Below are 72,089 nucleotides of genomic sequence, written 5' to 3' on the forward strand. Positions count from 1 at the left end.
TGCAATAAGGGAGCTGCTGGGGAATAATTTCTCTGTATTCAGTCGAAATGAGGTGGATTTGGGGAGAACTCATTTAACGCTGCATGAGATTGATACTGGGGTAGCTAAGCCCATTAAGTTAGCACCTCGAAGGGTGCCATTACATCTGCAGCAGGAGGTAGGAGATCATATTAAGGGAATGCAGAAAGAAGGTATTATCCAACCCTCTTGTAGTCCATGGGCAGCACCTGTGGTCCCGGTGCGAAAAAAGGATGGGGGTCTCCGCTTTTGCGTTGATTATCGAAAATTGAATGGGGTCACCCGGAAGGATGCGTACCCCCTACCCCGGATTGATGATGCTTTGGACAGTTTGGCTAGTGCTCAATGGTTTAGTACACTTGACTTGGTAAGTGGTTACTGGCAGGTGGAAGTAGCACCAAAAGATAAAGCGAAGACAGCATTTATTACCAAGCATGGACTGTTTGAGTTCAATGTGTTACCATTTGGGTTAACAAATGCACCGAGCACGTTTCAACGATTAATGGACCTAGTATTGGCTGATCTGCAGTGGACTACCTGCCTGGTTTACTTAGATGACATCATAGTGTTTGGTAGGAACTTTGGGGAACATCTGAGTAGGTTGGGGGAGGTTTTGTCAAAGCTAAAATCTGCTAATTTGAAAGTGAAGCCTGCCAAATGTGATTTGTTTTCTACCAAGGTACAGTACTTGGGTCATGTCATCTCTATGGAGGGAGTGATGGCTGATCCTAAGAAGGTGGAGGTAGTGAGAACCTGGCCAGAGCCAACTAGCCAGACAGAAGTGCGGAGTTTTTTAGGACTGGCTTCCTATTACCGTCGGTTTGTCCGGGGGTTTGCAGAGGTGGCTCGGCCTCTACACCAATTAACTGAAAAGGGCAAGAAATTTCATTGGGATGAGGCTTGTCAACAGTCTTTTGAACAGTTGAAGGTCTGTCTTGTAACTGCCCCTATTTTGGCTTACCCCGATCCTAAGAAGACCTTTATCCTGGATACTGATGCCAGTGATTTTGGGATTGGGGCGGTGTTATCGCAGGAAGAAGATGGGGTGGAGAGGGTCATAGCATATGGTAGCCGAGCGCTCTCTAAAGCCGAATGGAGATACGCAACTACGAAGAAAGAGCTACTGAGTATGGTGGTGTTTACAAATTATTTTAAGCATTACCTCTTGGGAAGGGAGTTTGTTTTGAGGACAGACCATAATTCATTACGTTGGCTTCATAATTTCCAGGGTTTAGAAGGGCAGTTAGCTAGATGGGTGGAGCAGTTGGCAAATTTTCAGTATCAGATTGTCCATCGGCCGGGACGTCAGCATGTGAATGCTGATGCCCTCTCCCGAGTGCCATCCTTACTGGCAACTGTTGAACCTGAGTTGAAAGACCAAGGAATGCCGGTTCATAGTGTGATTAGAACAGGTGGAGGTGGTAAAGAGGTCCCAAAGGTACAGGTGGTACAACAGTTTAATGGGGGGGAGGCTATTGAACCAGAATTGGGTGATATAATTTTGGCCCAACAGGCTGATCCAGAGCTGGGTCTCCTGTTACGGTTGATTGGGACGGCTCAGGGAGTGGAAGTTGTTCAGCAAAATCCCTCACTGCAGAAATATGTTCCGGTATGGAATCAGCTACAGGTGCGAGGGGGACAACTGGTACGAGTGGCCCCATCAGGGCAGTTGTTGCCTGCGGTAACGCAGTTGGTTCTCCCGAAAAGTAGGGTTTCTATGGCTTTAACTATGTTACATAATGACCCCATGGGTGGACATTTGGGGATGCAGAAGTTAAAGGAAAAAGTGAGAGCCAGGTTTTACTGGCCGGGATGGGGGGGGGATGTAAAAAGGTGGTGTAGGGAGTGTAGTGATTGTGCATCGCGTAAAGATGCTGGCTCAGCCCCTTGTGCCCCCCTCATACCTTCTGTTACTTCTAGGCCATATGAAAGGATTGCTTTGGACATTCTTGGCCCCCTTCCAGAAACTATGCAGAAGAAACGTTATATTTTAGTTATTGGGGACTATTTTTCTAAATGGACGGAAGCGTTTCCCATACCCAATCAGGAGGCTAAAACAGTGGCCAAAGTGTTTACTGAAGAATGGGTCTGCAGGTATGGGGCTGCGCGGAGTATACACACAGATCAGGGGAGGAATTTTGAGTCCCGTCTGTTTAGAGAACTGTGTCGGTTATTGAATATGCACAAGTCACGCACATCACCGTATCACCCACAGTCAGATGGGATGATTGAACGCTTTAATCGTACTCTTTTGTCAATGTTGTCCCTATTTGTAGAGGCGAATCAACAAAATTGGGATACACTTTTGCCGTTCGTGATGATGGCTTATAGGAGTAGTGTGCACGCCAGTACGGGGTTTAGTCCCTATAAAGTAATTTTTGGAAATGAAATTGTGTTGCCGGTTGATGTCCTCATGAATTCGGGGCTACAAGAAAAGTTTATGACGACGGAGGAGTATGTTGCTAGGATGGAGGGTATTTTATCTACTGTTTGTGAGGCCGTTAGGAAGCATCAAGCTAGGGCGTCGGAAGGGCAAAAGAAGAATTTTGACATGAAAGTTAATTTTCAATATTATTCGGAAGGGGAGCTGGTTTGGGTGAGGAACGAGGCTAGGAAGAGGGGGGTTAGTCCGAAACTGCAAAGACGGTATCGGGGGCCTTATAGAGTTTTGGAGAGGGTTTCCGATGTGTTGTATCGGCTTCAGAGTGAGGAATTGGGTTCGGAAATGGTGGTCCATTTTAATCGCCTAAAACCCTATGTTGCACGGTCATGTCCAGCTACCGTAGACCACTGGGATGGTGGGGGAGAGAGATCCCCCATAGCGGTGCCTAACCTGCAACAACCATCTAGGAGGACCAGAGTGCACCCCACATGTAAATATGGGAATATATGGACATTTAGGAGGTCTGAGCAGTCATCTGCATCCAGCGCCCCGGCCGCCCGCTCTGCGTCCAGCTCTGCGTCCAGCGCCCCGGCCGCCCGCTCTGCGTCCGGCTCTGCGTCCAGCGCCCCGTCCGCCAGCCCTGCGTCCGGCTCTGCGTCCAGCGCCCCGTCCGCCAGCCCTGCGTCCGGCTCTGCGTCCAGCGCCCCGGCCGCCAGCCCTGCGTCCAGCGCCCCGGCCGCCAGCCCTGCGTCCAGCGCCCCGGCCGCCCGCTCTGCGTCCGGCTCTGCGTCCAGCGCCCCGGCCGCCAGCCCTGCGTCCGGCTCTGCGTCCAGCGCCCCGGCCGCCAGCCCTGCGTCCGGCGCCCCGGCCGCCAGCCCTGCGTCCGGCGCCCCGGCCGCCAGCCCTGCGTCCGGCGCCCCGGCCGCCAGCCCTGCGTCCGGCGCCCCGGCCGCCAGCCCTGCGTCCGGCGCCCCGTCCGCCAGCCCTGCGTCCGGCTCTGCGTCCAGCGCCCCGGCCGCCAGCCCTGCGTCCAGCGCCCCGGCCGCCAGCCCTGCGTCCAGCGCCCCGGCCGCCCGCTCTGCGTCCGGCTCTGCGTCCAGCGCCCCGGCCGCCAGCCCTGCGTCCGGCTCTGCGTCCAGCGCCCCGGCCGCCAGCCCTGCGTCCGGCGCCCCGGCCGCCAGCCCTGCGTCCAGCGCCCCGGCCGCCAGCCCTGCGTCCGGCGCCCCGGCCGCCAGCCCTGCGTCCGGCGCCCCGGCCGCCAGCCCTGCGTCCGGCGCCCCGGCCGCCAGCCCTGCGTCCGGCTCTGCGTCCGGCGCCCCGGCCGCCAGCCCAGCGTCCGGCTCTGCGTGCAGCGTCCCGGCCGCTTGCCAGGCGTCCAGCTCTCCGGTTCCTGTTTCAGTGACCGGTATTTCAGGTCATTTGGATGTGCCAGCTCCAGGTCTGGCGATATCACCGGACCCTTTGATGTTGCCCCCTAGACATGAAACTAGCGACTTGGAGGATAGTACAATCTCTTTACGCCCAGGGGCTTTGGGGTGGGCTCAGGACCCTCGACCCAAGCGAATTTGTAGGCGCCCTAGATGGGCCAGTGATTTTGTGTTTCAGTGACTCGGGGACGAGTCTTTTGAGAGAGGGGGGAATAGTGTGATGAACGTAGAGAAAGAGGGTGGGTTAATTAGGGGGAGGGGTTTAGTGGGATTTAAAACGGAAGAGAGATGCGGTGGGGGGGGGGCGATGGTGCATGACGACGCTTTGTTTGGGACTGGACTGTTTTGTGAATCCGGATTGTGTGGGTGCACTCTGAGGGACTTGGTCGAGATTAAAGAGAACGCGAACACGACTTGGAGGCTTTGGAGGTGTTCGCGACATACCAGAGGAATCTGAGAGACTGCTGAGTGTTGCGCGATGTGTGTTGGTTAACGTGCTGAACGAAGACATCCGACTCCACAGCTACACGGGGGGGTCTTGACGGCCACCCGAACGAGGGAAGTTGTTATTTTAAAACTAAACTCATGTGTATATGTGTCCGTTGAGATCTGGGGATAGGGTGGGAGATAAACTGTTTGATGAATTAGTATAGGTCTCCCAGCATTAATGAATTAAGTGTGATTATTGGGTGTGTGTGTGTGTGTGTGTGTGTGTGTGTGGGAAGTGGTAGTAGGTGACGTGCCTTAATTAATGTGTGTTGTGATGTGATTTTTGGGTTTTATACAGTAGCACGTGATTGTGTGATCAGAAATGCTGGTAGAGACGGCTATTCTAAACATTGTATGAGTTGGGGTAGGTAGTTGTGGGAAGAGAGTGCCTACTGGTGTATTCTGTGAGGATAGCCGACGATCCTGTCTTAAATAGCCCGTGGGGGTGTGCGGTGATACACAGTGTCTTTTAAGAGTGTTTTGACGAAGGGTTTTTCCCCGTGATATTTTAATGAGGTATTACTTAATAGCCGGTGGGGGAGTGTGTGTGTGCAGTGATATCATGGGCCTATTAGAGGGGATGTCAGTCGTGCTGTGTGTAATTAAATGGTGATTATTAATAAATATTGTTATATGGCTTAAACCCGTGTTGATTGTGTAGTTCGGACAGGGGGGAAGGTTTATCAGGCTCGTCCGGACCATACCGGAGGAAAAAAAAGGTGGTGGCAGCTATTTAAATGATCCAGTGGCTTAGAGCCCTCTAGTGGCAGTAAGCGGGAATATTACGTAACTAGCTACATAGAGAGAAAGATAAAGGGGGTTCGTTACAATATGTTGATTTGAGTACTGAGCTGTGGTGCTGCTGTAAACGTCTCTGCATCCTGCTCGTATTAGTCGCGGTGTACGGCATTATTTTCATACAATGTTTGCATATGTAGTAATACATAGTAATACCTGTATTTTCCAATGTCATTCTGGCTGCTTGCTGGATCACAAATCTCGCGAGACAGATTTTTAACGCGACGAGAAATCTCGCTGAGTTCCGTCTCGCGACACCACTAATAACCGCGGTATGTTGTTTTTTTACTTTGATGTTGTGAATTGAATAATCTAAATTAGCGTTTCTCAACCAGGGTGCCGTCTGTCTTCATCGGGGGTGTCGTCAAAATATTCTGATGTGAAATAAAAAACTATAGTTTTAAAATTGAAGTTATTATACGCTTTAAAAATCATTAAAATGTATTTCATATGACCAGATCTCTCAAGTTTGGTGGGCGTGAGCTTTTTTTCAGGCGGGGGGGGATTGGAATCTGTCGAGATGGTTAGTGTAGCGGCTGTGTGTGTGTGTGTGCGTGTGTGTGTGGTTGGGGAGCGGGCTGGCTAAAGTCTACGAAGCAACAGCGCGATCTATATTCTAATTGGTTCAACCTGTTATAATATACAACCGATGGATTGGCTGAATATGCTGCGGTGTGCGGCGATTAGATTATTTAAAAAATACATTAATAATAATAATAATAATAATAATAATAATAATAATAATATTCAATCGTGAGAAATTCCATGTGTGGCGTGAGAGCGTGTGAAATTGCTAAAATGCGTGAGTCTCACGCTCAAAGCGTGAATATGACCTGCAAATGACCCTTACCAAGGTCAGCACGTGATTACGCAGGTTTCCCACTGACTGTAAGTCACATTTATGTGCTCTCTGTCTTAATAATCACTTTTTTGTGTTATGTTGTCCGGGAGATGGTTGCAGAGAGTATCTTTTCAGGGTTGCCAACTCTCACGCATTGAGCGTGAGACACACGCATTTGACCGTTTTCACACGCTCTCACGCCACACTTCCGATATCTCACGCCGAAAAAAAAATCCAGTTTATTTACCTCTGATCCACATCTATGATTCAATGAGTTACTGGTTCGCTCTGGCGCCAACCACTGGCGATCGATCGCGATATAATACTTAATTTGTGTCCATTTTACGTCCCGTCCCCCCTCAACAATTTACACTCGCCACCTCCTCCAGGTTCAAATCTCCAGGTTCACAATACGTGACGTTGATCAGTAGAATTCCGTTTCTATAGTAACGACATAACACAACATAACCGAACGTATATAAGGCCGTACGTCAAGGCAGTCGACACCAGTGTGATATTTGTAGAGAGAGAGGAGAAATCACAGCTGAACATATTAATACAGTAGTGGACAGTGGAATAAGAAAGAAAATGGACTGCATTATACAGATTGAGATGGAAAGTGAAAATCTGAGAAGTGGACAGGAAGAAACAAAGGATGACACACAGACGCTAAGTGAACATGAGGAGTTGTTCAATGTGAGTATTGAGAATATAATATCTATGATGAAGAAAGCCACAGATGAGAAAATAAAAAACAGAGAGATAGAAAAGGAGTGGGCAAGAGAGAGAGAAGAAATGAAGAACAGACACAAGGAACTGGAGGATGAAAAGAGGGTGATTGTAAAGGACATGAATCAAATGGAGGAGGACTATATAAAGGAAATCAGAAGGATGGCTGAGGAAAAAGAGAGGGAGGAGCTGGAGAACATCAAGCTTAGGCAGGAGATCCGCTTCTACGAAGAAAATGAAAAGGCAAGACTGAGCGAAATAGAAGAACTTAGGCAAAAGATGAAGGAGAAGCAGCAAGAGTGGGAGACGGAGAGAAAAACACTGGCGAAATGTCAGAAAGATTTGAAGAAGATGCAGTTAAATGTAGAACGTCTTCTTCTAATAGATCAAGAAATTAAGAGGATGGAGGATGAGAGGACGATATCGGCGAAGCACATGGTGGCTAGAGTGTTTGTGAGAAAAGACGGAAAACCTGAGGGCTCTGAGAAGAGAACTCTGAGACGATGGTGGAAGAGTTTAAAGAACAACGTGCTCTTCAGGAGCCAGCAGAGCAGCGTCCAACAGAACCAAGAGAAAAGCTCCGCCAATACAACAGAAATCTCATCCTGCCCCGGCGAAGGGAAGGAGACGAGAAAGAAGAGTATATGGCGAAAATGGTTCAAGCGCTGAAATGAAAGTGTGAGGAACCGCACACGATCTCCGTGTAGATGCGGTTCACCTGCCGCTCATCGCGGCTCCCCATCGCAACTATTTAATCTTCCCCCTCACTCTTCTTGTGAAGTATTGGTGCCATGCCACGTACCGAGCGGTCTCTCCGTCTTACTGCCTTCCCCGTGTACCGACCTCTGCTCTCCTCCTAGACCTCGTCCCCTGCCTAGTCCCTCTGAACCAGAACCATATAAAATAATAAAGAGAGAGAGTCGCGCCATCTCCGTTCACTCCAACGGACCCGTTTGATTACAGCAAATACGAGCAGCGCAGTCAAGCTGGAGCAGTGGACCATCTGTGATACACTTTTACAGGTTAGTACGCTTAAAAAATCTGATTGTGTATTGTAAGGACATCAGAATCAAATTAACATGTGCATTAAAATGTGCATTAAAGCATTTTAGTGAATTATCCACCTCTAAATAAGCAGATTTAGGGAACTAAATTTATGCTAAGACAATGCGAATACGGTTAACGAGATTTCACATTAACGACTGACAGCCTATTAATAGTAAATTCCTCTCTTAATGCCATTTCACCTAAACGCGATGTTTTTGCGGGGTAGCTAAGTATTGGTTAAATATAACATTTGAGTGTGATTGTAGAGTGTGTTGGGTCGAGGAGGTGAAATGAGGATATCCATTTTGGAGTACCAGCTAACGTTTTATTTCCTTTTATTTTATTTTTTTATCCTTTTATTTATTTTATTTTCCTTTTTTATTTCGTTTTATTTATTTTTATTTAATTTTATTAATGTATTTCCTCAGTTTTTGAAGCTGCTGGATATAAAATACATACTATTTAGTGTGATTAAGTTTTAAATATTCTATCACTTAAAGAAATAATATAATTATTAGGAGTTCATACTTATTAAACCCGTGTCAACACTGTAGCTGTGATCAGCAGCTATGGGCCCTGTGTTTACAGGTCCAGTGGTGCATTGTAGTGCAGGGGGCTTCCTCTTTCTGAGTGCGGGGCGATGCACAAAAATGGTGGGAACAGCATCTGCTCTCAGCCTGGTCTTGCCCTGTTTGGTTCTGATGAACTGGTCTGCCTCAAAATGTGCCTGCAGAGTGATGTGAGTTTACTCCTCACACATGACAACTCAGTTTTGTCTACCCATATACATATCCCATAGTGGGTGAATACACAGTATTAGAGAACACTTACTGGATACGTATACACTCATTACACATATAAAAAAACAACCAAGGATGTGCAACAAGTTCAAATTCATATCGCATCAATACTCATAATAATCATTTTCTCCTGTCTTTTTCTCCTCTCTCTCGCTAGGCCAAAGAACCATAGGGGATTCCATGGAGCCTGCAACTAGATAGCATCCTCACCCTGCACCCGAGTCTGTCTGGAGTCTTTGATTTTTGTTCACTATTCTGTATTTTAATAAATCAGGCATTAAGCTTTCCAATAGTGTGTTTATTGTGAAAAGTGCAAATGCAGTGTTTGATGATTACCACACACATTTTATTTTTTGCTGTTGTAATATTTAGTGAGGGTAAGATTGCTCCAGCTTAGTTGAGACAACCTTTTTTTCTCCTCTGAGTATCAGTGGGGAAACCATAAATTTTTGCTCCTTTCTCTGATCGATTGGAGCATCCCCATGCAGCACAGCAAACCATGGTGGACACTACACAAACACGGAGGAAAGGACACAGAAAAACTGCTTGACATGATATTCACATTTGAGATTATTACAGATTTATTTAATGAATTAATTGCTGTAATTATGTGTGTATTAAAAAGACTATATATACACTGCTCAAAAAAATAAAGGGAACACTCAAATAACACATCCTAGATCTGAAAGAATGAAATATTCTCATTGAATACTTTGTTCTGTACAAAGTTGAATGTGCTGACAACAAAATCACACAAAAATCATCAATGGAAATCAAATTTATTAACCAATGGAGGCCTGGATTTGGAGCCACACACAAAATTAAAGTGGAAAAACACACTACAGGCTGATCCAACTTTGATGTAATGTCCTTAAAACAAGTCAAAATGAGGCTCAGTATTGTGTGTGGCCTCCACGTGCCTGTATGACCTCCCTACAATGCCTGGGCATGCTCCTGATGAGGTGGCGGATGGTCTCCTGAGGGATCTCCTCTCAGACCTGGACTAAAGCATCTGCTAACTCCTGGACAGTTTGTGGTGCAATGTGACGTTGGTGGATGGAGCGAGACATGATGTCCCAGATGTGCTCAATCGGATTCAGGTCTGGGGAACGGGTGGGCCAATCCATAGCTTCAATGCCTTCATCTTGCAGGACCTGCTGACACACTCCAGCCACATGAGGTCTAGCATTGTCTTGCATTAGGAGGAACCCAGGGCCAACCGCACCAGCATATGGTCTCACAAGGGGTCTGAGGATCTCATCTCGGTACCTAATGTCAGTCAGTGGCTACCTCTGGTGAGCACATGGAGGGCTGTGTGGCCCTCCAAAGAAATGCCTCCCAACACCATTACTGACCCACTGCCAAACCGGTCATGCTGAAGGATGTTGCAGGCAGCAGATCGCTCTCCACGGCGTCTCCAGACTCTGTCACGTCCGTCACCTGCTCAGTGTGAACCTGCTTTCATCTGTGAAGAGCACAAGGCGCCAGTGGCGAATTTGCCAATCCTGGTGTTCTCTGGCAAATGCCAAGCGTCCTGCACGGTGTTGGGCTGTGAGCACAACCCCCATCTGTGGACGCGGGCCCTCATACCATCCTCATGGAGTCGGTTTCTAACCGTTTGTGCAGACACATGCACATTTGTGGCCTGCTGGAGGTCATTTTGCAGGGCTCTGGCACTGCTCCTCCTGTTCCTTCTTGCACAAAGGCGGAGGTACCGGTCCTGCTGCTGGGTTGTTGACCTCCTACGGCCTCCTCCACGTCTCCTGGTGTACTGGACTGTCTCCTGGTAGCGCCTCCAGCCTCTGGACACTACGCTGACAGACACAGCAAACCTTCTTGCCACAGCTCGCATTGATGTGCCATCGTGGATGAGCTGCACTACCTGAGCCACTTGTGTGGGTTGTAGAGTCTGTCTCATGCTACCACGAGTGTGAAAGGACCACCAATATTCAAAAGTGACCAAAACATCAGCCAGAAAGCATAGGTACTGAGATGTGGTCTGTAGTCCCTACCTGCAGAACCACTCCTTTATAGGGGGGTCTTGCTAATTGCCTCTCATTTCTACCTATTATCTATTCCATTTGCACAACAGCAGGTGAAATTGATTCCTAACTGAACAGGTTGGTTTCACAGAAGTGTGGTTGACTTGGAGTTACCACACACAGACGTATCCAGGACGTGCGCTAAAACCATCGCTTTTGTGTCAAGCCACTCATGACCAAGAGACAAAGACAGAAGCATCTTCCCTGGGCCACGGAGGAAAAGAACTGGACTGTTGTTCAGTGGTCCAAGGTGTTGTTTTCAGATTAAAGTAAATTTTGCATTTCATTTGGAAATCAAGGTCCAAGTCTTGAGGAAGAGTGGAGAGACACACAATCCAAGCTGTTTGAGGTCTAGTTTGAAGTTTCCACAATCAGTGATGTTTGGGGAGTCATGTCATCTGCTGTGTTATATCAAGACCAAAGACAGCGCAGCCGTCTACCAGGACATTTTAGGGCACTTCATGCTCCCCTCTACTGACTAGCTTTTTGGAGATGGAAATTTCATTTTCCATCACAACTTTTCACCCATCCTCACTGCCAAGAGTACCAATACCTGGTTTAATAACCACAGGATCACTGTGCTTGATTGGCCAGCAAACTTGACTGACCGTGGCGGCTGGTCAATACGGGGCGCTGGGGCGCCGCCCCCTTAATATTGTTCCGATACTAAAATAAGTTCATTATAAACTGCGATAGTGAGGAAATTATTTAGTCACACTGTGTGTCTAATAGCCATGTTTGAATTTATTAAAAGAGTAAACACATAATTGTATTTAACTGTTCAAGTGAGATATGTTGATTTGAGTACTGAGCTGTGGTGCTGCTGTAAATGTCTCTGCATCCTGCTCGTATTAGTCGGGGTGTACGGCATTATTTTCATACAATGTTTGCATATGGTCCGCGTCTTATCAGTCACTCTCTTGTCATTTATCATTTCCGCCGGGTTCCCAAAATGCTGCCAAACAAACGATGTGAAAGTGGCGGGTGCATCTTCAATAGTAATACCTGTATTTTCCAATGTCATTCTGGCTGCTTGCTGGATCACAAATCTCGCGAGACAGATTTTTAACGCGACGAGAAATCTCGCTTAGTTCCGTCTCGCGACACCCCTAATAACCGCGGTATGTTTTTTTTTTTTTTACTTTGATGTTGTGAATTGAATAATCTAACTCAGCGTTTCTCAACCAGGGTGCCGTCTGTCTTCATCGGGGATGTCGTCAAAATATTCTGATGTGAAATAAAAAACTATAGTTTTAAAATTGAAGTTATTATACGCTTTAAAAATCATTAAAATGTATTTCATATGACCAGATCTCTCAAGTTTGGTGGGCGTGAGCTTTTTTTCAGGCGGGGGGGGATTGGAATCTGTCGTGATGGTTAGTGTAGCGGCTGTGTGTGTGTGTGTGTGTGTGTGTGTGTGTGTGCGAGTGTGTGTGTGTGTGTGTGGTTGGGGAGCGGGCTGGCTAAAGTCTACGAAGCAACAGCGCGATCTATATTCTGATTGGTTCAACCTGTTATAATATACAACCGATGGATTGGCTGAATATGCTGCGGTGTGCGGCGATTAGATTATTTAAAAAATACATTAATAATAATAATAATAATAATAATAATAATAATAATAATAATAATATTCAATCGTGAGAAATTCCATGTGTGGCGTGAGAGCGTGTGAAATTGCTAAAATGCGTGAGTCTCACGCTCAAAACGTGAATATGACCTGCAAATGACCCTTACCAAGGTCAGCACGTGATTACGCAGGTTTCCCACTGACTGTAAGTCACATTTATGTGCTCTCTGTCTTAATAATCACTTTTTTGTGTTATGTTGTCCGGGAGATGGTTGCAGAGAGTATCTTTTCAGGGTTGCCAACTCTCACGCATTGAGCGTGAGACACACGCATTTGACCGTTTTCACACGCCGAAAAAAAAATCCAGTTTATTTACCTCTGATCCACATCTATGATTCAATGAGTTACTGGTTCGCTCTGGCGCCAACCACTGGCGATCGATCGCGATATAATACTTAATTTGTGTCCATTTTACGTCCCCCCCCCCTCAACAATTTACACTCGCCACCTCCTCCAGGTTCAAATCTCCAGGTTCACAATACGTGACGTTGATCAGTAGAATTCCGTTTCTATAGTAACGACATAACGCAACATAACCGAATGTATATAAGGCCGTACGTCAAGGCAGTCGACACCAGTGTGATATTTGTAGAGAGAGAGGAGAAATCACAGCTGAACATATTAATACAGTAGTGGACAGTGGAATAAGAAAGAAAATGGACTGCATTATACAGACTGAGATGGAAAGTGAAAATCTGAGAAGTGGACAGGAAGAAACAAAGGATGACACACAGACGCTAAGTGAACATGAGGAGTTGTTCAATGTGAGTATTGAGAATATAATATCTATGATGAAGAAAGCCACAGATGAGAAAATAAAAAACAGAGAGATAGAAAAGGAGTGGGCAAGAGAGAGAGAAGAAATGAAGAACAGACACAAGGAACTGGAGGATGAAAAGAGGGTGATTGTAAAGGACATGAATCAAATGGAGGAGGACTATATAAAGGAAATCAGAAGGATGGCTGAGGAAAAAGAGAGGGAGGAGCTGGAGAACATCAAGCTTAGGCAGGAGATCCGCTTCTACGAAGAAAATGAAAAGGCAAGACTGAGCGAAATAGAAGAACTTAGGCAAAAGATGAAGGAGAAGCAGCAAGAGTGGGAGACGGAGAGAAAAACACTGGCGAAATGTCAGAAAGATTTGAAGAAGATGCAGTTAAATGTAGAACGTCTTCTTCTAATAGATCAAGAAATTAAGAGGATGGAGGATGAGAGGACGATATCGGCGAAGCACATGGTGGCTAGAGTGTTTGTGAGAAAAGACGGAAAACCTGAGGGCTCTGAGAAGAGAACTCTGAGACGATGGTGGAAGAGTTTAAAGAACAACGTGCTCTTCAGGAGCCAGGAGAGCAGCGTCCAACAGAACCAAGAGAAAAGCTCCGCCAATACAACAGAAATCTCATCCTGCCCCGGCGAAGGGAAGGAGACGAGAAGGAAGAGTATATGGCGAAAATGGTTCAAGCGCTGAAATGAAAGTGTGAGGAACCGCACACGATCTCCGTGTAGATGCGGTTCACCTGCCGCTCATCGCGGCTCCCCATCGCAACTATTTAATCTTCCCCCTCACTCTTCTTGTGAAGTATTGGTGCCATGCCACGTACCGAGCGGTCTCTCCGTCTTACTGCCTTCCCCGTGTACCGACCTCTGCTCTCCTCCTAGACCTCGTCCCCTGCCTAGTCCCTCTGAACCAGAACCATATATATAAAAAGAGAGAGAGTCGCGCCATCTCCGTTCACTCCAACGGACCCGTTTGATTACAGCAAATACGAGCAGCGCAGTCAAGCTGGAGCAGTGGACCATCTGTGATACACTTTTACAGGTTAGTACGCTTAAAAAATCTGATTGTGTATTGTAAGGACATCAGAATCAAATTAACATGTGCATTAAAATGTGCATTAAAGCATTTTAGTGAATTATCCACCTCTAAATAAGCAGATTTAGGGAACTAAATTTATGCTAAGACAACGCGAATACGGTTAACGAGATTTCACATTAACGACTGACAGCCTATTAATAGTAAATTCCTCTCTTAATGCCATTTCACCTAAACGCGATGTTTTTGCGGGGTAGCTAAGTATTGGTTAAATATAACATTTGAGTGTGATTGTAGAGTGTGTTGGGTCGAGGAGGTGAAATGAGGATATCCATTTTGGAGTACCAGCTAACGTTTTATTTCCTTTTATTTTTTTTTTTTATCCTTTTATTTATTTTATTTTCCTTTTTTATTTCGTTTTATTTATTTTTATTTAATTTTATTAATGTATTTCCTCAGTTTTTGAAGCTGCTGGATATAAAATACATACTATTTAGTGTGATTAAGTTTTAAATATTCTATCACTTAAAGAAATAATATAATTATTAGGAGTTCATACTTATTAAACCCGTGTCAACACTATAGCTGTGATCAGCAGCTATGGGCCCTGTGTTTACAGGTCCAGTGGTGCATCGTAGTGCAGGGGGCTTCCTCTTTCTGAGTGCGGGGCGATGCACAAAAATGGTGGGAACAGCATCTGCTCTCAGCCTGGTCTTGCCCTGTTTGGTTCTGATGAACTGGTCTGCCTCAAAATGTGCCTGCAGAGTGATGTGAGTTTACTCCTCACACATGACAACTCAGTTTTGTCTACCCATATACATATCCCATAGTGGGTGAATACACAGTATTAGAGAACACTTACTGGATACGTATACACTCATTACACATATAAAAAAACAACCAAGGATGTGCAACAAGTTCAAATTCATATCGCATCAATACTCATAATAATCATTTTCTCCTGTCTTTTTCTCCTCTCTCTCGCTAGGCCAAAGAACCATAGGGGATTCCATGGAGCCTGCAACTAGATAGCATCCTCACCCTGCACCCGAGTCTGTCTGGAGTCTTTGATTTTTGTTCACTATTCTGTATTTTAATAAATCAGGCATTAAGCTTTCCAATAGTGTGTTTATTGTGAAAAGTGCAAATGCAGTGTTTGATGATTACCACACACATTTTATTTTTTGCTGTTGTAATATTTAGTGAGGGTAAGATTGCTCCAGCTTAGTTGAGACAACCTTTTTTTTCTCCTCTCCGTATCAGTGGGGAAACCATAAATTTTTGCTCCTTTCTCTGATAGATTGGAGCATCCCCATGCAGTACAGCAAACCATGGTGGACACTACACAAACACGGAGGAAAGGACACAGAAAAACTGCTTGACATGATATTCATATTTGAGATTATTAGAGATTTATTTAATGAATTAATTGCTGTAATTATGTGTGTATTAAAAAGACTATATATACACTGCTCAAAAAAATAAAGGGAACACTCAAATAACACATCCTAGATCTGAAAGAATGAAATATTCTCATTGAATACTTTGTTCTGTACAAAGTTGAATGTGCTGACAACAAAATCACACAAAAATCATCAATGGAAATCAAATTTATTAACCAATGGAGGCCTGGATTTGGAGCCACACACAAAATTAAAGTGGAAAAACACACTACAGGCTGATCCAACTTTGATGTAATGTCCTTAAAACAAGTCAAAATGAGGCTCAGTATTGTGTGTGGCCTCCACGTGCCTGTATGACCTCCCTACAATGCCTGGGCATGCTCCTGATGAGGTGGCGGATGGTCTCCTGAGGGATCTCCTCTCAGACCTGGACTAAAGCATCTGCTAACTCCTGGACAGTTTGTGGTGCAACGTGACGTTGGTGGATGGAGCGAGACATGATGTCCCAGATGTGCTCAATCGGATTCAGGTCTGGGGAACGGGTGGGCCAATCCATAGCTTCAATGCCTTCATCTTGCAGGACCTGCTGACACACTCCAGCCACATGAGGTCTAGCATTGTCTTGCATTAGGAGGAACCCAGGGCCAACCGCACCAGCATATGGTCTCACAAGGGGTCTGAGGATCTCATCTCGGTACCTAATGTCAGTCAGTGGCTACCTCTGGTGAGCACATGGAGGGCTGTGTGGCCCTCCAAAGAAATGCCTCCCAACACCATTACTGACCCACTGCCAAACCGGTCATGCTGAAGGATGTTGCAGGCAGCAGATCGCTCTCCACGGCGTCTCCAGACTCTGTCACGTCCGTCACCTGCTCAGTGTGAACCTGCTTTCATCTGTGAAGAGCACAAGGCGCCAGTGGCGAATTTGCCAATCCTGGTGTTCTCTGGCAAATGCCAAGCGTCCTGCACGGTGTTGGGCTGTGAGCACAACCCCGATCTGTGGACGCGGGCCCTCATACCATCCTCATGGAGTCGGTTTCTAACCGTTTGTGCAGACACATGCACAATTGTGGCCTGCTGGAGGTCATTTTGCAGGGCTCTGGCACTGCTCCTCCTGTTCCTTCTTGCACAAAGGCGGAGGTAGCGGTCCTGCTGCTGGGTTGTTGACCTCCTACGGCCTCCTCCACGTCTCCTGGTGTACTGGACTGTCTCCTGGTAGCGCCTCCAGCCTCTGGACACTACGCTGACAGACACAGCAAACCTTCTTGCCACAGCTCGCATTGATGTGCCATCGTGGATGAGCTGCACTACCTGAGCCACTTGTGTGGGTTGTAGAGTCTGTCTCATGCTACCACGAGTGTGAAAGGACCACCAATATTCAAAAGTGACCAAAACATCAGCCAGAAAGCATAGGTACTGAGATGTGGTCTGTAGTCCCTACCTGCAGAACCACTCCTTTATAGGGGGGTCTTGCTAATTGCCTCTCATTTCTACCTATTATCTATTCCATTTGCACAACAGCAGGTGAAATTGATTCCTAACTGAACAGGTTGGTTTCACAGAAGTGTGGTTGACTTGGAGTTACCACACACAGACGTATCCAGGACGTGCGCTAAAACCATCGCTTTTGTGTCAAGCCACTCATGACCAAGAGACAAAGACAGAAGCATCTTCCCTGGGCCACGGAGGAAAAGAACTGGACTGTTGTTCAGTGGTCCAAGGTGTTGTTTTCAGATTAAAGTAAATTTTGCATTTCATTTGGAAATCAAGGTCCAAGTCTTGAGGAAGAGTGGAGAGACACACAATCCAAGCTGTTTGAGGTCTAGTTTGAAGTTTCCACAATCAGTGATGTTTGGGGAGTCATGTCATCTGCTGTGTTATATCAAGACCAAAGACAGCGCAGCCGTCTACCAGGACATTTTAGGGCACTTCATGCTCCCCTCTACTGACTAGCTTTTTGGAGATGGAAATTTCATTTTCCATCACAACTTTTCACCCATCCTCACTGCCAAGAGTACCAATACCTGGTTTAATAACCACAGGATCACTGTGCTTGATTGGCCAGCAAACTTGACTGACCGTGGCGGCTGGTCAATACGGGGCGCTGGGGCGCCGCCCCCTTAATATTGTTCCGATACTAAAATAAGTTCATTATAAACTGCGATAGTGAGGAAATTATTTAGTCACACTGTGTGTCTAATAGCCATGTTTGAATTTATTAAAAGAGTAAACACATAATTGTATTTAACTGTTCAAGTGAGATATGTTGATTTGAGTACTGAGCTGTGGTGCTGCTGTAAATGTCTCTGCATCCTGCTCGTATTAGTCGGGGTGTACGGCATTATTTTCATACAATGTTTGCATATGGTCCGCGTCTTATCAGTCACTCTCTTGTCATTTATCATTTCCGCCGGGTTCCCAAAATGCTGCCAAACAAACGATGTGAAAGTGGCGGGTGCATCTTCAATAGTAATACCTGTATTTTCCAATGTCATTCTGGCTGCTTGCTGGATCACAAATCTCGCGAGACAGATTTTTAACGCGACGAGAAATCTCGCTTAGTTCCGTCTCGCGACACCCCTAATAACCGCGGTATGTTTTTTTTTTTTTTACTTTGATGTTGTGAATTGAATAATCTAACTCAGCGTTTCTCAACCAGGGTGCCGTCTGTCTTCATCGGGGATGTCGTCAAAATATTCTGATGTGAAATAAAAAACTATAGTTTTAAAATTGAAGTTATTATACGCTTTAAAAATCATTAAAATGTATTTCATATGACCAGATCTCTCAAGTTTGGTGGGCGTGAGCTTTTTTTCAGGCGGGGGGGGATTGGAATCTGTCGTGATGGTTAGTGTAGCGGCTGTGTGTGTGTGTGTGTGTGTGTGTGTGTGTGTGCGAGTGTGTGTGTGTGTGTGTGGTTGGGGAGCGGGCTGGCTAAAGTCTACGAAGCAACAGCGCGATCTATATTCTGATTGGTTCAACCTGTTATAATATACAACCGATGGATTGGCTGAATATGCTGCGGTGTGCGGCGATTAGATTATTTAAAAAATACATTAATAATAATAATAATAATAATAATAATAATAATAATAATAATAATATTCAATCGTGAGAAATTCCATGTGTGGCGTGAGAGCGTGTGAAATTGCTAAAATGCGTGAGTCTCACGCTCAAAACGTGAATATGACCTGCAAATGACCCTTACCAAGGTCAGCACGTGATTACGCAGGTTTCCCACTGACTGTAAGTCACATTTATGTGCTCTCTGTCTTAATAATCACTTTTTTGTGTTATGTTGTCCGGGAGATGGTTGCAGAGAGTATCTTTTCAGGGTTGCCAACTCTCACGCATTGAGCGTGAGACACACGCATTTGACCGTTTTCACACGCCGAAAAAAAAATCCAGTTTATTTACCTCTGATCCACATCTATGATTCAATGAGTTACTGGTTCGCTCTGGCGCCAACCACTGGCGATCGATCGCGATATAATACTTAATTTGTGTCCATTTTACGTCCCCCCCCCCTCAACAATTTACACTCGCCACCTCCTCCAGGTTCAAATCTCCAGGTTCACAATACGTGACGTTGATCAGTAGAATTCCGTTTCTATAGTAACGACATAACGCAACATAACCGAATGTATATAAGGCCGTACGTCAAGGCAGTCGACACCAGTGTGATATTTGTAGAGAGAGAGGAGAAATCACAGCTGAACATATTAATACAGTAGTGGACAGTGGAATAAGAAAGAAAATGGACTGCATTATACAGACTGAGATGGAAAGTGAAAATCTGAGAAGTGGACAGGAAGAAACAAAGGATGACACACAGACGCTAAGTGAACATGAGGAGTTGTTCAATGTGAGTATTGAGAATATAATATCTATGATGAAGAAAGCCACAGATGAGAAAATAAAAAACAGAGAGATAGAAAAGGAGTGGGCAAGAGAGAGAGAAGAAATGAAGAACAGACACAAGGAACTGGAGGATGAAAAGAGGGTGATTGTAAAGGACATGAATCAAATGGAGGAGGACTATATAAAGGAAATCAGAAGGATGGCTGAGGAAAAAGAGAGGGAGGAGCTGGAGAACATCAAGCTTAGGCAGGAGATCCGCTTCTACGAAGAAAATGAAAAGGCAAGACTGAGCGAAATAGAAGAACTTAGGCAAAAGATGAAGGAGAAGCAGCAAGAGTGGGAGACGGAGAGAAAAACACTGGCGAAATGTCAGAAAGATTTGAAGAAGATGCAGTTAAATGTAGAACGTCTTCTTCTAATAGATCAAGAAATTAAGAGGATGGAGGATGAGAGGACGATATCGGCGAAGCACATGGTGGCTAGAGTGTTTGTGAGAAAAGACGGAAAACCTGAGGGCTCTGAGAAGAGAACTCTGAGACGATGGTGGAAGAGTTTAAAGAACAACGTGCTCTTCAGGAGCCAGGAGAGCAGCGTCCAACAGAACCAAGAGAAAAGCTCCGCCAATACAACAGAAATCTCATCCTGCCCCGGCGAAGGGAAGGAGACGAGAAGGAAGAGTATATGGCGAAAATGGTTCAAGCGCTGAAATGAAAGTGTGAGGAACCGCACACGATCTCCGTGTAGATGCGGTTCACCTGCCGCTCATCGCGGCTCCCCATCGCAACTATTTAATCTTCCCCCTCACTCTTCTTGTGAAGTATTGGTGCCATGCCACGTACCGAGCGGTCTCTCCGTCTTACTGCCTTCCCCGTGTACCGACCTCTGCTCTCCTCCTAGACCTCGTCCCCTGCCTAGTCCCTCTGAACCAGAACCATATATATAAAAAGAGAGAGAGTCGCGCCATCTCCGTTCACTCCAACGGACCCGTTTGATTACAGCAAATACGAGCAGCGCAGTCAAGCTGGAGCAGTGGACCATCTGTGATACACTTTTACAGGTTAGTACGCTTAAAAAATCTGATTGTGTATTGTAAGGACATCAGAATCAAATTAACATGTGCATTAAAATGTGCATTAAAGCATTTTAGTGAATTATCCACCTCTAAATAAGCAGATTTAGGGAACTAAATTTATGCTAAGACAACGCGAATACGGTTAACGAGATTTCACATTAACGACTGACAGCCTATTAATAGTAAATTCCTCTCTTAATGCCATTTCACCTAAACGCGATGTTTTTGCGGGGTAGCTAAGTATTGGTTAAATATAACATTTGAGTGTGATTGTAGAGTGTGTTGGGTCGAGGAGGTGAAATGAGGATATCCATTTTGGAGTACCAGCTAACGTTTTATTTCCTTTTATTTTTTTTTTTTATCCTTTTATTTATTTTATTTTCCTTTTTTATTTCGTTTTATTTATTTTTATTTAATTTTATTAATGTATTTCCTCAGTTTTTGAAGCTGCTGGATATAAAATACATACTATTTAGTGTGATTAAGTTTTAAATATTCTATCACTTAAAGAAATAATATAATTATTAGGAGTTCATACTTATTAAACCCGTGTCAACACTATAGCTGTGATCAGCAGCTATGGGCCCTGTGTTTACAGGTCCAGTGGTGCATCGTAGTGCAGGGGGCTTCCTCTTTCTGAGTGCGGGGCGATGCACAAAAATGGTGGGAACAGCATCTGCTCTCAGCCTGGTCTTGCCCTGTTTGGTTCTGATGAACTGGTCTGCCTCAAAATGTGCCTGCAGAGTGATGTGAGTTTACTCCTCACACATGACAACTCAGTTTTGTCTACCCATATACATATCCCATAGTGGGTGAATACACAGTATTAGAGAACACTTACTGGATACGTATACACTCATTACACATATAAAAAAACAACCAAGGATGTGCAACAAGTTCAAATTCATATCGCATCAATACTCATAATAATCATTTTCTCCTGTCTTTTTCTCCTCTCTCTCGCTAGGCCAAAGAACCATAGGGGATTCCATGGAGCCTGCAACTAGATAGCATCCTCACCCTGCACCCGAGTCTGTCTGGAGTCTTTGATTTTTGTTCACTATTCTGTATTTTAATAAATCAGGCATTAAGCTTTCCAATAGTGTGTTTATTGTGAAAAGTGCAAATGCAGTGTTTGATGATTACCACACACATTTTATTTTTTGCTGTTGTAATATTTAGTGAGGGTAAGATTGCTCCAGCTTAGTTGAGACAACCTTTTTTTTCTCCTCTCCGTATCAGTGGGGAAACCATAAATTTTTGCTCCTTTCTCTGATAGATTGGAGCATCCCCATGCAGTACAGCAAACCATGGTGGACACTACACAAACACGGAGGAAAGGACACAGAAAAACTGCTTGACATGATATTCATATTTGAGATTATTAGAGATTTATTTAATGAATTAATTGCTGTAATTATGTGTGTATTAAAAAGACTATATATACACTGCTCAAAAAAATAAAGGGAACACTCAAATAACACATCCTAGATCTGAAAGAATGAAATATTCTCATTGAATACTTTGTTCTGTACAAAGTTGAATGTGCTGACAACAAAATCACACAAAAATCATCAATGGAAATCAAATTTATTAACCAATGGAGGCCTGGATTTGGAGCCACACACAAAATTAAAGTGGAAAAACACACTACAGGCTGATCCAACTTTGATGTAATGTCCTTAAAACAAGTCAAAATGAGGCTCAGTATTGTGTGTGGCCTCCACGTGCCTGTATGACCTCCCTACAATGCCTGGGCATGCTCCTGATGAGGTGGCGGATGGTCTCCTGAGGGATCTCCTCTCAGACCTGGACTAAAGCATCTGCTAACTCCTGGACAGTTTGTGGTGCAACGTGACGTTGGTGGATGGAGCGAGACATGATGTCCCAGATGTGCTCAATCGGATTCAGGTCTGGGGAACGGGTGGGCCAATCCATAGCTTCAATGCCTTCATCTTGCAGGACCTGCTGACACACTCCAGCCACATGAGGTCTAGCATTGTCTTGCATTAGGAGGAACCCAGGGCCAACCGCACCAGCATATGGTCTCACAAGGGGTCTGAGGATCTCATCTCGGTACCTAATGTCAGTCAGTGGCTACCTCTGGTGAGCACATGGAGGGCTGTGTGGCCCTCCAAAGAAATGCCTCCCAACACCATTACTGACCCACTGCCAAACCGGTCATGCTGAAGGATGTTGCAGGCAGCAGATCGCTCTCCACGGCGTCTCCAGACTCTGTCACGTCCGTCACCTGCTCAGTGTGAACCTGCTTTCATCTGTGAAGAGCACAAGGCGCCAGTGGCGAATTTGCCAATCCTGGTGTTCTCTGGCAAATGCCAAGCGTCCTGCACGGTGTTGGGCTGTGAGCACAACCCCGATCTGTGGACGCGGGCCCTCATACCATCCTCATGGAGTCGGTTTCTAACCGTTTGTGCAGACACATGCACAATTGTGGCCTGCTGGAGGTCATTTTGCAGGGCTCTGGCACTGCTCCTCCTGTTCCTTCTTGCACAAAGGCGGAGGTAGCGGTCCTGCTGCTGGGTTGTTGACCTCCTACGGCCTCCTCCACGTCTCCTGGTGTACTGGACTGTCTCCTGGTAGCGCCTCCAGCCTCTGGACACTACGCTGACAGACACAGCAAACCTTCTTGCCACAGCTCGCATTGATGTGCCATCGTGGATGAGCTGCACTACCTGAGCCACTTGTGTGGGTTGTAGAGTCTGTCTCATGCTACCACGAGTGTGAAAGGACCACCAATATTCAAAAGTGACCAAAACATCAGCCAGAAAGCATAGGTACTGAGATGTGGTCTGTAGTCCCTACCTGCAGAACCACTCCTTTATAGGGGGGTCTTGCTAATTGCCTCTCATTTCTACCTATTATCTATTCCATTTGCACAACAGCAGGTGAAATTGATTCCTAACTGAACAGGTTGGTTTCACAGAAGTGTGGTTGACTTGGAGTTACCACACACAGACGTATCCAGGACGTGCGCTAAAACCATCGCTTTTGTGTCAAGCCACTCATGACCAAGAGACAAAGACAGAAGCATCTTCCCTGGGCCACGGAGGAAAAGAACTGGACTGTTGTTCAGTGGTCCAAGGTGTTGTTTTCAGATTAAAGTAAATTTTGCATTTCATTTGGAAATCAAGGTCCAAGTCTTGAGGAAGAGTGGAGAGACACACAATCCAAGCTGTTTGAGGTCTAGTTTGAAGTTTCCACAATCAGTGATGTTTGGGGAGTCATGTCATCTGCTGTGTTATATCAAGACCAAAGACAGCGCAGCCGTCTACCAGGACATTTTAGGGCACTTCATGCTCCCCTCTACTGACTAGCTTTTTGGAGATGGAAATTTCATTTTCCATCACAACTTTTCACCCATCCTCACTGCCAAGAGTACCAATACCTGGTTTAATAACCACAGGATCACTGTGCTTGATTGGCCAGCAAACTTGACTGACCGTGGCGGCTGGTCAATACGGGGCGCTGGGGCGCCGCCCCCTTAATATTGTTCCGATACTAAAATAAGTTCATTATAAACTGCGATAGTGAGGAAATTATTTAGTCACACTGTGTGTCTAATAGCCATGTTTGAATTTATTAAAAGAGTAAACACATAATTGTATTTAACTGTTCAAGTGAGATATGTTGATTTGAGTACTGAGCTGTGGTGCTGCTGTAAATGTCTCTGCATCCTGCTCGTATTAGTCGGGGTGTACGGCATTATTTTCATACAATGTTTGCATATGGTCCGCGTCTTATCAGTCACTCTCTTGTCATTTATCATTTCCGCCGGGTTCCCAAAATGCTGCCAAACAAACGATGTGAAAGTGGCGGGTGCATCTTCAATAGTAATACCTGTATTTTCCAATGTCATTCTGGCTGCTTGCTGGATCACAAATCTCGCGAGACAGATTTTTAACGCGACGAGAAATCTCGCTTAGTTCCGTCTCGCGACACCCCTAATAACCGCGGTATGTTTTTTTTTTTTTTACTTTGATGTTGTGAATTGAATAATCTAACTCAGCGTTTCTCAACCAGGGTGCCGTCTGTCTTCATCGGGGATGTCGTCAAAATATTCTGATGTGAAATAAAAAACTATAGTTTTAAAATTGAAGTTATTATACGCTTAAAAAATCATTAAAATGTATTTCATATGACCAGATCTCTCAAGTTTGGTGGGCGTGAGCTTTTTTTCAGGCGGGGGGGGATTGGAATCTGTCGTGATGGTTAGTGTAGCGGCTGTGTGTGTGTGTGTGTGTGTGTGTGTGTGTGTGTGCGAGTGTGTGTGTGTGTGTGTGGTTGGGGAGCGGGCTGGCTAAAGTCTACGAAGCAACAGCGCGATCTATATTCTGATTGGTTCAACCTGTTATAATATACAACCGATGGATTGGCTGAATATGCTGCGGTGTGCGGCGATTAGATTATTTAAAAAATACATTAATAATAATAATAATAATAATAATAATAATATTCAATCGTGAGAAATTCCATGTGTGGCGTGAGAGCGTGTGAAATTGCTAAAATGCGTGAGTCTCACGCTCAAAACGTGAATATGACCTGCAAATGACCCTTACCAAGGTCAGCACGTGATTACGCAGGTTTCCCACTGACTGTAAGTCACATTTATGTGCTCTCTGTCTTAATAATCACTTTTTTGTGTTATGTTGTCCGGGAGATGGTTGCAGAGAGTATCTTTTCAGGGTTGCCAACTCTCACGCATTGAGCGTGAGACACACGCATTTGACCGTTTTCACACGCCGAAAAAAAAATCCAGTTTATTTACCTCTGATCCACATCTATGATTCAATGAGTTACTGGTTCGCTCTGGCGCCAACCACTGGCGATCGATCGCGATATAATACTTAATTTGTGTCCATTTTACGTCCCCCCCCCCTCAACAATTTACACTCGCCACCTCCTCCAGGTTCAAATCTCCAGGTTCACAATACGTGACGTTGATCAGTAGAATTCCGTTTCTATAGTAACGACATAACACAACATAACCGAATGTATATAAGGCCGTACGTCAAGGCAGTCGACACCAGTGTGATATTTGTAGAGAGAGAGGAGAAATCACAGCTGAACATATTAATACAGTAGTGGACAGTGGAATAAGAAAGAAAATGGACTGCATTATACAGACTGAGATGGAAAGTGAAAATCTGAGAAGTGGACAGGAAGAAACAAAGGATGACACACAGACGCTAAGTGAACATGAGGAGTTGTTCAATGTGAGTATTGAGAATATAATATCTATGATGAAGAAAGCCACAGATGAGAAAATAAAAAACAGAGAGATAGAAAAGGAGTGGGCAAGAGAGAGAGAAGAAATGAAGAACAGACACAAGGAACTGGAGGATGAAAAGAGGGTGATTGTAAAGGACATGAATCAAATGGAGGAGGACTATATAAAGGAAATCAGAAGGATGGCTGAGGAAAAAGAGAGGGAGGAGCTGGAGAACATCAAGCTTAGGCAGGAGATCCGCTTCTACGAAGAAAATGAAAAGGCAAGACTGAGCGAAATAGAAGAACTTAGGCAAAAGATGAAGGAGAAGCAGCAAGAGTGGGAGACGGAGAGAAAAACACTGGCGAAATGTCAGAAAGATTTGAAGAAGATGCAGTTAAATGTAGAACGTCTTCTTCTAATAGATCAAGAAATTAAGAGGATGGAGGATGAGAGGACGATATCGGCGAAGCACATGGTGGCTAGAGTGTTTGTGAGAAAAGACGGAAAACCTGAGGGCTCTGAGAAGAGAACTCTGAGACGATGGTGGAAGAGTTTAAAGAACAACGTGCTCTTCAGGAGCCAGCAGAGCAGCGTCCAACAGAACCAAGAGAAAAGCTCCGCCAATACAACAGAAATCTCATCCTGCCCCGGCGAAGGGAAGGAGACGAGAAGGAAGAGTATATGGCGAAAATGGTTCAAGCGCTGAAATGAAAGTGTGAGGAACCGCACACGATCTCCGTGTAGATGCGGTTCACCTGCCGCTCATCGCGGCTCCCCATCGCAACTATTTAATCTTCCCCCTCACTCTTCTTGTGAAGTATTGGTGCCATGCCACGTACCGAGCGGTCTCTCCGTCTTACTGCCTTCCCCGTGTACCGACCTCTGCTCTCCTCCTAGACCTCGTCCCCTGCCTAGTCCCTCTGAACCAGAACCATATATATAAAAAGAGAGAGAGTCGCGCCATCTCCGTTCACTCCAACGGACCCGTTTGATTACAGCAAATACGAGCAGCGCAGTCAAGCTGGAGCAGTGGACCATCTGTGATACACTTTTACAGGTTAGTACGCTTAAAAAATCTGATTGTGTATTGTAAGGACATCAGAATCAAATTAACATGTGCATTAAAATGTGCATTAAAGCATTTTAGTGAATTATCCACCTCTAAATAAGCAGATTTAGGGAACTAAATTTATGCTAAGACAACGCGAATACGGTTAACGAGATTTCACATTAACGACTGACAGCCTATTAATAGTAAATTCCTCTCTTAATGCCATTTCACCTAAACGCGATGTTTTTGCGGGGTAGCTAAGTATTGGTTAAATATAACATTTGAGTGTGATTGTAGAGTGTGTTGGGTCGAGGAGGTGAAATGAGGATATCCATTTTGGAGTACCAGCTAACGTTTTATTTCCTTTTATTTTATTTTTTTATCCTTTTATTTATTTTATTTTCCTTTTTTATTTCGTTTTATTTATTTTTATTTAATTTTATTAATGTATTTCCTCAGTTTTTGAAGCTGCTGGATATAAAATACATACTATTTAGTGTGATTAAGTTTTAAATATTCTATCACTTAAAGAAATAATATAATTATTAGGAGTTCATACTTATTAAACCCGTGTCAACACTATAGCTGTGATCAGCAGCTATGGGCCCTGTGTTTACAGGTCCAGTGGTGCATCGTAGTGCAGGGGGCTTCCTCTTTCTGAGTGCGGGGCGATGCACAAAAATGGTGGGAACAGCATCTGCTCTCAGCCTGGTCTTGCCCTGTTTGGTTCTGATGAACTGGTCTGCCTCAAAATGTGCCTGCAGAGTGATGTGAGTTTACTCCTCACACATGACAACTCAGTTTTGTCTACCCATATACATATCCCATAGTGGGTGAATACACAGTATTAGAGAACACTTACTGGATACGTATACACTCATTACACATATAAAAAAACAACCAAGGATGTGCAACAAGTTCAAATTCATATCGCATCAATACTCATAATAATCATTTTCTCCTGTCTTTTTCTCCTCTCTCTCGCTAGGCCAAAGAACCATAGGGGATTCCATGGAGCCTGCAACTAGATAGCATCCTCACCCTGCACCCGAGTCTGTCTGGAGTCTTTGATTTTTGTTCACTATTCTGTATTTTAATAAATCAGGCATTAAGCTTTCCAATAGTGTGTTTATTGTGAAAAGTGCAAATGCAGTGTTTGATGATTACCACACACATTTTATTTTTTGCTGTTGTAATATTTAGTGAGGGTAAGATTGCTCCAGCTTAGTTGAGACAACCTTTTTTTTCTCCTCTCCGTATCAGTGGGGAAACCATAAATTTTTGCTCCTTTCTCTGATAGATTGGAGCATCCCCATGCAGTACAGCAAACCATGGTGGACACTACACAAACACGGAGGAAAGGACACAGAAAAACTGCTTGACATGATATTCATATTTGAGATTATTAGAGATTTATTTAATGAATTAATTGCTGTAATTATGTGTGTATTAAAAAGACTATATATACACTGCTCAAAAAAATAAAGGGAACACTCAAATAACACATCCTAGATCTGAAAGAATGAAATATTCTCATTGAATACTTTGTTCTGTACAAAGTTGAATGTGCTGACAACAAAATCACACAAAAATCATCAATGGAAATCAAATTTATTAACCAATGGAGGCCTGGATTTGGAGCCACACACAAAATTAAAGTGGAAAAACACACAGGCTGATCCAACTTTGATGTAATGTCCTTAAAACAAGTCAAAATGAGGCTCAGTATTGTGTGTGGCCTCCACGTGCCTGTATGACCTCCCTACAATGCCTGGGCATGCTCCTGATGAGGTGGCGGATGGTCTCCTGAGGGATCTCCTCTCAGACCTGGACTAAAGCATCTGCTAACTCCTGGACAGTTTGTGGTGCAACGTGACGTTGGTGGATGGAGCGAGACATGATGTCCCAGATGTGCTCAATCGGATTCAGGTCTGGGGAACGGGCGGGCCAGTCCATAGCTTCAATGCCTTCATCTTGCAGGACCTGCTGACACACTCCAGCCACATGAGGTCTAGCATTGTCTTGCATTAGGAGGAACCCAGGGCCAACCGCACCAGCATATGGTCTCACAAGGGGTCTGAGGATCTCATCTCGGTACCTAATGGCAGTCAGTGGCTACCTCTGGTGAGCACATGGAGGGCTGTGTGGCCCTCCAAAGAAATGCCTCCCAACACCATTACTGACCCACTGCCAAACCTGTCATGCTGAAGGATGTTGCAGGCAGCAGATCGCTCTCCACGGCGTCTCCAGACTCTGTCACGTCCGTCACCTGCTCAGTGTGAACCTGCTTTCATCTGTGAAGAGCACAAGGCGCCAGTGGCGAATTTGCCAATCCTGGTGTTCTCTGGCAAATGCCAAGCGTCCTGCACGGTGTTGGGCTGTGAGCACAACCCCCATCTGTGGACGTCGGGCCCTCATACCATCCTCATGGTGCAGACACATGCACATTTGTGGCCTGCTGGAGGTCATTTTGCAGGGCTCTGGCACTGCTCCTCCTGTTCCTTCTTGCACAAAGGCGGAGGTAGCGGTCCTGCTGCTGGGTTGTTGACCTCCTACGGCCTCCTCCACGTCTCCTGGTGTACTGGACTGTCTCCTGGTAGCGCCTCCAGCCTCTGGACACTACGCTGACAGACACAGCAAACCTTCTTGCCACAGCTCGCATTGATGTGCCATCGTGGATGAGCTGCACTACCTGAGCCACTTGTGTGGGTTGTAGAGTCCGTCTCATGCTACCACGAGTGTGAAAGGACCACCAACATTCAAAAGTGACCAAAACATCAGCCAGAAAGCGTAGGTACTAAAAAGTGGTCTGTGGTCCCTACCTGCAGAACCACTCCTTATAGGGGGGGTCTTGCTAATTGCCTCTCATTTCTACCTATTGTCTATTCCATTTGCACAACAGCAGGTGAAATTGATTCACAATCAGTGTTGCTTCCTGACTGAACAGGTTGGTTTCACAGAAGTGTGGTTGACTTGGAGTTACCACACACAGACGTATCCAGGACGTGGGCTAAAACCGTCGCTTTTGTGACGTAAAAAGTGATTTCGTGTTTTAGTCAGATGAACTACTTTTGTCGTGTTGAGTGAACTTGTTGGTAATCATAACTAAATATAATGAGTTCTAAAAACTTCAACTTGAATTTGAAACTGAAAACTTAAAATAGCTTGCTCAAGCAAAGAAAAAAAGCGTTTCCAAGTAACATTTTTTATACGACGCATGTGCCGAGGCAATGACGTCAGCACTTGCTCTTCTTTGGTATCGAAGACGATGACGGCCATCTTATGCTCCGCATAAAAATGATCCGCAGTTTTTGCTCGCCGCAAATGTTTGTTTAAATTGATTGAAAGTAAGTAATTTAACTTATACATTTACACAGAGTTGGGACCAAGTCAGTGTTTTGCAAGTCTCAAGTAAGTCCAAGTCTTTATCCTCAAGTCCCGAGTCAAGTCTCAAGCAAAGACAGTCAACTCAAGTCAAGTCTCGAGTCAAGACAAGCAACCGTCAAGTCAAGTCCCAAGTCTTAAACTTGGAATTTCAAGTCCTTTCGAGTCTTTTTTTTTTACAGGCACCAACGCTACGCTGATGCGTTTCTTTACTCGTTTTGTTGGTGTCCGCCAGCCAAAAGATGACAGATCATTTACATTTTATCTTCTCTTAATTACATAAATGTACTTAAACAAGAATGTTTCGTTACATCATTTTACACGAAAATAGCAAGCTTCATCGTAAGCAAGATGCTGTCATTACGAATGGTTATTCTAAACATTTGGATAAAATGTTTAAATATAGACTAATAAAAGGTTAGGGTTATTTTTCATTGTTTTCTGTTATTGTGGGGTCACGGTGTAGGCTACTATTGTTACCTGGAGATTCAGTGGGGTCACATATTCTGATGGCTGCCGTCAGAATTGGTGACCCCAGTTAAAAAGGCTCACCTGTACATCCCATTCATGATTTCTTTGTTGGCTGCAATGGTGAGGGGATGGTAAATCTTGTTTAAGTACATTTATGTAATTAAGAGACGATAAATGTAAATATAAACATCTGTCATATTTTGGCTCGTGGACACCAACAAAACGAGTAAAGAAAGTGCATCAGCGTAGTTTACGTAGCATTCGTAAAGCGTTTGTGCCTCTGAACAGAAACTGTGAAATAGCGCCCCCTGTGGTCACAAAACTCGACGGTCACAGAATCTGGTGTAACGCCGGTCTGCGCCAGAAGGACGGAAATGAAATTAATGGGGCGCACTTTATAAATATTAATATGCGTTTTAAAATTTAGATTTGGGGTAAAAAAAAATCAAGTCTTTGCAAGTAAACAGGTTCAAGTCCAATTCAAGTCCCAAGTTATTGGTGTAAAAGTCCAAGTCAAGTCTAAGTCTCTGAATATTTTTTCAAGTCAAGTCAAAAGTCTTAATATTAATGACTCGAGTCTGACTCGAGTCCAAGTCATGTGACTCGAGTCCCCACCTCTGCATTTACATTATCTAGTTCTAACCGCTGTGTTATCTAACGTTAGATAGCATAGCTGAAGACCATGGAAATTAAACGTTAGCTAGCTAGTTAACTATAATTTGCCAGACGCCTCCCGTGAGCTATAGCTAACTAGCTAGGCAGCTTGTGAACACAAGACGTTATTTAAAATGTTTTTAATCACAGTGTTTTATACACCATATTTTAATTCACCATACTTTTAATTAGTTATTATTCCTGACGGGATGTTTGAAATGGGGCAGGATGTTTCAAATTCTTCTGGGAGGAGTTTTTCCTCGCCACTGTCGCCTTTGGCTTGCTCATTAGGGTTCTGGTCCCATAGTATTGTTAACCTTTTAAATCCTGTAAAGCGCTTTGTGACAACATGTGTTGTGAAAAGCGCTATACAAATAAACTTTGATTTGATTTGATTTGAAATTCTAACTGCCGTCGGTGATGTTACAGTATGTCACTCGCAAGCGGTTTGCGAGGAAGCTGCATGATTTAGCTAGCTAACCTTTTTTCCACAAGAGCTGAGCAAAATGTGAGTGACAGTATACGGAATGAGAAACTGAGGTAGATCTTCTAGATGTTCTATGTTTTGTTATATGTTTATTTTATATTATATATATTTATTATGTATTTTTTCCTTCTTTACAGAATTACATCCATATCTCCTGGATATCTTGGCATTGTGAGGCCCTTGTCTCCAGCAGATGAGGTGGTGTTGCAAAGTGTGCTCTTTCTCTTCTCCCAGCCAGCATACTCTAAAACTAATTACAAACTAAAACACTGTCATCATGCAAGTAACTGTCCCTTACCCTGCATCTATGAAGGATGTGTGTGCTCATTTAGAACTGAACTTGCGTTGAAGAAACATTTGGCTAGAGACCATAGACAGTCTGCTCAGGTCTGCATTGCAACCTCAAAGCTGAACTGTGATCTGTGTAATTATTCTGAGACCTGCAATATTACACAGTATTTCGCACACTTAAACACCCATATGAAAAATAAAGAAACTGTGAAATGTCCCTTTCAAAACTGCAGCTTTCAGTCCAGTGTATACAGTACTTTCCATGCCCATAAGAGCAAAAGACATCGCCTGTGTACCTTAGAGAATTTTCGTGGGGACATTCACCAGACTTGCTCTCCTGATCTTTCAAATTCTACAAGTCCAACATTTGAGGCACATTTGAATATTGTGGACATTTCTGCATCAGACAGTGATGTGCAATGTGATGAAGAGCTGCATGATTTGCTTCAACACAAATTAGCATCCCTGTTACTTTGTATGCAAACAGTTCTTTATGTGTCTAAGGCAACAACTCAAGAAATTGTAAACGAACTCTGGAATGTCTGTTCAATTTCCGAAGAGTTTACACCAAGATTAATTGAAAGTGTACTGAGTAAGCATAATTATACAGTGAGTAATTCCATCACCTCTGCTGTAACAGAGATAATCAGAAAAACAAATCCGCTTTTATCACTTTCAAAGAGTGGTCCTTTCGGTTCAGAGTATAGAAGAACCACATTCTACAAGAGAAATTTCAAGGTGATTGAGCCTATTGATGTGTTTTGGATCCATCTTCCAAAAGAAAATTTGTGTATGTTCCTATTTTGAAAGTTTTGTCAGAACTTTTAAACCGTAATGATATTCTAGAAAAAAATTTACATACAGAAGGTACGCCAAATTTTGCACTTGGGTTGTCTCTTTTTAAAACATACAGAGACGGATTGAGCTGCAAAGGGAATCAATTGCTGTCTTCAGAAAATTTAGGCATAGCTCTAGGATTATACATCGATGACTTTGAAGTGTGTAACCCATTAGGCACTTCACGGAAGAAGCATAAGGTCTGTGCAGTTTATTGGGTGATTTCAAATTTGCCAGTACAGTATAGGTCCTCTGTGCAATCCATTTATTTGGCTTGTCTCTGTTCCAGCAGTGATGTGAAAAAGTATGGCTATGATGTTTTTTTCAGCCATTGGTGAAAGACTTACTTGAGCAGGAATTACTTGAGCAGCAGGGCTTATATGTTCAGAAACTGGGAGCAAGTATTAAAGGTACTGTACTCTATGTTTCTGCAGACAATTTGGGTGCCCACTCGTTTTCTGGCCTGCAGGAAAGCTTTAACGTGGATAAATTCTGTAGATTTTGCTTTGCCACTCGCAAGGATATAAACGTTCATGAGGTAAGAGGGACGTTTCCCACTTAGAACAGTTGAAGCTCATGAACACATTCTGTTAGAATTGAAAAAGAGTACACATTTGGTTTCACTGGATGGTGTAAAAAGAGACTGTGTTCTTAATAGGCTTTCTTATTTCCACTCAGTACATGGATTTCCTCCAGATTTTATGCATGACTTGCTAGAAGGAATAGTACCAAGTGAGTTAAGCTTATGTCTGAAGTCTTTGATTTCCAAACATTATTTTACATTAGATGATCTCAACTGTGTCATCCAATCCTTTCCTTACAAGTCAACTGATAAAACAAACAGACCACAACAGATTCCAAAATCATTTGCATTGAAGTGTTCCATCGGTGGTAACTGCCATGAGAACTGGACTTTACTGCGATTACTGCCACTAATGATTGGTAACAAAATACCGGAGAATGACAAGACATGGCAAATTGTCTTGGTGCTAAAAGATATTGTTGAGCTCCTGGCAAGTAGCTATTTTTCGGATGAGACCTTGTGCTACTTAGAGTCCAAAATCTCAGATCATAGATGTTTATTAAAATAAGTTTTTCCCCATTTCCATTTTCTGCCCAAGCATCACTTCTTGGAACACTACCCCGAACTTATTTGTAGATTTGGCCCACCAATTGATTTCTGGACTATTCGTTTTGAAGCTAAACACAGCTTTTTTAAAAGAGTAGTGCATGATGTAAAAAATTTCAAAAATATCTTGCTCACTCTCGCTCAAATATGCCAATATTACCACTGTATCTCTTGCAACTCATGTGAATCTCCAAGGCACCAAGTATGCAGAAGGCATGTTTTTATCTGTGGGACACACCAGTGGACTCCCTGACTTTGGAAAGTTGGTGAAAATTATCATAATGTCAAGCAGCGTTTCATTCATCATTGAACCCTTCAAGGCGTGGTACATAGACCATTTGCGGAGGTATGAACTGGTGAAAAACCACAGCCCTGAGCTAAAAATTGTGGTACCATACGAGTTAAATGGATATCATCCTCTGTACCCATACATTCGAGCCGGCAAAATAATGGTGACATCAAAAACCTTCCTACTTCTTTAAGGTATAGTTATTTAGATAAAAACATGTATGTATTATATACTTATATTTATATATGTATTTTAAATATTTGCTTGCATTACACTGCAGAAAATGCCTCTTTTGTGAACACGAGAATTCTTATGGTTTAATTTTAAAGGCCTGTTTATGGTTAATGTATTCTGCATTCAGTGATTGCATTCTACATTTCTAAAATGTTTTCATTTTTTGTTCTGTTTATTTTATCGATAGCCCTGCTCTGCAAACAAGATGCTTTTTCGTGTGATCATCTCACAACAGGACATTCGTAAAATTAGGCTGGATTCTGTTCCTGACTCTGTGGACAGCCTCAAACTGATGCTAAGAAGCAAACTGCAGCTAACTGACTCTTTTGATCTTCAGTATGAAGATGAAGACTTCCATGACTTTTGCAACCTTACATGTATAGCTGATCTGCCTAAGGAGAAAGCAACATTAAGGGTCCTTTTCAACCCATTTACAGATACACTTTCTGACTCAAGTTTGGACACTGCAAGCTTATCTCTCTCACCTTCAACATCTTCTGAAGCAAGCAACCATTCACGGCCATCTTCAGGTCGTTCACAGATATGGCCAGTTTCGTTTACCATCCCCTCTTTCTCATACGATGTTGAACTGAGGCTGAGACAGGGCAATGAGGCTTATCAAAAAGATGGTGTGCTTTTGACCATCTCTAGAGACATGAAGTCTGAAATTTTAGACAAACTTGCTGAGGCAATATATTCATACAAAGCCTATCCCGAAAATAAGGAATTTGAAAGTGTAGCCATTGCACTAGTTGAAAAACACTCTTCTTTATAAGAACCGGGCTCCACGTGTGGGTGGTATGGATGGAAACTTAGTTTAAAGTTTAAAATGGGGAACTATAGACAAAAGCTAAGAGAAGCAGGTTGTCAAGAACTGAGAGTGAATTCAGAGAAGAAAGGCGCTGTCCAAGACAGAGAAAAACCAAACTAAGTAAAGAAGCATAGAAGGTCTTAGACAATCTTTCTTCCAGACCCACCACAAGGAAAAGACCAGAAAAGTCTGGAAGAGGAGCGAGATCACATCATTCAAGAAATGAAGAAAAGGAACCCTGACCTGGCTATTATAGATGCTAGAATGAGCAGCACATATTCTTTGAGAAGACAGGAAGTTGTGGATGATGAGCCTCCTGTGTTGGAAATGATGATGAAATGGCCAGCACTCTTCACTGAGAGACAGCTTTGTTTTGTCTGTTGCATGTAAATATATATTGACCAGCCACTCTTTAAAAACTTATCAGCTGGGGGGGAGTCACGTGACCAACTGGGAGATGGCTGCTTGAACTTTTGCTCCGCTCCGTTTATCTTTTATATTCGACGCTATCCTCTGTAAAACTGATTCGAACACCCTTTAATTGATCTCATACGGCACCCGAAATGTCTGAAAGTCAGGAGACACGAGACTTTCCGCTCTTTTCGTCTGCCCGGCCGTCCAGAGCAGCAAAGCAGAAAGCTGCTAAGCCAGATACTTCTCAGGCGCCATTGGAATTAGCATCTCAAGAGGATGTGCTGTCTGAAATACGCGCGCTCGGCTCTCGGATGGACGCACGTCTGGACACCATTGACAGCCGCCTCGATGTACTAACTTCTAACCTTTCCACACTAGGTGCAGCTCTTACTGATTTAACGGAAAAGGTTAACTCAAACGAGAATAGGCTGTCTGAAGCAGAGGACCGTGTGTCAGCAGTAGAGGATCTTACAACTTCTCACGATAGCCGACTAACCGCGTTGGAGAAAAAAACTCACCAACTCCAGTCCAAGGTTGATGACCTGGAGAACCGCGGACGAAGAAAAAACATAAAAATTGTTGGCCTTCCTGAGGGCGCTGAAGGTTCCTCGTCCCTGACTGTTTTCCTGCGCACAATGCTACCGCGATGGCTGGACTTTTCACCGGAGTTTGCTCCCGAAGTAGAGCGGGCACATAGGTCACTCGCACCAACTCCATCTTCGCATGGCCGTCCTCGCTCTGTTTTGGTCCGCTTCCTTCGATATCCAGACAAGGAGACAGTATTGAGAGCTGCGCAGCAGAAGCGACAGGTGATGCACGAGGGTACTCAGCTCCGATTCTATCAAGATCTCTCTGCTGAAGTTCTCAGAAAGCGGCGCGAGTTCAACGAGCTGAGGCAAGAGCTTTCTACCCGGCAGATGTTCAGGGGATTTGCTTATCCTGCAAAGCTTCGGTGTCTCCATGACGGCAAAATTCGTCTGCTTTCGACGGTTGAGGAGGCAAAGAATTTCCTGAAAACTATCGAGACAGATAAGTAACTGTACTGGGAACCCGGCCAATCTGGTGTTCTTTTCATTTTCTTCTTACAGACCTTACTAGAGGTAAAATTTTCTTGGATCTCTCACTTACGGTGACAGAAACTGTCCTCCCCGACTTTTTATTTATTAAAAGGAAGCGAGGGAAGAAGAGAGAGGGGGAAGAAAGGGGGAAAAGGAAAAAGAGGATCTTATTATTTTTCCCCCCTCTCTCGGCTCAAGTCGGCGGACAATTCCTTTTTTTCTTTTGAGATCCGAACAAATGTTGTTTTAATATAAAGTAGCAGAGCGATGCTCGCTTGGTTTTTTCTCTATTTCACAGCGAATGTGGAATATGTTTTTTTTTTGTGTGTGTGTGTGTTTTTCCTAGGGGTTTTTTTTTTGCGGTTGTTCCTCCGCAGGCCTAGTGACCTATTCTCATTCTATTTGCCCTGCCGTTTGGGGGCGGGGCTCGGGGCGGGTGGGTTGGTTTGTGTGTGCTGTTCTGTGTGTGTTAAATTTAAATTGGTTGCTCATAAACTTTCCTACTCAATCTGTACCACGTTCTACACCCATGCAGTCGCAATGTTCTTATTTAGCTCTGTGTGATTGCATATGAATGATTCTCTTACATACATAACCTGGAATGTAAAAGGTCTAGGGCATGTCATTAAAAGGAAGAAAACTCTGACTTTTCTTAAAAGGGAGAGAGCATCAGTTGCCATGATCCAGGAAACGCACCTGTCGGATTTTGAGCATTTAAAACTTAAAAGGGATTGGGTGGGACAAGTGTACTTTGCGTCTTGTACTTCTAATCCTAAAAAGCGTGGGGTGGCTATATTGATCAACAAACATCTGCCATTTATTCTTGAAAAACAAATAAGTGATCCTGAAGGTAGATACGTCATGATCTCAGGCCTATTGTATGGACAGCATATTACTATGCTCAATATCTATGCGCCAAATGAAGACTGTCCTAAGTTTATGTCTGATGCAATTTTGTTGTTCAATAATAACCGTAAACACTTAGGTGTTTTGGCCGGGGATTTTAATTGTATTTTGGATCAAAATTTAGACAGGTCATCTACTCACTCTACCAATTCTAAATCTTCAGTGGTGCTTAATCAGATGTGCACGGAATCTGGATTAATTGATATTTGTTTTGTTTTGTTTTGTTTTTTTATTCATCAGAGACAATGCACAACAAATACATTAACCTAAAAATCCGGAGAAATGTAGTGTGCCAGGTTGTAGCAATATGCTAATTTCCACCTGTAGTCTCTGGACAGGTTGATGTTTAGACAGAATACAGAAAAATACTGTTTAGTGGATGACAGAAACCGTTAAGCATAAATACGGGCATACAACATATAAAATTCATCTGTCAATTACACCATTCATAAAACTTACAAAAAATCCTCCAGTTATCACAAAACACTAATTTGTTCACATACACACACCTGTACATCATGAAACTTTCCCAGACAAACCTCTCACTCACACGTCGTAACTAATGGGTGCAAACTTGTTTGGATAAGAGCCATTTCCTTGTCAGATGTGCGAACGTTGGGAAACTTTTACATGTTATAATCTCATTTGGCAAAGTATTCCAGTGACTCATGGCAACAACTGAGAACGCAGATTTAGCAAAGGAGGTCCTATATTTTGGGATGCTGCACTCTCCTCTTGAGGTTGCTCTTGTGACTCGAGCTGTTTTTTCTGAGCTCAATGTTATAAACCTTCTTAGAGGAGGCGCAGCTACTCCATAGATGATTTTAAAAAGTAGACAAATATTTGCATAGATTATTAAATTGTCAAAACTAAGAAAATTATATTTAGAAAGAATATGACATTGGTGATATTGTCTAGATTTTTTATCATGAATTTTTATAGCACTTTTAAAAATTAATTCCAAAGGCTTTAAGACTGTTTTACTAGCCTGCGACCAACTTGTCATACAGTATTGAAAACGTGAGAGAATCATAGAATTTAAGTACATATGTGATGCCTCCGTAGAGAGAGATCCTCTAATATACCTAAAATTTACCAAGTTAAGATAGACTTGCACAGTTTTTTTACATGATTTTTGAAAGTTAAAGATGAGTCAAGAGTAACACCTAAATAATTAAAGCTATTTACATTTTTTATTTTTTCCCTATTTATATAAATATCTGAATAATTAGAACATTTGTATCTGTTTTCAAAGTACATTGTAACTGTCTTTTCCAAATTTAGTGTAAGACAACAATTTTGTAACCAGACCATAACCTTTTTCAGTTCTTCTGTTAATTTTATGGCCACTTCTGTTTTACTTTTTCCGTGGGTGAACAGAACAGTATCGTCCGCATACAAGATTATATTCGTATCGCACACCATAGGGAGATCATTGATGTATAAACTAAAAAGCAGGGGCCCTAAAACAGAACCCTGCGGAACTCCCATAGTGCAGTCCTTAAAAGAGGATAGTGTGCGATTTACCCGGACACATTGTTTCCTGCCACTTAGGAATGATGTAATCCAATTTATTGTCTGGTTTGACAAGTCATAATTTGATAGTTTACTTATTAGAATATTATGAGAGACAGTGTCAAAAGCCTTTCGCAGGTCTAAAAACACAGCTCCCACTACACCTCCTTTGTCTAGATTAGATTTAATTTCTTCAAGGAAGTAGGAGCAGGCCGTCTCAGTTGAATATTTTTTCTTGAATCCAAATTGCAAAGGATTTAATAAAGCTTTGGTTTCAAGGTGTTGAATTAGTTGCTCTACTACAACCTTTTCTAAGACTTTGGAGATGACAGGCAGGATGGTAATCGGCCGATAATTACTGACCTCCAGTTTGTCACCAGACTTATATATGGGTGTAACTATGCCAATTTTTAAAGCTTCAGGAACTATACTGTCTCTAATAGATTGATTAATTATTTTTGTCAAAACTGAGGTTAGACTTTCCTTATGGACTTTTAGAAACATACTGTCAAATCCATAAAAGTCTTTTGCTTTACTATTAAGTAGTCCAATAATCTTTTCCACTCTAGCCTCATTAACAGGTGTCAAACTAAAGGCAGATTCATCACAAACCACAGAATGGAAAGAGGAAGGTGCTGTAAACAGTCGAGCCAATTCCCAAACCGAACCAACAAAATACTCATTAAAATAGGTTGCCAAAGTTATATTTTCATTCTGAACAGTATTATTTATTCTAAGCTGTACCTCATGTTGATAGTTTTTTCCCCTTCCAAGTAGATTGTCAATGTTTTTCCATAGCAGTCTGTTATTTCCCTTTGCATCTTTAATTAAACTAAGGAAAAAATTTGCCTTTGTTTTCCTCAATAACGTTGTAACCCTATTTCTCAAACTTTGATATATTAAGTAGTCAGTAGTTAATCTAGTTCTGATAAACTTTTTTAGTGAAGCATCTCTTTCCTTCATTAATTTCCAGAGTTCACTATTAAACCATGGCAAACTCTGTTTCTTTTGTTTTATTTTTTTTGTTTTTGTATATTTTTGTAAAATATTTTTTAGAATTGCTATCAGATCGTTACATGATTTCTCACATGATTTGTTTTCCATTACATCATTCCAATTTGCTTGTTTTAAATCATTTTCCAATAGAGACAGATCCTTTTTTGAGATAAATGATACATTTAGACTATTCTTCAATTGATTTTGATCCCTATATCTTATTTTATTTAACTTTCTGGCAACTAATGTGAGATTATGATCGGATAATCCAGTTACTAAGTTATATGTTTTCACTATCCTTTCCGGTTTGTTTGTAAAGATTAGATCAATGAGCGTTTGAGAAGTTTTTGTTATTCTTGTAGGTTTATTTATTAATTGTCTCATCTGAAAAGATTTCATTAATTCTTTAAGGTTTTTCTTGCGCGCTTTATCAGTCCAGTTTACATTCATATCACCCATCAGTATTACCTCCTTTCCTTCAACTGTTTTAAGGATACTAGATAACTCTGTATAAAATGTGTTTGTAGCATTTGGGGGACGATAAATAGCAATTACAACAAATGACATTTCCAGAGAAAGTGTCATTTTAACTCCTACACATTCCAATACATCATTTTTTATATTTATTTCATTACTTTGGATACTATCCCTCACATATATCAAAACACCTCCCCCCCTCCCCTTCCCCCTGTCGCGTCTGTAAGTTTTATACCCAGGAACAGTGAACACAGACAACGGAGTTGTAGAACATAGCCACGTTTCCGTGAGACAGAGATAGTCCAGGTTTGAATCGATCAATAGATGTCCAATCTGTTCAGTCTTTGATGTAATGCTCCGTATGTTTATATGTCCACCAAAAATTCCCTTCGGTTTATTATTAGGATTCCAGAGAACACAAGCGTGATTTACCGTTTGGAAAAGTTTGGTCTCCGCTTGTTTAAAACTCGCGGCAGTCCATACGGCACCCATAGGTCGAAGTGGGTTCCTATTTGTAGCATTCAACCTGTTTGTAGCATTACCTCTTATTCCTGAGAGAAAGGCGTCAGGTGAAAGCGATTGCAGAGCGGTATCTACCTGGTGGAGTTTCGATGGGGTCGCAGGTGAGACAACGGGTCCAGGATTTAAGTGCACATCGCCACACAATAAAAGAAGGATATAAAGGAAGATAACACTTCCACGGTTTGATGTATCACGCGTCAGCTGGGTCCTCAGTCCATGTCGACACGGTGTACTCGGGACAAGTGCTTTCCCTTGATCCAAGACGCGAACGTACAGAACGTACTGACACCATAAGTCCAGCGGTACAGCCCGTGTCACCGGCGTAACGTGTTTCTCCAGTGGGAGCGCAACTGAGCGTTCCCACGCAGCCAGCCAGCCACCAAACATTTGCGTGGTGATGATAGCCAACATGTACAAAGTCACGTTCAGCACACAAGGTAGATGTTGTTTTTTGATGTTTCTTGGAGAGAAAGGCTTTATTTTCCCATTTCTGGGTAAAGCAAAATAATCATGCGGCTTCCTAGATGGATTTTGAAAATAAGAAACAGCAGCACCTGCCAAGCTGCTGCGCCTTGCTGCCGCCATGATCCTATTTGGAGAGAATTGAACCCCCAAGTCAGGGACTATACTTTTTATTCCAACCCCCATAGTTCATACTCACGAATTGACTATGTATTCGTACCCAATGCTTCAATTTCCCTTGTAGTGGGAAGCAAAATTGGTCCAATTGCTCTGTCTGATCATGCTCCAGTATATATGGAAATGAAATTGGACATTCCAAAATCTAACAGCAAGATTTGGAGATTTAATTCTTCTCTACTCACAAGCACAACATTTTGTGACTTCATGCGTCAGCGCATTCGCTATTTTTGGGAGGATAATAAATATTCTCCAGTATCTCCAGCTACTTTATGGGACGCAGCCAAGGCTACAATTAGGGGTGACATTATTTCATACTCCTCTTCAGTAAAAAGAGCTCAGAATCAAGAACGATTGGATTTGGAGACAGAAATTACTCGTCTAGAAAAACTACATAAATCCTGCCCCACCCAGTCTAACTGGGTGGGGTTATGCCAAGCAAGAGCTAAACTAAATTTGAATTATACGAACCATATAAAAAAACTGCTTCTCTTTTCAAAACAGAGATATTTTGAATGGGGCAACAAATCAAGTCGATTACTTGCGCATCAATTAAAGAAGGAACAAAATGAGAGAGCTATTAAATCCCTAAATAACCCCGATGGCACAATCACATATGACCCCTCAGTTATAAACAGTTCCTTTAAAAATTATTATCAATCTCTTTATAAGTCAGAAAATACAGCATCTGAGGTGGATATTTCATCCTTCCTGGATAAGTTAGCTCTCCCTGCTATATCTAATGAGGACAGAGCTAACCTAAATGCCAGGTTCTCTCTGGAAGAGGTCTTCCAAGCACTGCAAGCAATGCCTTCCAACAAATCCCCCGGTCCCGACGGCTTTCCACCTGAATTTTTAAAAACTTTCTGGCCTGAGCTACACCCAATCTTATTACCTGTCTTTCATGACCTTTTTGAACATGGTTCAGTGCCTGAAACGTGGAATATGGCAACAGTGTGTTTAATTTTGAAAAAAGGAAAAGACCCTCGGGACTGTGCCTCTTACAGACCAATAAGTTTATTAAATACTGACTGTAAGATATTAGCTAAGGTTCTTGCTCTTAGGCTGGATAAGGTGCTGCCTAAGATAGTCAAACCCGATCAAACTGGCTTTGTGACAATGCGATATGCCTCTGACAATATATGCCGGTTACTAAACATTGTGGACTTTGTTAATACATCTAAACGCCCTGCTCTTATTGTGTCACTTGATGCAGAAAAAGCTTTTGACCGGGTGGAGTGGGCTTTTCTGTTTGCCACACTTGAAAAGTTTAATTTGGGACAGAATTTTATTAATTTGGTCAAACTTTTATATTCTGACCCTCAAGCCACAGTTTTAACTAACAGACAAATGTCACAAGCTATCCACATTAAAAGAGGCACGAGACAAGGTTGCCCTCTCTCACCCTTAATGTTTGTCTTGATGATCGAACCACTGGCTGAGCTGATCAGAAGGGACACCAATATCTTGGGGATCTAAGTTGGAAATGAGGACCACAGAATTTCCTTATATGCCGATGACGTTCTATTGTTTATCTCCAATCCCGCTCAATCACTCCCTGTAATATTGGATAACATTGCTCAATATAGCACATTCTCTGGATACAAAATTAACTTTTCGAAATCCATGGCATTACCATTCAATGTTCAAGCCAGCTCTCCTGCATCTTTGCCTGCTTTTCTGGGGGATGACTTTCCATTTCAATTAACCCACAAGGGTTTTAACTATTTGGGTATTTTCTTAACACCAACTCTTAGCAATCTTTTTTCTGAAAACTATCTACCCCTGGTGCAGAAAATTAAGACTGATCTGGATGTCTGGTGCTCTCTCCCTCTATCTTTTTTTGGCAGGATAAACGCCCTCAAAATGAATGTTCTTCCTCGTTTTCTGTATTTATTCCAATCCCTTCCCTGCTACCTCTCTAGTGCATTCTTAAAAGATTTGAATAGTTGTTTTTCAAAATTTATTTGGAATAATAAGAAGCCTATACTTAAACTTTCTAATTTAATGAAACTGAAGGAAAAGGGGGTGCTGGGGTACCAAACATGCAGTTATATTATTGGTCAGCTCAGATTAAGCACATCCTCGGATGGTGTGCTAACAGATCAGAGTCTTTATGGATTAATATGGAGTCTAGGATGTGTTCTCCTCTTCCAGCCCATTTTCTACCATTTATCCATAATCCAGAAAAATTGAAGGGTGTTTCTGCATCCTTTGTCATATCCAATACCCTGTTGACATGGAAAGATGTTAAAAACTATTTTAAAATACCTAAACATCTCTCTCTGTTTTCCCCAATAGCTCATAACCCGGATCTTCCCTACCAATTGCGCAATATAGGTCTCCATAATTGGTTTAACCGGGGAATTACGCAGATCTCTTGTTTATTTTCAGATGGAGTTTTGTTGTCCTTCACAGACATTGTGGAGAAATATAGTTTGCCAAAATCTGATTTTTTCAGATATCTTCAAATCAGACACTTTCTTAAGTCCTCTCAGGACAAACGGCAGCTGCGAGTAGAGCTGACAGAGATAGAAAAATTCTTCACTTGTTACGACCTATCTAGGCTCTAGGCCGTAACAGGGGTGTGAAGGGGTGGAATATGGATGACAGTGATTCAAGAAAATGTAAAGTATTGGTGTATTTACAAATATTCACAAACAATATATTTACAGGACAAAGTGCACACAGGTACAAACGTCAGAAGTGACCCAGGCCAAAACAACTAACAAAAACCATACTAGAAAGAAACAGACATAACTACACTAACAGGGTGAAACAAAAGACAACACTACTCTGACTCCCTATATCCAAAACAGATACAAACCCACAACCCAAACAAAATGGCAGCCACTTCCTACTCACCGTGTGCACACACAAACCACCAATATACATATATCTATATACACAACTCTATACAGTTATATTAAAGGAGCACGCAAATCCAAATCACAAGGTCATACACAGTATAGCAATATCTCAAAGTTCTCAATCTCTACAAGGTCGGCAAGGCTGAATCGCAACGGGGATCCTCTCATTTCCTCCTTATATACCAGGAAGCCGAGGGCGGAGACTTCATGTTCCCAGGGACATCAGGGATTCCTGGAGTGGAACATGGACTGGACAAACCTGTAACAAAATGCTTCACGCGAACACATAAAAAGACAGGGTCATAACACACTAAACAATATGAATCTAAGAGGCTGGTCTCGAGGATATATACTGTCCTATCTAATGAGTCCTCATCATCTTTGGTTAGTTTGAAAAATGTTTGGCAGAGTGATTTGGAAGAGGAATTTAACCAGGACATATGGGACTCTATATGTTTGAACTTGTACCCCAAATGTACCTCAATTAGTGTGCATGAGCTTAACTTTAAATTCATGCATAGAATCTATTTGACACCAACACGTTCAAACAAGATATATCCAGAGAGATCTGACTTATGTTTAAATGTCAGACATAGAGAGGTACACTTATTCATTCTTTTTGGTCCTGCAGCAGAATAGAACCGTTTTGGAGGGAAGTGCATTCAGCTTTGGAGAACATTTTTGATATGAAGTTTGCTATGCACCCTTATCTGTATTTACTACATGCCCAGCTAGGTGATGTTTTTGATTTCCGACGGAGACAGATTTTTATTTTGCTGACTTTTATAGCAAAAAAATGTATTCTGCTGTTGTGGTCCTCGAGGCAAGCCCCGTCTATGACTCTGTGGATCTCACGGCTGATGTCTCTTCTTCCCCTAGAGAAATTGACTTATGACCTTCACCAGAGGTCAGAAAGGTTTTCTCAGATATGGACTCCTGTCTGGACTTACCTGGAAGGTCTTGGCTAGAGCCCGATAGAGATCATGCTCTGTTCTAGATTATATTCGCTGTTCTAGATGTAAATATGTGATTGTTTCAGACTGTGGGTGTGGATGTGATCTGCAACGCTATCATTGTATTTAAAGTTTGTATGCAACCTTGGAAAAAAAAAAAAAAAAAAAAAAACCTTATCAGCTCCACTTACCATCTAGAACTTGAGTACAATGACTTATATTAAACATTTATTACATAGCACAGTATTGGATTCTATTTTGCATTGTGTTGAATAAATTCTAAATAGACTCAATTATGTGCTCTCTATAAGTAAACTTGCATTTGAAGTGTTTTAATATATCTACAGAAATCCATGACATTCAAAATATATTTGGGGGAAATTTATAATGATCTTGAGGGGTATTTATAATGATCTTGTCATATTACCTGTGACGTTCGGGGCTGGACGAAGGACGAGACACGGGAATCCTTGTCTACTGACGTCACGGTTCTTTTATTCACAAATAAAGCGCACAAAGAACATCGACTCAATCACAACAACGTGTAAACCATAGACAACGACGAGCACAGGACACTGCGCGAGCGCACATTAAATAGACAAACCACATTAGCCCCACGTGATTACGAGACAAGTCACAGGTGATACTGATTATTCACACGACATGCCATAACCACGGATATCCATAGACGCAGACGATGCACGTAGACTACGTCAACACACGCCCAAAAGGGAGGGGCCGGGGTCCTCAACGTGACATTACCCAGCTTAGCAGTGTAGTATTCAATATAATAAACAATTGTTTTTGCTTATATGATCTTATCTTTCAAGTAGAATGGAAGCATGGAATTTACCAGGCTTGTGTCAACGGGCCTTAGCAAGTCTTTTTATGGGGGTCTTGATGGCCATCTCCTGAAGCTTCTTCAGCTGTACCGGTCAAAACGATTTGAAGCAATGACAGAAATGACTGCCATACTGGAGAGCCTTGACAAGGATGTGAGTTGAGTTCATGTTAATTCTCAAAGTGTGTGATTGTGTGTGTGTGAGTGTGTAACAAGTCATTTTTATGCAGTTTTTTACTTTTTGGCAGACATCAAATCAAAGGAAGAGGACCGCTGTCCTGCAGGCATTGCCATGGTATTTGAGAGAGAATCCTTTCAAGTTCTTTATGATGTGTGAGGTATGTTAAACCTAAAGGAACAATTCAAACAAAAGTATACAAAGCACAATACACTGTTTGGGATGTATAAGCAACATATAAAAGTGCAATTCATGTTTTTATTTATCAAGTCCACTGATGATGAGGGTGATGTCACCAAAGGAATGACCATTGGAATCCTCGCAGTTGTGGAGGATGTGAAGGAACCTCTCCCAGCAACCTACAGTGATGTGGCCCTAGTGATTGAAGAGCGTGTTGTCCTTCGTAAACTTGATGTCCCAAATACTTATATATATGCTTGATGGGGCTTCTCTATGCATTGAATATGAACTACCCCAAAGAACTCAAATATACCTTTGAGGTGATTCAGCGTCTGTTCATGGGCATTGGAATAGATTCCTGCACTGCAAGAGTACACTCACTCAAGAATAAGTTACTGAGTTAAAATCTTCGAAAAATATATTTTTGTTTATATTTGTTTTTTTATTTTCCTTTTGCAGGGGGTGGTTACAGAATGACAATAACTTGAGAATAAGTTTCTTGAATACAGAACACAATTTTTTATTAGCCACATGTGATGTGGGTCTTGCTGTTATTGCATAACAGTGCATTTCCTTTAAATATATGTATATCGTTTATTTACAAGCATTTACAAATGTCAGTGAGAAGAAATGTTTAAAACGTGTGGTTCTGAAACAGCTGATATTGCTCCATGTTTCCATTTGTTTTGATGCCACACCAAACTGCATTTGTCAGTTTGTCCTTTTATTTATTTATTATCACTTTTAAATTTATTTCTCTTTACATTTAATACTTGATTATTCATAGGTTTCTGAGCTGAAGTCACATGGAGCCAAGGGCCATTGTTTCTCCCTTTGTTTTAAAGCCATTCTACCTTTTTTCTGTTGTGATTGGAAATCATACAATCTTGCATGTTTTCTTTATCTGAAAGACTAATGGAAACTAATGGAAAATATGAAAATTGTTAATAAACATGTTTGGGATTATACCAGATGAAAATATATTTTTTATGAGCATGCTGATTACAACTATATTTATTAGATCATTGTTTGATAAATATGGGTTAAACTATTACTTGGACATATACAACTTAGTGCAGTAAATTGAGAAAATTAACTATATCATGTTAAAAGAACTTCATGCATGGTTGTGAATACTGAAAAAAATTAGTTTGGCCAGCATGGTCAAAGTTGCCTAAATTAAATTTCTTAATTGAATGAATGTTCGATTTATATAGCGCCTTTCCAAATTCCCAAGGCGCTTTACAATTTAACACAGGTACGAGTCACAGACAGCCAATCACACACACACCGCCGAGAAGCGGCAGCCAATTGCGCACAGCGTACTCTCTACTGGAAGCCACAGCCCCCTGGGGGACTGAATGGGGTGCAGGAAGGGGAGAGAGGACAGACCCTAGTGGCAGAGCACCATCCACTACTGGGCATACAAGCAAACACACACTCACTCAGACACCACTTTTTATTGAACATAGAGACACAGACACACACTCAGGGAGAATTTGTCAGGGAATCAGGGAGGGCAAATTTACCTAACCTCCATGTTTTTTAATTGCTCTTTACTTAAAATAAACAGTTGAGTAAATTAATCGGTTGTTAGGTGAACAATCCTAGTTAAGTTATAAAAACTTAACATGTTATATCTTTACAACATAACTGAGTCAAAGCAAAAAGATGACTTGACTAAGTTGAGTCAACAAAACACTGCTCAAAAAAATAAAGGGAACACTCAAATAACACATCCTAGATCTGAAAGAATGAAATATTCTCATTGAATACTTTGTTCTGTACAAAGTTGAATGTGCTGACAACAAAATCACACAAAATTCATCAATGGAAATCAAATTTATTAACCAATGGAGGCCTGTATTTGGAGCCACACACAAAATTAAAGTGGAAAAACACACTACAGGCTTTGATGTAATGTCCTTAAAACAAGTCAAAATGAGGCTCAGTATTGTGTGTGGCCTATATGACCTCCCTACAACGCCTGGGCATGCTCCTGATGAGGTGGCGGATGGTCTCCTGAGGGATCTCCTCTCAGACCTGGACTAAAGCATCTGCTAACTCCTGGACAGTTTGTGGTGCAACGTGGCGTTGGTGGATGGAGCGAGACATGATGTCCCAGATGTGCTCAATCGGATTCAGGTCAGGGGAACGGGCGGGCCAGTCCATAGCTTCAATGCCTTCATCTTGCAGGACCTGCTGACACACTCCAGCCACATGAGGTCTAGCATTGTCCTGCATTAGGAGGAACCTAGGGCCAACCGCACCAGCATATGGTCTCACAAGGGGTCTGAGGATCTCATCTCGGTACCTAATGGCAGTCAGGCTACCTCTGGTGAGCACATGGAGGGCTGTGTGGCCCTCCAAAGAAATGCCTCCCAACACCATTACTGACCCACTGCCAAACCGGTCATGCTGAAGGATGTTGCAGGCAGCAGATCGCTCTCCACGGCGTCTCCAGACTCTGTCACGTCCGTCACCTGCTCAGTGTGAACCTGCTTTCATCTGTGAAGAGCACAAGGCGCCAGTGGCGAATTTGCCAATCCTGGTGTTCTCTGGCAAATGCCAAGCATCCTGCACGGTGTTGGGCTGTGAGCACAACCCCCATCTGTGGACGCAAGCCCTCATACCATCCTCATGGAGTCGGTTTCTAACCGTTTGTGCAGACACATGCACATTTGTGGCCTGCTGGAGGTCATTTTGCAGGGCTCTGGCACTGCTCCTCCTGTTCCTTCTTGCACAAAGGCGGAGGTAGCGGTCCTGCTGCTGGGTTGTTGACCTCCTACGGCCTCCTCCACGTCTCCTGGTGTACTGGACTGTCTCCTGGTAGCGCCTCCAGCCTCTGGACACTACGCTGACAGACACAGCAAACCTTCTTGCCACAGCTCGCATTGATGTGCCATCGTGGATGAGCTGCACTACCTGAGCCACTTGTGTGGGTTGTAGAGTCTGTCTCATGCTACCACGAGTGTGAAAGGACCACCAATATTCAAAAGTGACCAAAACATCAGCCAGAAAGCATAGATACTGAGATGTGGTCTGTAGTCCCTACCTGCAGAACCACTCCTTTATAGGGGGGTCTTGCTAATTGCCTCTCATTTCTACCTATTATCTATTCCATTTGCACAACAGCAGGTGAAATTGATTCCTAACTGAACAGGTTGGTTTCACAGAAGTGTGGTTGACTTGGAGTTACCACACACAGACGTATCCAGGACGTGGGCTAAAACCGTCGCTTTTGTGTCAAGCCACTCATGACCAAGAGACAAAGACAGAAGCATCTTCCCTGGGCCACGGAGGAAAAGAACTGCACTGTTGTTCAGTGGTCCAAGGTGTTGTTTTCAGATTAAAGTAAATTTTGCATTTCATTTGGAAATCAAGGTCCAAGTCTTGAGGAAGAGTGGAGAGACACCCAATCCAAGCTGTTTGAGGTCTAGTTTGAAGTTTCCACAATCAGTGATGTTTGGGGAGTCATGTCATCTGCTGTGTTATATCAAGACCAAAGACAGCGCAGCCGTCTACCAGGACATTTTAGGGCACTTCATGCTCCCCTCTACTGACTAGCTTTTTGGAGATGGAAATTTCATTTTCCATCACAACTTTTCACCCATCTTCACTGCCAAGAGTACCAATACCTGGTTTAATAACCACAGGATCACTGTGCTTGATTGGCCAGCAAACTTGACTGACAGTGGCGGCTGGTCAATACGGGGTGCTGGGACGCCGCCCCCTTAATATTGTTCCGATACTAAAATAAGTTCATTATAAACTGCGATAGTGAGGAAATTATTTAGTCACACTGTGTGTCTAGCCATGTTTGAATTTATTAAAAGAGTAAACACATAATTGTATTTAACTGTTCAAGTGAGATATGTTGATTTGAGTACTGAGCTGTGGTGCTGCTGTAAATGTCTCTGCATCCTGCTCGTATTAGTCGCGGTGTACGGCATTATTTTCATACAATGTTTGCATATGTAGTAATGCATAGTAATACCTGTATTTTCCAATGTCATTCTGGCTGCTTGCTGGATCACAAATCTCGCGAGACAGATTTTTAACGCGACGAGAAATCTCGCTGAGTTCCGTCTCGCGACACCACTAATAACCGCGGTATGTTGTTTTTTTACTTTGATGTTGTGAATTGAATAATCTAAATCAGCGTTTCTCAACCAGGGTGCCGTCTGTCTTCATCGGGGGTGTCGTCAAAATATTCTGATGTGAAATAAAAAACTATAGTTTTAAAATTGAAGTTATTATACGTTTTAAAAATCATTAAAATGTATTTCATATGACCAGATCTCTCAAGTTTGGTGGGCGTGAGCTTTTTTCAGGCGGGGGGGATTGGAATATGTCGAGATGGTTAGTGTAGCGGCTGTGTGTGTGTGTGTGTGTGTGTGTGTGTGTGTGTGTGTGTGTGTGTGTGTGTGTGTGTGTGTGTGTGTGGTTGGGGAGCGGGCTGGCTAAAGTCTACGAAGCGACAGCGCGATCTATATTCTGATTGGTTCAACCTGTTATAATATACAACCGATGGATTGGCTGAATATGCTGCGGTGTGCGGCGATTAGATTATTTAAAAATACATTAATAATAATAATAATAATAATATTCAAGCGTGATAAATTCCATGTGTGGCGTGAGAGCGTGTGAAATTGCTAAAATGCGTGTGTCTCACGGTCAAAGCGTGAATATGACCTGCATATGACCCTTACCAAGGTCAGCACGTGATTACGCAGGTTTCCCACTGACTGTAAGTCACATTTATGTGCTCTCTGTCTTAATAATCACTTTTTTTGTGTGTTATATTGGCCGGGAGATGGTTGCAGAGAGTATCTTTTCAGGGTTGCCAACTCTCACGCATTGAGCGTGAGACACACGCATTTGACCGTTTTCACACGCTCTCACGCCACACTTCCGATATCTCACGCCAAAAAAAAATCCAGTTTATTTACCTCTGATCCACATATATGATTCAATGAGTTACTGGTTCGCTCTGGCGCCAACCACTGGCGATTGATCGCGATATAATACTTAATTTGTGTCCATTTTACGTCCCCCCCCCCTCAACAATTTACACTCGCCACCTCCTCCAGGTTCAAATCTTCAGGTTCACAATACGTGACGTTGATCAGTAGAATCCCGTTTCTATAGTAACGACATAACACAACATAACCGAACGTATATAAGGCCGTACGTCAAGGCAGTCGACACCAGTGTGATATTTGTAGAGAGAGAGGAGAAATCACAGCTGAACATATTAATACAGTAGTGGACAGTGGAATAAGAAAGAAAATGGACTGCATTATACAGATTGAGATGGAAAGTGAAAATCTGAGAAGTGGACAGGAAGAAACAAAGGATGACACACAGACGCTAAGTGAACATGAGGAGTTGTTCAATGTGAGAATTGAGAATATGATGAAGAAAGCCACAGATGAAAAAAATACAGAGAAAATAAAAAACAGAGAGATAGAAAAGGAGTGGGCAAGAGAGAGAGAAGAAATGAAGAACAGACACAAGGAACTGGAGGATGAAAAGAGGGTGATTGTAAAGGACATGAATCAAATGGAGGAGGACTATATAAAGGAGATCAGAAGGATGGCTGAGGAAAAAGAGAGGGAGGAGCTGGAGAACATCAAGCTTAGGCAGGAGATCCGCTTCTACGAAGAAAATGAAAAGGCAAGACTGAGCGAAATAGAAGAACTTAGGCAAAAGATGAAGGAGAAGCAGCAAGAGTGGGAGATGGAGAGAAAAACACTGGCGAAATGTCAGAAAGATTTGAAGAAGATGCAGTTAAATGTAGAACGTCTTCTTCTAATAGATCAAGAAATTAAGAGGATGGAGGATGAGAGGAAGATATCGGCAAAGGTGAAGCAAATGGTGGCTAGAGTGTTTGTGAGAAAAGACGGAAAACCTGAGGGCTCTGAGAAGAGAACTCTGAGACGATGGTGGAAGAGTTTAAAGAACAATGTGCTCTTCAGGAGCCAGGAGAGCAGCGTCCAACAGAACCAAGAGAAAAGCTCCGCCAATACAACAGAAATCTCATCCTGCCCCGGCGAAGGGAAGGAGACGAGAAAGAAGAGTATATGGCGAAAATGGTTCAAGCGCTGAAATGAAAGTGTGAGGAACCGCACACGATCTCCGTGTAGATGCGGTTCACCTGCCGCTCATCGCGGCTCCCCATCGCAACTATTTAATCTTCCCCCTCACTCTTCTTGTGAAGTATTGGTGCCATGCCACGTACCGAGCGGTCTCTCCGTCTTACTGCCTTCCCCGTGTACCGACCTCTGCTCTCCTCCTAGACCTCGTCCCCTGCCTAGTCCCTCTGAACCAGAACCATATAAATAGAGAGAGAGTCTCCATCTCCGTTCACTCCAACGGACCCGTTTGATTACAGCAAATACGAGCAGCGCAGTCAAGCTGGAGCAGTGGACCATCTGTGATGCACTTTTACAGGTTAGTACGCTTAAAAAATCTGATTGTGTATTGTAAGGACATCGGAATCAAATTAACTTGTGCATTAAAATGTGCATTAAAGCATTTCAGTGAATTATCCACCTCTAAATAATGCAGATTTAGGGAACTAAATCTATGCTAAGACAACGCGAATACGGTTAACGAGATTTCACATTAACGACTGACAGCCTATTAATAGTAAATTCCTCTCTTAATGCCATTTCAGCTAAACGCGATGTTTTTGCGGGGTAGCTAAGTATTGGTTAAATATAACTTTTGAGTGTGATTGTAGAGTGTGTTGGGTCGAGGAGGTGAAATGAGGATATCCATTTTGGAGTACCAGCTAACGTTTTATTTCCTTTTATTTTATTTTTTTATCCTTTTATTTATTTTATTTTCCTTTTTTATTTCGTTTTATTTATTTTTATTTAATTTTATTAATGTATTTCCTCAGTTTTTGAAGCTGCTGGATATAAAATACATACTATTTAGTGTGATTAAGTTTTAAATATTCTATCACTTAAAGAAATAATATAATTATTAGGAGTTCATACTTATTAAACCCGTGTCAACACTATAGCTGTGATCAGCAGCTATGGGCCCTGTGTTTACAGGTCCAGTGGTGCATCGTAGTGCAGGGGATTTCCTCTTTCTGAGTGCGGGGTGATGCACAAATATGGTGGGAACAGCATCTGCTCTCAGCCTGGTCTTGCCCTGTTTGGTTCTGATGAACTGGTCTGCCTCAAAATGTGCCTGCAGAGTGATGTGAGTTTACTCCTCACACATGACAACTCAGTTTCGTCTACCCATATACATATCCGATAGTGGGTGAATACACAGTATTAGAGAACACTTACTGGATACGTATACACTCATTACACGTATAAAAAAACAACCAAGGATGTGCAACAAGTTCAAATTCATATCACATCAATACTCATAATAATCATTTTCTCCTGTCTTTTTCTCCTCTCTCTCTTTAGGCCAAAGAACCATAGGGGATTCAATGGAGCCTGCAACTAGATAGCATCCTCACCCTGCACACGAGTCTGTCTGGAGTCTTTGATTTTTGTTCACTATTCTGTATTTTAATAAATCAGGCATTAAGCTTTCCAATAGTGTGTTTATTGTGAAAAGTGCAAATGCAGTGTTTGATGATTACCTCACACATTTTATTTTTTGCTGTTGTAATATTTAGTGAGGGTAAGATTGCTCCAGCTTAGTTGAGACAACCTTTTTTTTCTCCTCTCAGTAACAGTGGGGAAACCATAAATTTTTGCTCCTTTCTCTGATCGATTGGAGCATCCCCATGCAGCACAGCAAACCATGGTGGACACTACACAAACACGGAGGAAAGGACACAGAAAAACTGCTTGACATGATATTCATATTTGAGATTATTAGAGATTTATTTAATGAATTAATTGCTGTAAATAAGTGTGTATTAAAAAGACTATATATACACTGCTCAAAAAAATAAAGGGAACACTCAAATAACACATCCTAGACTTGAAAGAATGAAATATTCTCATTGAATACTTTGTTCTGTACAAAGTTGAATGTGCTGACAACAAAATCACACAAAAATCATCAATGGAAATCAAATTTATTAACCAATGGAGGCCTGGATTTGGAGCCACACACACACACAATTAAAGTAGAAAAACACACTACAGGCTGATCCAACTTTGATGTAATGTCCTTAAAACAAGTCAAAATGAGCCTCAGTATTGTGTGTGGCCTCCACGTGCCTGTATGAGGGCGGGCCAGTCCATAGCTTCAATGCCTTCATCTTGCAGGACCTGCTGACACACTCCAGCCACATGAGGTCTAGCATTGTCCTGCATCAGGAGGAACCTAGGGCCAACCGCACCAGCATATGGTCTCACAAGGGGTCTGAGGATCTCATCTCGGTACCTAATGGCAGTCAGGCTACCTCTGGTGAGCACATGGAGGGATTTGTGGCCCTCCAAAGAAATGCCTCCCAACACCATTACTGACCCACTGCCAAACCGGTCATGCTGAAGGATGTTGCAGGCAGCAGATCGCTCTCCACGGCGTCTCCAGACTCTGTCACGTCCGTCACCTGCTCAGTGTGAACCTGCTTTCATCTATGAAGAGCACAAGGCGCCAGTGGCGAATTTGCCAATCCTGGTGTTCTCTGGCAAATGCCAAGCGTCCTGCACGGTGTTGGGCTGTGAGCACAACCCCCATCTGTGGACGTCTGGCCCTCATACCATCCTCATGGAGTCGGTTTCTAACCGTTTGTCCAGACACATGCACATTTGTGGCCTGCTGGAGGTCATTTTGCAGGGCTCTGGCACTGCTCCTCCGGTTCCTTCTTGCACAAAGGCGGAGGTAGCGGTCCTGCTGCTGGGTTGTTGACCTCCTACGGCCTCCTCCACGTCTCCTGGTGTACTGGACTGTCTCCTGGTAGCGCCTCCAGCCTCTGGACACTACGCTGACAGACACAGCAAACCTTCTTGCCACAGCTCGCATTGATGTGCCATCGTGGATGAGCTGCACTACCTGAGCCACTTGTGTGGGTTGTAGAGTCTGTCTCATGCTACCACGAGTGTGAAAGGACCACCAATATTCAAAAGTGACCAAAACATCAGCCAGAAAGCATAGATACTGAGATGTGGTCTGTAGTCCCTACCTGCAGAACCACTCCTTTATAGGGGGGTCTTGCTAATTGCCTCTCATTTCTACCTATTATCTATTCCATTTGCACAACAGCAGGTGAAATTGATTCCTAACTGAACAGGTTGGTTTCACAGAAGTGTGGTTGACTTGGAGTTACCACACACAGACGTATCCAGGACGTGGGCTAAAACCGTCGCTTTTGTGTCAAGCCACTCATGACCAAGAGACAAAGACAGAAGCATCTTCCCTGGGCCACGGAGGAAAAGAACTGCACTGTTGTTCAGTGGTCCAAGGTGTTGTTTTCAGATTAAAGTAAATTTTGCATTTCATTTGGAAATCAAGGTCCAAGTCTTGAGGAAGAGTGGAGAGACACCCAATCCAAGCTGTTTGAGGTCTAGTTTGAAGTTTCCACAATCAGTGATGTTTGGGGAGTCATGTCATCTGCTGTGTTATATCAAGACCAAAGACAGCGCAGCCGTCTACAAAATCACACAAAAATCATCAATGGAAATCAAATTTATTAACCAATGGAGGCCTGGATTTGGAGCCACACACACACACAATTAAAGTAGAAAAACACACTACAGGCTGATCCAACTTTGATGTAATGTCCTTAAAACAAGTCAAAATGAGCCTCAGTATTGTGTGTGGCCTCCACGTGCCTGTATGACGGGCGGGCCAGTCCATAGCTTCAATGCCTTCATCTTGCAGGACCTGCTGACACACTCCAGCCACATGAGGTCTAGCATTGTCCTGCATTAGGAGGAACCTAGGGCCAACCGCACCAGCATATGGTCTCACAAGGGGTCTGAGGATCTCATCTCGGTACCTAATGGCAGTCAGGCTACCTCTGGTGAGCACATGGAGGGATTTGTGGCCCTCCAAAGAAATGCCTCCCAACACCATTACTGACCCACTGCCAAACCGGTCATGCTGAAGGATGTTGCAGGCAGCAGATCGCTCTCCACGGCGTCTCCAGACTCTGTCACGTCCGTCACCTGCTCAGTGTGAACCTGCTTTCATCTGTGAAGAGCACAAGGCGCCAGTGGCGAATTTGCCAATCCTGGTGTTCTCTGGCAAATGCCAAGCGTCCTGCACGGTGTTGGGCTGTGAGCACAACCCCCATCTGTGGACGTCTGGCCCTCATACCATCCTCATGGAGTCGGTTTCTAACCGTTTGTCCAGACACATGCACATTTGTGGCCTGCTGCAGGTCATTTTGCAGGGCTCTGGCACTGCTCCTCCGGTTCCTTCTTGCACAAAGGCGGAGGTAGCGGTCCTGCTGCTGGGTTGTTGACCTCCTACGGCCTCCTCCACGTCTCCTGGTGTACTGGACTGTCTCCTGGTAGCGCCTCCAGCCTCTGGACACTACGCTGACAGACACAGCAAACCTTCTTGCCACAGCTCGCATTGATGTGCCATCGTGGATGAGCTGCACTACCTGAGCCACTTGTGTGGGTTGTAGAGTCTGTCTCATGCTACCACGAGTGTGAAAGGACCACCAATATTCAAAAGTGACCAAAACATCAGCCAGAAAGCATAGATACTGAGATGTGGTCTGTAGTCCCTACCTGCAGAACCACTCCTTTATAGGGGGGTCTTGCTAATTGCCTCTCATTTCTACCTATTATCTATTCCATTTGCACAACAGCAGGTGAAATTGATTCCTAACTGAACAGGTTGGTTTCACAGAAGTGTGGTTGACTTGGAGTTACCACACACAGACGTATCCAGGACGTGGGCTAAAACCGTCGCTTTTGTGTCAAGCCACTCATGACCAAGAGACAAAGACAGAAGCATCTTCCCTGGGCCACGGAGGAAAAGAACTGCACTGTTGTTCAGTGGTCCAAGGTGTTGTTTTCAGATTAAAGTAAATTTTGCATTTCATTTGGAAATCAAGGTCCAAGTCTTGAGGAAGAGTGGAGAGACACCCAATCCAAGCTGTTTGAGGTCTAGTTTGAAGTTTCCACAATCAGTGATGTTTGGGGAGTCATGTCATCTGCTGTGTTATATCAAGACCAAAGACAGCGCAGCCGTCTACAAAATCACACAAAAATCATCAATGGAAATCAAATTTATTAACCAATGGAGGCCTGGATTTGGAGCCACACACACACACAATTAAAGTAGAAAAACACACTACAGGCTGATCCAACTTTGATGTAATGTCCTTAAAACAAGTCAAAATGAGCCTCAGTATTGTGTGTGGCCTCCACGTGCCTGTATGACGGGCGGGCCAGTCCATAGCTTCAATGCCTTCATCTTGCAGGACCTGCTGACACACTCCAGCCACATGAGGTCTAGCATTGTCCTGCATTAGGAGGAACCTAGGGCCAACCGCACCAGCATATGGTCTCACAAGGGGTCTGAGGATCTCATCTCGGTACCTAATGGCAGTCAGGCTACCTCTGGTGAGCACATGGAGGGATTTGTGGCCCTCCAAAGAAATGCCTCCCAACACCATTACTGACCCACTGCCAAACCGGTCATGCTGAAGGATGTTGCAGGCAGCAGATCGCTCTCCACGGCGTCTCCAGACTCTGTCACGTCCGTCACCTGCTCAGTGTGAACCTGCTTTCATCTGTGAAGAGCACAAGGCGCCAGTGGCGAATTTGCCAATCCTGGTGTTCTCTGGCAAATGCCAAGCGTCCTGCACGGTGTTGGGCTGTGAGCACAACCCCCATCTGTGGACGTCTGGCCCTCATACCATCCTCATGGAGTCGGTTTCTAACCGTTTGTCCAGACACATGCACATTTGTGGCCTGCTGGAGGTCATTTTGCAGGGCTCTGGCACTGCTCCTCCGGTTCCTTCTTGCACAAAGGCGGAGGTAGCGGTCCTGCTGCTGGGTTGTTGACCTCCTACGGCCTCCTCCACGTCTCCTGGTGTACTGGACTGTCTCCTGGTAGCGCCTCCAGCCTCTGGACACTACGCTGACAGACACAGCAAACCTTCTTGCCACAGCTCGCATTGATGTGCCATCGTGGATGAGCTGCACTACCTGAGCCACTTGTGTGGGTTGTAGAGTCTGTCTCATGCTACCACGAGTGTGAAAGGACCACCAATATTCAAAAGTGACCAAAACATCAGCCAGAAAGCATAGATACTGAGATGTGGTCTGTAGTCCCTACCTGCAGAACCACTCCTTTATAGGGGGGTCTTGCTAATTGCCTCTCATTTCTACCTATTATCTATTCCATTTGCACAACAGCAGGTGAAATTGATTCCTAACTGAACAGGTTGGTTTCACAGAAGTGTGGTTGACTTGGAGTTACCACACACAGACGTATCCAGGACGTGGGCTAAAACCGTCGCTTTTGTGTCAAGCCACTCATGACCAAGAGACAAAGACAGAAGCATCTTCCCTGGGCCACGGAGGAAAAGAACTGCACTGTTGTTCAGTGGTCCAAGGTGTTGTTTTCAGATTAAAGTAAATTTTGCATTTCATTTGGAAATCAAGGTCCAAGTCTTGAGGAAGAGTGGAGAGACACCCAATCCAAGCTGTTTGAGGTCTAGTTTGAAGTTTCCACAATCAGTGATGTTTGGGGAGTCATGTCATCTGCTGTGTTATATCAAGACCAAAGACAGCGCAGCCGTCTACAAAATCACACAAAAATCATCAATGGAAATCAAATTTATTAACCAATGGAGGCCTGGATTTGGAGCCACACACACACACAATTAAAGTAGAAAAACACACTACAGGCTGATCCAACTTTGATGTAATGTCCTTAAAACAAGTCAAAATGAGCCTCAGTATTGTGTGTGGCCTCCACGTGCCTGTATGACGGGCGGGCCAGTCCATAGCTTCAATGCCTTCATCTTGCAGGACCTGCTGACACACTCCAGCCACATGAGGTCTAGCATTGTCCTGCATTAGGAGGAACCTAGGGCCAACCGCACCAGCATATGGTCTCACAAGGGGTCTGAGGATCTCATCTCGGTACCTAATGGCAGTCAGGCTACCTCTGGTGAGCACATGGAGGGATTTGTGGCCCTCCAAAGAAATGCCTCCCAACACCATTACTGACCCACTGCCAAACCGGTCATGCTGAAGGATGTTGCAGGCAGCAGATCGCTCTCCACGGCGTCTCCAGACTCTGTCACGTCCGTCACCTGCTCAGTGTGAACCTGCTTTCATCTGTGAAGAGCACAAGGCGCCAGTGGCGAATTTGCCAATCCTGGTGTTCTCTGGCAAATGCCAAGCGTCCTGCACGGTGTTGGGCTGTGAGCACAACCCCCATCTGTGGACGTCTGGCCCTCATACCATCCTCATGGAGTCGGTTTCTAACCGTTTGTCCAGACACATGCACATTTGTGGCCTGCTGGAGGTCATTTTGCAGGGCTCTGGCACTGCTCCTCCGGTTCCTTCTTGCACAAAGGCGGAGGTAGCGGTCCTGCTGCTGGGTTGTTGACCTCCTACGGCCTCCTCCACGTCTCCTGGTGTACTGGACTGTCTCCTGGTAGCGCCTCCAGCCTCTGGACACTACGCTGACAGACACAGCAAACCTTCTTGCCACAGCTCGCATTGATGTGCCATCGTGGATGAGCTGCACTACCTGAGCCACTTGTGTGGGTTGTAGAGTCTGTCTCATGCTACCACGAGTGTGAAAGGACCACCAATATTCAAAAGTGACCAAAACATCAGCCAGAAAGCATAGATACTGAGATGTGGTCTGTAGTCCCTACCTGCAGAACCACTCCTTTATAGGGGGGTCTTGCTAATTGCCTCTCATTTCTACCTATTATCTATTCCATTTGCACAACAGCAGGTGAAATTGATTCCTAACTGAACAGGTTGGTTTCACAGAAGTGTGGTTGACTTGGAGTTACCACACACAGACGTATCCAGGACGTGGGCTAAAACCGTCGCTTTTGTGTCAAGCCACTCATGACCAAGAGACAAAGACAGAAGCATCTTCCCTGGGCCACGGAGGAAAAGAACTGCACTGTTGTTCAGTGGTCCAAGGTGTTGTTTTCAGATTAAAGTAAATTTTGCATTTCATTTGGAAATCAAGGTCCAAGTCTTGAGGAAGAGTGGAGAGACACCCAATCCAAGCTGTTTGAGGTCTAGTTTGAAGTTTCCACAATCAGTGATGTTTGGGGAGTCATGTCATCTGCTGTGTTATATCAAGACCAAAGACAGCGCAGCCGTCTACAAAATCACACAAAAATCATCAATGGAAATCAAATTTATTAACCAATGGAGGCCTGGATTTGGAGCCACACACACACACAATTAAAGTAGAAAAACACACTACAGGCTGATCCAACTTTGATGTAATGTCCTTAAAACAAGTCAAAATGAGCCTCAGTATTGTGTGTGGCCTCCACGTGCCTGTATGACGGGCGGGCCAGTCCATAGCTTCAATGCCTTCATCTTGCAGGACCTGCTGACACACTCCAGCCACATGAGGTCTAGCATTGTCCTGCATTAGGAGGAACCTAGGGCCAACCGCACCAGCATATGGTCTCACAAGGGGTCTGAGGATCTCATCTCGGTACCTAATGGCAGTCAGGCTACCTCTGGTGAGCACATGGAGGGATTTGTGGCCCTCCAAAGAAATGCCTCCCAACACCATTACTGACCCACTGCCAAACCGGTCATGCTGAAGGATGTTGCAGGCAGCAGATCGCTCTCCACGGCGTCTCCAGACTCTGTCACGTCCGTCACCTGCTCAGTGTGAACCTGCTTTCATCTGTGAAGAGCACAAGGCGCCAGTGGCGAATTTGCCAATCCTGGTGTTCTCTGGCAAATGCCAAGCGTCCTGCACGGTGTTGGGCTGTGAGCACAACCCCCATCTGTGGACGTCTGGCCCTCATACCATCCTCATGGAGTCGGTTTCTAACCGTTTGTCCAGACACATGCACATTTGTGGCCTGCTGGAGGTCATTTTGCAGGGCTCTGGCACTGCTCCTCCGGTTCCTTCTTGCACAAAGGCGGAGGTAGCGGTCCTGCTGCTGGGTTGTTGACCTCCTACGGCCTCCTCCACGTCTCCTGGTGTACTGGACTGTCTCCTGGTAGCGCCTCCAGCCTCTGGACACTACGCTGACAGACACAGCAAACCTTCTTGCCACAGCTCGCATTGATGTGCCATCGTGGATGAGCTGCACTACCTGAGCCACTTGTGTGGGTTGTAGAGTCTGTCTCATGCTACCACGAGTGTGAAAGGACCACCAATATTCAAAAGTGACCAAAACATCAGCCAGAAAGCATAGATACTGAGATGTGGTCTGTAGTCCCTACCTGCAGAACCACTCCTTTATAGGAGGGTCTTGCTAATTGCCTCTCATTTCTACCTATTATCTATTCCATTTGCACAACAGCAGGTGAAATTGATTCCTAACTGAACAGGTTGGTTTCACAGAAGTGTGGTTGACTTGGAGTTACCACACACAGACGTATCCAGGACGTGGGCTAAAACCGTCGCTTTTGTGTCAAGCCACTCATGACCAAGAGACAAAGACAGAAGTATCTTCCCTGGGCCACGGAGGAAAAGAACTGCACTGTTGTTCAGTGGTCCAAGGTGTTGTTTTCAGATTAAAGTAAATTTTGCATTTCATTTGGAAATCAAGGTCCAAGTCTTGAGGAAGAGTGGAGAGACACCCAATCCAAGCTGTTTGAGGTCTAGTTTGAAGTTTCCACAATCAGTGATGTTTGGGGAGTCATGTCATCTGCTGTGTTATATCAAGACCAAAGACAGCGCAGCCGTCTACCAGGACATTTTAGGGCACTTCATGCTCCCCTCTACTGACTAGCTTTTTGGAGATGGAAATTTCATTTTCCATCACAACTTTTCACCCATCTTCACTGCCAAGAGTACCAATACCTGGTTTAATAACCACAGGATCACTGTGCTTGATTGGCCAGCAAACTTGACTGACAGTGGCGGCTGGTCAATACGGGGTGCTGGGACGCCGCCCCCTTAATATTGTTCCGATACTAAAATAAGTTCATTATAAACTGCGATAGTGAGGAAATTATTTAGTCACACTGTGTGTCTAGCCATGTTTGAATTTATTAAAAGAGTAAACACATAATTGTATTTAACTGTTCAAGTGAGATATGTTGATTTGAGTACTGAGCTGTGGTGCTGCTGTAAATGTCTCTGCATCCTGCTCGTATTAGTCGCGGTGTACGGCATTATTTTCATACAATGTTTGCATATGTAGTAATGCATAGTAATACCTGTATTTTCCAATGTCATTCTGGCTGCTTGCTGGATCACAAATCTCGCGAGACAGATTTTTAACGCGACGAGAAATCTCGCTGAGTTCCGTCTCGCGACACCACTAATAACCGCGGTATGTTGTTTTTTTACTTTGATGTTGTGAATTGAATAATCTAAATCAGCGTTTCTCAACCAGGGTGCCGTCTGTCTTCATCGGGGGTGTCGTCAAAATATTCTGATGTGAAATAAAAAACTATAGTTTTAAAATTGAAGTTATTATACGTTTTAAAAATCATTAAAATGTATTTCATATGACCAGATCTCTCAAGTTTGGTGGGCGTGAGCTTTTTTCAGGCGGGGGGGATTGGAATATGTCGAGATGGTTAGTGTAGCGGCTGTGTGTGTGTGTGTGTGTGTGTGTGTGTGTGTGTGTGTGTGTGTGTGTGTGTGTGGTTGGGGAGCGGGCTGGCTAAAGTCTACGAAGCGACAGCGCGATCTATATTCTGATTGGTTCAACCTGTTATAATATACAACCGATGGATTGGCTGAATATGCTGCGGTGTGCGGCGATTAGATTATTTAAAAATACATTAATAATAATAATAATAATATTCAAGCGTGATAAATTCCATGTGTGGCGTGAGAGCGTGTGAAATTGCTAAAATGCGTGTGTCTCACGGTCAAAGCGTGAATATGACCTGCATATGACCCTTACCAAGGTCAGCACGTGATTACGCAGGTTTCCCACTGACTGTAAGTCACATTTATGTGCTCTCTGTCTTAATAATCACTTTTTTTGTGTGTTATATTGGCCGGGAGATGGTTGCAGAGAGTATCTTTTCAGGGTTGCCAACTCTCACGCATTGAGCGTGAGACACACGCATTTGACCGTTTTCACACGCTCTCACGCCACACTTCCGATATCTCACGCCAAAAAAAATCCAGTTTATTTACCTCTGATCCACATATATGATTCAATGAGTTACTGGTTCGCTCTGGCGCCAACCACTGGCGATTGATCGCGATATAATACTTAATTTGTGTCCATTTTACGTCCCCCCCCCCTCAACAATTTACACTCGCCACCTCCTCCAGGTTCAAATCTTCAGGTTCACAATACGTGACGTTGATCAGTAGAATCCCGTTTCTATAGTAACGACATAACACAACATAACCGAACGTATATAAGGCCGTACGTCAAGGCAGTCGACACCAGTGTGATATTTGTAGAGAGAGAGGAGAAATCACAGCTGAACATATTAATACAGTAGTGGACAGTGGAATAAGAAAGAAAATGGACTGCATTATACAGATTGAGATGGAAAGTGAAAATCTGAGAAGTGGACAGGAAGAAACAAAGGATGACACACAGACGCTAAGTGAACATGAGGAGTTGTTCAATGTGAGAATTGAGAATATGATGAAGAAAGCCACAGATGAAAAAAATACAGAGAAAATAAAAAACAGAGAGATAGAAAAGGAGTGGGCAAGAGAGAGAGAAGAAATGAAGAACAGACACAAGGAACTGGAGGATGAAAAGAGGGTGATTGTAAAGGACATGAATCAAATGGAGGAGGACTATATAAAGGAGATCAGAAGGATGGCTGAGGAAAAAGAGAGGGAGGAGCTGGAGAACATCAAGCTTAGGCAGGAGATCCGCTTCTACGAAGAAAATGAAAAGGCAAGACTGAGCGAAATAGAAGAACTTAGGCAAAAGATGAAGGAGAAGCAGCAAGAGTGGGAGATGGAGAGAAAAACACTGGCGAAATGTCAGAAAGATTTGAAGAAGATGCAGTTAAATGTAGAACGTCTTCTTCTAATAGATCAAGAAATTAAGAGGATGGAGGATGAGAGGAAGATATCGGCAAAGGTGAAGCAAATGGTGGCTAGAGTGTTTGTGAGAAAAGACGGAAAACCTGAGGGCTCTGAGAAGAGAACTCTGAGACGATGGTGGAAGAGTTTAAAGAACAATGTGCTCTTCAGGAGCCAGGAGAGCAGCGTCCAACAGAACCAAGAGAAAAGCTCCGCCAATACAACAGAAATCTCATCCTGCCCCGGCGAAGGGAAGGAGACGAGAAAGAAGAGTATATGGCGAAAATGGTTCAAGCGCTGAAATGAAAGTGTGAGGAACCGCACACGATCTCCGTGTAGATGCGGTTCACCTGCCGCTCATCGCGGCTCCCCATCGCAACTATTTAATCTTCCCCCTCACTCTTCTTGTGAAGTATTGGTGCCATGCCACGTACCGAGCGGTCTCTCCGTCTTACTGCCTTCCCCGTGTACCGACCTCTGCTCTCCTCCTAGACCTCGTCCCCTGCCTAGTCCCTCTGAACCAGAACCATATAAATAGAGAGAGAGTCTCCATCTCCGTTCACTCCAACGGACCCGTTTGATTACAGCAAATACGAGCAGCGCAGTCAAGCTGGAGCAGTGGACCATCTGTGATGCACTTTTACAGGTTAGTACGCTTAAAAAATCTGATTGTGTATTGTAAGGACATCGGAATCAAATTAACATGTGCATTAAAATGTGCATTAAAGCATTTCAGTGAATTATCCACCTCTAAATAAGCAGATTTAGGGAACTAAATCTATGCTAAGACAACGCGAATACGGTTAACGAGATTTCACATTAACGACTGACAGCCTATTAATAGTAAATTCCTCTCTTAATGCCATTTCAGCTAAACGCGATGTTTTTGCGGGGTAGCTAAGTATTGGTTAAATATAACTTTTGAGTGTGATTGTAGAGTGTGTTGGGTCGAGGAGGTGAAATGAGGATATCCATTTTGGAGTACCAGCTAACGTTTTATTTCCTTTTATTTTATTTTTTTATCCTTTTATTTATTTTATTTTCCTTTTTTATTTCGTTTTATTTATTTTTATTTAATTTTATTAATGTATTTCCTCAGTTTTTGAAGCTGCTGGATATAAAATACATACTATTTAGTGTGATTAAGTTTTAAATATTCTATCACTTAAAGAAATAATATAATTATTAGGAGTTCATACTTATTAAACCCGTGTCAACACTATAGCTGTGATCAGCAGCTATGGGCCCTGTGTTTACAGGTCCAGTGGTGCATCGTAGTGCAGGGGATTTCCTCTTTCTGAGTGCGGGGTGATGCACAAATATGGTGGGAACAGCATCTGCTCTCAGCCTGGTCTTGCCCTGTTTGGTTCTGATGAACTGGTCTGCCTCAAAATGTGCCTGCAGAGTGATGTGAGTTTACTCCTCACACATGACAACTCAGTTTCGTCTACCCATATACATATCCGATAGTGGGTGAATACACAGTATTAGAGAACACTTACTGGATACGTATACACTCATTACACGTATAAAAAAACAACCAAGGATGTGCAACAAGTTCAAATTCATATCACATCAATACTCATAATAATCATTTTCTCCTGTCTTTTTCTCCTCTCTCTCTTTAGGCCAAAGAACCATAGGCCAAAGAACCATAGGGGATTCAATGGAGCCTGCAACTAGATAGCATCCTCACCCTGCACACGAGTCTGTCTGGAGTCTTTGATTTTTGTTCACTATTCTGTATTTTAATAAATCAGGCATTAAGCTTTCCAATAGTGTGTTTATTGTGAAAAGTGCAAATGCAGTGTTTGATGATTACCTCACACATTTTATTTTTTGCTGTTGTAATATTTAGTGAGGGTAAGATTGCTCCAGCTTAGTTGAGACAACCTTTTTTTTCTCCTCTCAGTAACAGTGGGGAAACCATAAATTTTTGCTCCTTTCTCTGATCGATTGGAGCATCCCCATGCAGCACAGCAAACCATGGTGGACACTACACAAACACGGAGGAAAGGACACAGAAAAACTGCTTGACATGATATTCATATTTGAGATTATTAGAGATTTATTTAATGAATTAATTGCTGTAAATAAGTGTGTATTAAAAAGACTATATATACACTGCTCAAAAAATAAAGGGAACACTCAAATAACACATCCTAGACTTGAAAGAATGAAATATTCTCATTGAATACTTTGTTCTGTACAAAGTTGAATGTGCTGACAACAAAATCACACAAAAATCATCAATGGAAATCAAATTTATTAACCAATGGAGGCCTGGATTTGGAGCCACACACACACACAATTAAAGTAGAAAAACACACTACAGGCTGATCCAACTTTGATGTAATGTCCTTAAAACAAGTCAAAATGAGCCTCAGTATTGTGTGTGGCCTCCACGTGCCTGTATGACGGGCGGGCCAGTCCATAGCTTCAATGCCTTCATCTTGCAGGACCTGCTGACACACTCCAGCCACATGAGGTCTAGCATTGTCCTGCATCAGGAGGAACCTAGGGCCAACCGCACCAGCATATGGTCTCACAAGGGGTCTGAGGATCTCATCTCGGTACCTAATGGCAGTCAGGCTACCTCTGGTGAGCACATGGAGGGATTTGTGGCCCTCCAAAGAAATGCCTCCCAACACCATTACTGACCCACTGCCAAACCGGTCATGCTGAAGGATGTTGCAGGCAGCAGATCGCTCTCCACGGCGTCTCCAGACTCTGTCACGTCCGTCACCTGCTCAGTGTGAACCTGCTTTCATCTATGAAGAGCACAAGGCGCCAGTGGCGAATTTGCCAATCCTGGTGTTCTCTGGCAAATGCCAAGCGTCCTGCACGGTGTTGGGCTGTGAGCACAACCCCCATCTGTGGACGTCTGGCCCTCATACCATCCTCATGGAGTCGGTTTCTAACCGTTTGTCCAGACACATGCACATTTGTGGCCTGCTGGAGGTCATTTTGCAGGGCTCTGGCACTGCTCCTCCGGTTCCTTCTTGCACAAAGGCGGAGGTAGCGGTCCTGCTGCTGGGTTGTTGACCTCCTACAGCCTCCTCCATGTCTCCTGGTGTACTGGACTGTCTCCTGGTAGCGCCTCCAGCCTCTGGACACTACGCTGACAGACACAGCAAACCTTCTTGCCACAGCTCGCATTGATGTGCCATCGTGGATGAGCTGCACTACCTGAGCCACTTGTGTGGGTTGTAGAGTCTGTCTCATGCTACCACGAGTGTGAAAGGACCACCAATATTCAAAAGTGACCAAAACATCAGCCAGAAAGCATAGATACTGAGATGTGGTCTGTAGTCCCTACCTGCAGAACCACTCCTTTATAGGGGGGTCTTGCTAATTGCCTCTCATTTCTACCTATTATCTATTCCATTTGCACAACAGCAGGTGAAATTGATTCCTAACTGAACAGGTTGGTTTCACAGAAGTGTGGTTGACTTGGAGTTACCACACACAGACGTATCCAGGACGTGGGCTAAAACCGTCGCTTTTGTGTCAAGCCACTCATGACCAAGAGACAAAGACAGAAGCATCTTCCCTGGGCCACGGAGGAAAAGAACTGCACTGTTGTTCAGTGGTCCAAGGTGTTGTTTTCAGATTAAAGTAAATTTTGCATTTCATTTGGAAATCAAGGTCCAAGTCTTGAGGAAGAGTGGAGAGACACCCAATCCAAGCTGTTTGAGGTCTAGTTTGAAGTTTCCACAATCAGTGATGTTTGGGGAGTCATGTCATCTGCTGTGTTATATCAAGACCAAAGACAGCGCAGCCGTCTACAAAATCACACAAAAATCATCAATGGAAATCAAATTTATTAACCAATGGAGGCCTGGATTTGGAGCCACACACACACACAATTAAAGTAGAAAAACACACTACAGGCTGATCCAACTTTGATGTAATGTCCTTAAAACAAGTCAAAATGAGCCTCAGTATTGTGTGTGGCCTCCACGTGCCTGTATGACGGGCGGGCCAGTCCATAGCTTCAATGCCTTCATCTTGCAGGACCTGCTGACACACTCCAGCCACATGAGGTCTAGCATTGTCCTGCATTAGGAGGAACCTAGGGCCAACCGCACCAGCATATGGTCTCACAAGGGGTCTGAGGATCTCATCTCGGTACCTAATGGCAGTCAGGCTACCTCTGGTGAGCACATGGAGGGATTTGTGGCCCTCCAAAGAAATGCCTCCCAACACCATTACTGACCCACTGCCAAACCGGTCATGCTGAAGGATGTTGCAGGCAGCAGATCGCTCTCCACGGCGTCTCCAGACTCTGTCACGTCCGTCACCTGCTCAGTGTGAACCTGCTTTCATCTGTGAAGAGCACAAGGCGCCAGTGGCGAATTTGCCAATCCTGGTGTTCTCTGGCAAATGCCAAGCGTCCTGCACGGTGTTGGGCTGTGAGCACAACCCCCATCTGTGGACGTCTGGCCCTCATACCATCCTCATGGAGTCGGTTTCTAACCGTTTGTCCAGACACATGCACATTTGTGGCCTGCTGGAGGTCATTTTGCAGGGCTCTGGCACTGCTCCTCCGGTTCCTTCTTGCACAAAGGCGGAGGTAGCGGTCCTGCTGCTGGGTTGTTGACCTCCTACGGCCTCCTCCACGTCTCCTGGTGTACTGGACTGTCTCCTGGTAGCGCCTCCAGCCTCTGGACACTACGCTGACAGACACAGCAAACCTTCTTGCCACAGCTCGCATTGATGTGCCATCGTGGATGAGCTGCACTACCTGAGCCACTTGTGTGGGTTGTAGAGTCTGTCTCATGCTACCACGAGTGTGAAAGGACCACCAATATTCAAAAGTGACCAAAACATCAGCCAGAAAGCATAGATACTGAGATGTGGTCTGTAGTCCCTACCTGCAGAACCACTCCTTTATAGGGGGGTCTTGCTAATTGCCTCTCATTTCTACCTATTATCTATTCCATTTGCACAACAGCAGGTGAAATTGATTCCTAACTGAACAGGTTGGTTTCACAGAAGTGTGGTTGACTTGGAGTTACCACACACAGACGTATCCAGGACGTGGGCTAAAACCGTCGCTTTTGTGTCAAGCCACTCATGACCAAGAGACAAAGACAGAAGCATCTTCCCTGGGCCACGGAGGAAAAGAACTGCACTGTTGTTCAGTGGTCCAAGGTGTTGTTTTCAGATTAAAGTAAATTTTGCATTTCATTTGGAAATCAAGGTCCAAGTCTTGAGGAAGAGTGGAGAGACACCCAATCCAAGCTGTTTGAGGTCTAGTTTGAAGTTTCCACAATCAGTGATGTTTGGGGAGTCATGTCATCTGCTGTGTTATATCAAGACCAAAGACAGCGCAGCCATCTACAAAATCACACAAAAATCATCAATGGAAATCAAATTTATTAACCAATGGAGGCCTGGATTTGGAGCCACACACACACACAATTAAAGTAGAAAAACACACTACAGGCTGATCCAACTTTGATGTAATGTCCTTAAAACAAGTCAAAATGAGCCTCAGTATTGTGTGTGGCCTCCACGTGCCTGTATGACGGGCGGGCCAGTCCATAGCTTCAATGCCTTCATCTTGCAGGACCTGCTGACACACTCCAGCCACATGAGGTCTAGCATTGTCCTGCATTAGGAGGAACCTAGGGCCAACCGCACCAGCATATGGTCTCACAAGGGGTCTGAGGATCTCATCTCGGTACCTAATGGCAGTCAGGCTACCTCTGGTGAGCACATGGAGGGATTTGTGGCCCTCCAAAGAAATGCCTCCCAACACCATTACTGACCCACTGCCAAACCGGTCATGCTGAAGGATGTTGCAGGCAGCAGATCGCTCTCCACGGCGTCTCCAGACTCTGTCACGTCCGTCACCTGCTCAGTGTGAACCTGCTTTCATCTGTGAAGAGCACAAGGCGCCAGTGGCGAATTTGCCAATCCTGGTGTTCTCTGGCAAATGCCAAGCGTCCTGCACGGTGTTGGGCTGTGAGCACAACCCCCATCTGTGGACGTCTGGCCCTCATACCATCCTCATGGAGTCGGTTTCTAACCGTTTGTCCAGACACATGCACATTTGTGGCCTGCTGGAGGTCATTTTGCAGGGCTCTGGCACTGCTCCTCCGGTTCCTTCTTGCACAAAGGCGGAGGTAGCGGTCCTGCTGCTGGGTTGTTGACCTCCTACGGCCTCCTCCACGTCTCCTGGTGTACTGGACTGTCTCCTGGTAGCGCCTCCAGCCTCTGGACACTACGCTGACAGACACAGCAAACCTTCTTGCCACAGCTCGCATTGATGTGCCATCGTGGATGAGCTGCACTACCTGAGCCACTTGTGTGGGTTGTAGAGTCTGTCTCATGCTACCACGAGTGTGAAAGGACCACCAATATTCAAAAGTGACCAAAACATCAGCCAGAAAGCATAGATACTGAGATGTGGTCTGTAGTCCCTACCTGCAGAACCACTCCTTTATAGGGGGGTCTTGCTAATTGCCTCTCATTTCTACCTATTATCTATTCCATTTGCACAACAGCAGGTGAAATTGATTCCTAACTGAACAGGTTGGTTTCACAGAAGTGTGGTTGACTTGGAGTTACCACACACACAAGACAGAAGCATCTTCCCTGGGCCACGGAGGAAAAGAACTGCACTGTTGTTCAGTGGTCCAAGGTGTTGTTTTCAGATTAAAGTAAATTTTGCATTTCATTTGGAAATCAAGGTCCAAGTCTTGAGGAAGAGTGGAGAGACACCCAATCCAAGCTGTTTGAGGTCTAGTTTGAAGTTTCCACAATCAGTGATGTTTGGGGAGTCATGTCATCTGCTGTGTTATATCAAGACCAAAGACAGCGCAGCCGTCTACCAGGACATTTTAGGGCACTTCATGCTCCCCTCTACTGACTAGCTTTTTGGAGATGGAAATTTCATTTTCCATCACAACTTTTCACCCATCTTCACTGCCAAGAGTACCAATACCTGGTTTAATAACCACAGGATCACTGTGCTTGATTGGCCAGCAAACTTGACTGACAGTGGCGGCTGGTCAATACGGGGTGCTGGGACGCCGCCCCCTTAATATTGTTCCGATACTAAAATAAGTTCATTATAAACTGCGATAGTGAGGAAATTATTTAGTCACACTGTGTGTCTAGCCATGTTTGAATTTATTAAAAGAGTAAACACATAATTGTATTTAACTGTTCAAGTGAGATATGTTGATTTGAGTACTGAGCTGTGGTGCTGCTGTAAATGTCTCTG

The 72,089-nt window shown here is 43.8% G+C and overlaps 6 long non-coding RNA genes across 6 annotated transcripts; all 6 read left to right on the top strand.

Annotated features, from left to right (window-relative positions):
* The first annotated feature begins 6,436 nt into the window (after window positions 1-6,436).
* On the top strand, window positions 6,437-8,856 carry LOC143513923 (uncharacterized). The gene is made up of 3 exons (XR_013130730.1): window positions 6,437-7,707; window positions 8,287-8,471; window positions 8,690-8,856. It is a non-coding gene; the product is annotated as an uncharacterized LOC143513923 (long non-coding RNA).
* Window positions 8,857-12,767: 3,911 nt separating this feature from the next.
* On the top strand, window positions 12,768-15,242 carry LOC143513924 (uncharacterized). The gene is made up of 3 exons (XR_013130731.1): window positions 12,768-14,021; window positions 14,601-14,785; window positions 15,004-15,242. It is a non-coding gene; the product is annotated as an uncharacterized LOC143513924 (long non-coding RNA).
* A 3,840-nt stretch (window positions 15,243-19,082) lies between these two features.
* Window positions 19,083-21,557, top strand: LOC143513925 (uncharacterized). Its single transcript, XR_013130732.1, has 3 exons — window positions 19,083-20,336; window positions 20,916-21,100; window positions 21,319-21,557. It is a non-coding gene; the product is annotated as an uncharacterized LOC143513925 (long non-coding RNA).
* A 3,630-nt stretch (window positions 21,558-25,187) lies between these two features.
* On the top strand, window positions 25,188-27,859 carry LOC143513926 (uncharacterized). The gene is made up of 3 exons (XR_013130733.1): window positions 25,188-26,638; window positions 27,218-27,402; window positions 27,621-27,859. It is a non-coding gene; the product is annotated as an uncharacterized LOC143513926 (long non-coding RNA).
* Window positions 27,860-51,952: 24,093 nt separating this feature from the next.
* LOC143513927 (uncharacterized) lies at window positions 51,953-54,336 on the top strand. The gene is made up of 3 exons (XR_013130734.1): window positions 51,953-53,224; window positions 53,805-53,989; window positions 54,208-54,336. It is a non-coding gene; the product is annotated as an uncharacterized LOC143513927 (long non-coding RNA).
* A 9,890-nt stretch (window positions 54,337-64,226) lies between these two features.
* LOC143513928 (uncharacterized) lies at window positions 64,227-66,587 on the top strand. Its single transcript, XR_013130735.1, has 3 exons — window positions 64,227-65,498; window positions 66,078-66,262; window positions 66,496-66,587. It is a non-coding gene; the product is annotated as an uncharacterized LOC143513928 (long non-coding RNA).
* The last annotated feature ends 5,502 nt before the right edge of the window (window positions 66,588-72,089 follow it).

The sequence above is a fragment of the Brachyhypopomus gauderio genome, chromosome 5 (genome assembly GCF_052324685.1).
Source record: "Brachyhypopomus gauderio isolate BG-103 chromosome 5, BGAUD_0.2, whole genome shotgun sequence".
NCBI classification, from domain to species: domain Eukaryota; kingdom Metazoa; phylum Chordata; class Actinopteri; order Gymnotiformes; family Hypopomidae; genus Brachyhypopomus; species Brachyhypopomus gauderio.